This window comes from Thamnophis sirtalis, unplaced genomic scaffold (assembly GCF_051295495.1).
Source record: "Thamnophis sirtalis isolate CommonGarterSnake01/CBP01778 unplaced genomic scaffold, rThaSir2_p1.2 scaffold_6, whole genome shotgun sequence".
NCBI classification, from domain to species: Eukaryota; Metazoa; Chordata; class Lepidosauria; order Squamata; family Natricidae; genus Thamnophis; species Thamnophis sirtalis.
The window spans coordinates 77,578,392-77,649,319 of NW_028261386.1; the positions used below are offsets into that span (position 1 = coordinate 77,578,392).

Below are 70,928 nucleotides of genomic sequence, written 5' to 3' on the forward strand. Positions count from 1 at the left end.
GCCCTCACTGTACTCTCTGCTGTGGTGGAGGTCATGATTACCAGCTCCACCCACTTGGAGTAAGCATCGACTACTATCATGAAGTTTCGGCCGTGGAAGGGGCCGGCAAAGTCAATGTGTAAACGGGACCATGGGCCTCTAGGGATTTCCCACTCACGAGGGGCGGCTGTGGGGGGATTCGGCCTAGAGTTTTGGCAGATCCTGCATCGGCCTACGTAGTCTGCAATTTCCGAATCTAGCAAGGGCCACCACACATAGCTACGGGCTAAGGCTTTCATTCGCGCTATGCCTGGGTGGTTTTTGTGGAGTGCGGGCAGGATTCGTGCCCGCAGGGCTGTGGGGATTACTACCCTATCCCCCCAGACAAGACAACCCCCGTGAAGGGCGAGTTCGGCTTGTCGTGCTTTAAATGGTCGGAATTCTTCCACTACCCTTTCCGCGGGCCAACCCCTCAAAACCCATGAAGCTACTTGGGATAGGACGGGGTCAGCCTTTGTGCAGGCTGCGACGTCCGCGGCAGAGACGGGGAGGTCGGATTCAGCGATGGACAGAATAGAGAGTGCGGGCACGTGGGCTGTGTCCGTCTCTGGCAGAGGGCAACGGCTCAGGGCGTCTGCGTGTCCTAGCTGCTTGCCCGGACGGTATAACAGTGTATACGAATACGCCGTTAGGAACTCCGTCCAGCGTGTCATGCGGGGAGACAAAATGGGGGGGGTTGGCTTGTCGCCTGCCAGTAGCCCCAGGAGGGGCTTGTGATCCGTGACAAGGGTGAAATTCCTACCATAGAGGTAGTCATGGAACCGCTTAATGCCGGACACTGCAGCCAGGGCTTCCTTATCGATTTGGCTGTAGTTCCGCTCCGTGGAGGAGAGTGTCCGGGAATAGAACGCTATGGGGGCCTCTGAGCCGTTCGGGAGGGCATGGCTCAGGACCGCCCCTATGCCATAGGGAGAGGTGTCGCAAGTCAGAACTAGGGGCATCCTATCGCTATATTGAATTAGGACTGCCGACGAGGTCAAAATACCTTTTATAGCCGCGAACGCGTGCGCTTCACGGCTACCCCATTGCCAGGCCGCTGACCGGTCAAGCAATCGGTGTAGCGGCTCAGCTAGTGACGCCTTGTGGGGGATAAAAGGGGCGTAGAAGTTTAAAAGCCCCAGGAACGCCTGCAATTCCGCCCTAGAGGTGGGTGCGGGTGCGTTTTTGATGGCGGCGACTTTGGAAGGAGTGGGGTGGATGCCTTGGGCATCAATGAGGAACCCCAAGAATTCTACCTTGGGAACAGCAATTTCGCATTTGCTGCGCTTTAGTTTCAGTCCTGCCTCCCTAAAACGTGTGAGAACCTCCCGCAGTATTTTCAGGAGTTCCGAGTGGCTGGGGGCTGCGACCAGGACGTCGTCGAAGTAGGGAACGACGCCTGGGAGCCCGTGGAGCAACCGCTCCATGAGGCTCTGGAAAATCCCCGGGGCAACCGAAACGCCGAATTGGAGGCGGCGGCAACGGAAGGCCCCGCGGTGGGTGACGATGGTCTGGGCTGTAGCCGCATCGTCGTCTACGGGAAGCTGCTGGTAGGCCTGTGCCATATCTAGCTTGGCGAAAATGCGGCCCTGCCCTAAGGAGTGGAGTAGGTGTTGCACTACGGGAACCGGATATGGATTTGCCTGCAGGGCCAAATTGATGGTCGACTTATAGTCGGCACATATTCTCACCGATCCGTCGGGTTTGACCGGGAGGACTATGGGGGTTTCCCAACGGGCGTGATCTACGGGCTCGATTACCCCCTGCTCTATAAGCTTATCAAGTTCAGCGTCTACCTTAGCTCTCAATGCGAAGGGGACCCTGCGTGCTTTCAGCCTAATGGGAGCGACCTGGGGATCGAGGCAGAGGGAAATGGGGGTGCCCTTATAACAGCCTAATTTCCCATCGAACACATCTGCGAACTCATCTAGAACGCTATCTACGGTGAGGGGGACTACCCTGTGCACCCCCTCTATGGTGAGGCCCAAGGCGGAAAACCAATCCAACCCAAGGAGAGCGGGCAGATCGTTCCTGACGATTAGAACTGGGAGTTTCCCCTTAAAATCCCCGTATTCCACCTGGATGTGGAATATTCCTGCCGTGGGAATCCCATTTCCCTGGTAGTCTAGGAGGGAGACCCCGACGGGGCGCAATTTGCTCTGGGGAACCCCGGGACAAAGGCGGGAAAACAAGGCCCAAGATAGGAGAGAACGGGAAGACCCGGAGTCCACCTCCATTCGACAAAGCTGACCTTCGAGTCGGACGGCGGTGCTGATTTTGCGATCGCCGGCGGGAACGTGGGACGCCTAGTAGACCACGCAGTCGGCGCTGGAGGGCTGGTAGGTTGAGTGGCAGTCCTCAGCTCGCCTCGCAGGACGTGACTGTTGGCGGCGTTGCGGTGCCTGGCGCTGATCGCTGGGCTGCATAAACGATGGGGCTGGCACGAGAGCCCGGCAGACCCTGGCGAGGTGTCCTTCTCCTCGGCAGCGGCGGCAGACAGCGGAACGGAACGGGCAGGATGCACGGCTGTGGCGGCCGCCGCATCCGCGGCAAGGTGCGTTTGAGGCTGGCTGAGCGGGCGTCGGTGGTTGCTGGTGTGGCCTCCGCTTCGGCTGCGTCCTCATTTGTCCGACGGTTTCTTCCTCCTCGTCTTCAGCAGGAGAGAGGTCGTCGACGAGGTTCGTCTGTGTGGAAGGCCCCGCGGCGGTTTGCGCGGGGGGGTTCAGCTGGAGGCGTTCGATGTCGGCCGTGGATTGTTCGGAGAGCTCCGCGGCTCGCGCGGTCTCCACGGCTTGCAACAAGGTAATTTTGTGATTCCGGAGCATGCGGCTGCGCAAATGCACGTCGCGGACCCCGCATACAAACTGCTCCACGAGGTTCTCCTCCAGGTCTGCAAAATCGCACTGGGCGGCCACTGTGCGCAAAGCCTCTAGGAACTGGCTGATGGATTCGTTGGGCTTCTGCACTCGGCGGCGGAAAGTGAAGCGGCGTGCGATCAGAGAGGGTGAGGGAGCGTAGTGGTTCCTCAGCCTGGACATCAGCTCGTCCCACCCAAGTTTGTAGGCTGGCCTCGGGGCGGCCAGGGCTCTCGCAGAGGCGAACATGGAAGGCTCACAGCAGGACAAGAAGAAGCTGCATTTCTCCTCGTCAGTCTGTGCCTGGTTTCTCGACGCGATTAAGTAGCACTCGAAACGCTCCATGAAGCCGTCCCATGATTCTCCGGCGGCTCCGAATGGCGCGAAAGGAGGAAGCGATGATGCCATCGTGGTGTGGAGCCAGAGAGAGAGAGGAAGAGGGCGGAGAAATTTTTGCGTTCGCTGCCGGAGTTCTCAGCCTGAGGGTAGCGTTCGCGCTGGTTCAGACGCGGTGGCAGCTGGCTTGTTCTTCTCCGTGGTCGCGGGAATCGGGATCCCACCCTCGTCGCCAGTTTTACATCTTGGAGCGAAGGGAAGGACGCGACAAGCGGGTATGCAAAACAGCAACCTTTATTGTGAACAGAGTAACTACGATTCAACGTGGCGTGGTTCGCGCCAGACATTTATACCCCCGGGTTTGAACGAGGAGCCAATGGGCGTCGAGTAGCTCGACCTATCAGGGCGAGGATTGAACCGGCTCCGCCCGGGAACCAATCAGAAAAGGAGTTCTTATTCCCGCGCTTGTATTTCCCGCGCTAGTATTCAACAGATAGTATCTGGCTAACCTTAGAAACAAAACAGGGTCAGGCATGATTAATCCTTAACCTATCAAGAAATAACAAGACAGTGTGTTATCGTGTGTGTGTGTGTGTGTGTGTGTGTGTGTGTGTGTGTGTGTGTGTGTGTATTCTGAACAGATACCAAGAGGTTTTCTTGGTGAACATCCAAAGTTACATCCCATTTGTGCAAATAAATTAGCCTGGAAGAAAAAAGAAAAAAAAAGATTCCTTTCTTAATATAGAAACTGGGGACACACTAAGAGGCTGCTTCATTATGTCCTTTTTCTTCATATCTCTGGAATTAGGTTGCCTAGTTCACTAAGAACTATGTCAAGCCTATGAGGCACTCCTGCCCCCCCCCCAGCCCCCACACCCTGCTCAGTAGCTTCTAAAGTTCTCTTGGTCTTCAGACAGAGAGAATCCCAACCTTTGAGCAGCTGAAGGAGAGCTTCAAGCCTCTCTGTATGAGCCATCTGTCACTGTGAGATGCAAAATCAGTTGAGCGACTCCCATGTCTAAACAAAATGCATACCCACCTCAGCAGCTGCAAGGAGCCCATTGTTCCTTTCAGGCCAGTGAGCATTTTTATCTCCCCACCACCATCCCAACCCAACAGCCCCCCCCCCCCCCCCGTGCCTTCTGCCTCCAACCAGCTGCTCCACTATCTTGGTGGATTTCTGTTACTCTTTATGGGACTTAAATAGGGGCCATTTCCTAATCTGGCATTTCTTTTTTAAAACATTGATCTGGTCGCTTTGCATAATAGGACAGTAGATCTATATGTGGAACACTTGGGGAAATTTTTAATATTTACTTTAAGGATGCATAGCTAAAATATTCAAGTCTGTGATGCCCAAATCTTCTGAGGACAAAAGATATTCTGGAAAATCACATACAGTATGTAACAATTGGTCCTACATATTTTTTACATACATACAGCCACATAAACACAGAGAGAGGGAAGGAGGGAGGGAAGGAGGGGGAGAGAGAGAGGGACAGAGGGGGAGAGAGTCAATCTTTAGACATATACTCTACATACTGGAACAAACGTAACAAATAATCTGATCATTATACGATAACACTATTTTATTACCATGCCACCCCCAAAAGTAAAGACTCAATCAGAACAATAAAAAGATAATAAATTTGAGAAGAAGAATGTGATGTATTTGTCAATACCTCTCAGTGCACAAGATGGGTACATTTGAAAAGGTTAATTGAGTACTTAAACTTGTACTTTTAAAGCCACTGAGGTTTACATGTGGTTAGATTTGATATCTTCAGACAAATTGTACATAAAAGATACACTCTTCTGATAAGAATTTTCTGTCTGGACGTATAAGTTGCCCTTTAGAGTTGCGTACGCCTCCTTAAGCCAACCTACGGAGCACTAGAGTTCTTCACACATCCCACCCGATTGTCCTTGTAATTTGGAACTTCTGCCTGTGACACACCTCATCTGTTCCATCACGGTTCTATCAGAGGCCACACGGGACTTTCTTTTTTTTGTAAGAAGTGGGGGGAAATTTTCTTTTACAGCAGTTGCTGCAGCTGCCCTAAAAGGAAGAGGAAACCCATGAGGTAGCAAGTATCTGCCAGTGAATGCTTTGCTTAGCTCTGCCCTCTGATTGTGATGCTTTTTCCTGTTGTTCTGACGTTGTGACTTTCCACCTGCCTCCTCAACTACAACCACCAGCAGTCATTCCGAATGCGGCACATGTGGGCTGAGTGTTGAATCCTCAGTGTTCTCCAGCGAGTTACAGTAGATACTGCCAAGGGGTTATGCTGCTTTTCTCCTCCTCTCCGGTTCGCTTAAAGTGAAAAAGCTCAGCCAGAGACCCTTTCCTGGTAAGTTTGTAAGATAAGCATATGGATTTGATCAGGACAATTCTCTACTTTGGGGTTTTTGAATCAGAAAAAAAGTTTCAGATCGTCTTCAGCCCCACTCCCTGACCAGCTTAGCTATGTTGTATTGCTGACAAAATGCTTGTTCATAATGAACTTCAGGACAAGGCTTGACTGACTGATAAATTCTTAGCACATACCGTATGATCTGTTTTATTTTAGTGAATTATTCATGTCTTTCCTTGCTATTTCAAACTGTAGAACATTCATTCAACTTATCATGTGATTAACAAGTGGTTTTTCAGAGCTGCTATAACACTGTGCTGTGAAGGACTATCTGTAGGGTTTGTTCATTCTGGTTTATTTCAACAAGTTACAAATTTTTTCAGAGCAAGAGTGGATCTGCTATCTATAGAGTGGTCAAGCCTCCTTTTGGTTTTGGGCATTTTTTTCCTTCAGAAATCAGAAACAATGAATAGGAAAAAAATGATTTACTTAGGTCAGCACCTCTGCCTTAAATTGCTTTATCTGTGTCGAATTTAATTTTGCAACAGAAAAAAGTACGGTTGTGTGCTTCAGCAGAGATTGCTAATATCGTTCTTGTCTTCTGAAATAGGCAAACAAGAGGAATCCAGGGAAGCAAGATCATTAAAGCTATAACAATTTGATTACTGATGAAGGTGCTAAGCAGTTGCAATGCAGTGAGTGTCTTTTCTCTTCATATTCTTCTCTCTAGAAGTGATGTGAATGAGGGCTGATGAAACTAGATGATTTCTGATTATATTTTTCCTTTGTTTTACTTTACAGCCCAAAACCTTAAATGCAAAAGAAATGGAGGCTTTAAATGCACACTCATCAGAGGTAAATACACATAAAGCCCTTTGCCTTTTCTATGTATTAGAGTTTGTGATTGTAAGAGTACTTCTTATGGGACTCTGTGAGACTTATTTCTGAGTAAACTCACTCAGAATTGTACAACACATGCTATGCTTTTGTGAAGTCATGCTCAGCCATTCCTGCTAAGCTTTAGCTTGGGGGGGAGCTATTTTTAATAGCACTGTAATTCTAGTCAATATTTTATACTAGTACACTTGATCTTTTGCTTGCACCGTTATAGTTACCAAATTCAAATCACCTTCAAGACTGAATAAAATGAAAACTCCTGAACTGCTACCCACACTCATTACAAATTTTGGGAAATCTGTTTAGACATGAATGAATGTGTTACATTCCCTGCTACAGTTGAAGCCAGAGATTTGTGCTCATAATAGAGTGTTGAGTAGAAATATGAAAGGCTGTGGTTTGGATTATAATGTCCAAATGCTAAACACCTGTTACTTCAAAAAACCTATTAATTTCAGTGAGCCTGTTTCCAGTACGGTTAGCAATCACTTTATAGCCTTACTTGGATGTATGGCTGACATCCAAAGAGCAGCTCACATAAAACAGCTCACATTTGCCTTGGGAAATTCCTGACTGCAATCCTCTCTATCACACATTAGTTCCCGTCTGAACTGTATCTGTTTAATTTTCTTCTCACCTACCTTTCCCTGCATTACTCACTCAAATTTAGAATGAATTCATTGACATCAATAGAAGTTTAGTTAGTCCTGAATAATAAAAGACCCATTGATGTCAATAGTAACCATGGTGAAACCAACCATGTTTTGCTTGCTATCATGTTTTTAGATCTATATTATTTGCAGAGCTCACTAAGGATTCGTTTAACCAAAGTAAACGGGATAGCTGTGGACAGTTTTCATATTTATTGTTGCTTCTGTTTAATGTTTGGTTGAGTGCAATTCAGTGTTGCAACTGAATGCATCCTTTCCTGAAACAAGAGAGTGTGGGATTTGTCTCTTTATTTTAAGGAACTGAGCAACGTGATGTATTACAGCTTTAGTTGACTCTATGCTGCATGATGGATTGATCATTTTTACTGACTTGTTAAATTTTAGGAGGATCTCAAAAAACGTCACTTCTTCATGACATGTGATAATGAAGATGAGCCATGTCAGCTGATTGGTATGTGTGCAACCCTTCTTAAACATGACCAGTGAGATTCTACTAAACCCAATGTACCTTGAACTTTGTTCTCTACAAGTGAAGGGCATTTATTCTGCTCTTTTGGATGGTGCAGGAAGGGACAGAATGAGACCCAAGCTCTTGTTTGCTCAAGGAAATGGATAGTTGACTATGCTTTTCTGGTAGTGAAAGTGGCCACATTTTAATGTAGTAGTCACAGGCTGGTGGGTTCTCAGGTTTAAATCATAACTGATAACTTTAAATTGCCCCCTAGTGGCAATATATATACACCTGAAATTTCTAGAGCTATAAACAATCTGGTTGATCGATTGGCTGTTCTAGGACAAACCATAAGATGGCAGGTTAACTACATACCGGTATTTAATTGTCACCACTGATGGTTGAAACACAGGCTGATTTCCTTAACAAGGGGATTGTGCATAAAATTTAAATATGCAAGTGATACAGACTGTATTATTTCAGCAAGAACAAAGTTGGAGGTACAGAGATTACAGCTGGTTTGATAGTAGAACATAATTAAGTGCCATTTTAAATAAGCTAGGTAGGTTTGTGATCAGTTCAAAAGTGATATATTGACCACGTTGAATGTTCTCAATCACTTTTGACAAGAAACCAATGTTTACCTCTGATACCAAGAACACCTGGGATGGTCCTTTTGCTATCAATTAAGTTTTACAAACTGCATTTGTTTAGATTCAATTGATCTGATTGTTCTTCTAACATTGCTGAATGCTGATAAAGAGTACAGGTAGCCCTTATCTTACAACAGCTCATTTAGTGACTGTTCAAAGTTGCAACAGCACTGAAAAAAGTGACTAAGACTGTTCCTCATACTTACATCCATTGCAGCATCCCCATGGTCAGGTGATCAAAATTCAAATACTTGGCCATCATAAACCATGTTTATGATGGTTGCAGTGTTCCAGCGTTATGTGATTACCTTTTGTAAACTTCTGACAAGCTAAGACAATGGGGAAGTCAGATTCACTTAACAACAATGTGAATAACTGCATATTTATTCTATAATCCTATATTCATGTATCTAGTGATGTTTTCATGATGTCACTCATTCATTGCACATTATTCTTACTCCTTTTATTCTTCCAGCAGATCGTCACAGGAAAAGAAAGAATGTGATATCTTTCCCATTTATGTTCAGACGATTTACCCATGAATCAGGAAGTCAGGGGCATCTAGAATCTGTGTTGAAACCCCCTTTGTTTGATCTTCCTTTATCACTTGTTTATGGTGCTGAAGATACACTGCCCAAATCTATACAGGTAAATACACAGGAGGGTATTGTATCCATCATGTATGAATAGTGCCTTGTGCTTTGGCTGTGTAACATAATCCTTAACCTAAGCAATAGGAAGATTTTCTTCCTCCTACTAGTCATATATGGAGGAAGTTGAATTACAATTAAATGTTATTTAAAATAATTCAAATCTATGCCAAGCAGACTCTTCTCTAAGGTGAAACAGAATCATGAGTTGTATTATTGAAGTTTCATAATATTGTGTCTAGAATTTTGCCTTTTGCAGGTAGAAAGGAATTTCTACTTTAGTCTTGGATAGCTAAAAAGGAAAGAGTCTAAAGGCTAGGGAAAATAATATGGGGAGGGGAAAAATTATTAAGGAAGAACAGGGAACAGTTGCATGGAGCCCAACCCAGGAAATATATAATGTATGAATAATGTATATGAATGTTGTCTTGCCAAATACATGCTACTGAAAAAGTGAGCATAGGATAATGATGGCGTTCAGTTCCCTGTTTGGATCTAATATATGTAATATTCTTTTTATTCCTGTTCACATTTTAGGATATCCTTACAATACTCTACCAAAAAGGACCATTCACTGAAGGGATATTCCGAATAGGCGCCAATGAGAAGGCCCGCAAGGAGCTGAGAGAGGAATTAAATGCTAGAGACAACATTGCTTTAGAAAAAAAGTCCATTTATCTGCTAGCTGTGGCTTTTAAGGTATACATCTATTAATTTGGTTTCTTATTGTAGATCCCAGTTTCTTAAATATTAGGAAGAGATATTCCTAAAACTAGTGCAGTTAAGAAATAAATTCCGCTATTGTTGCATCTCATGTATTTAGCCTCCTGACAGAAAAGGATAGGAGACAGAGCTGTTGTTTTTATGATCTGTCTCTGACTTAGGGATACACAGTCCCCAAAAACTGTGGTATGAACCAGGGGTGACACTCAGCAGATTCTCGAGAACTGGTAGCAGAAATTTTGAGTAGTTCAGAAGACTAGCAAATGCCACCTGTGGCTAGCTCCAGATTGGGGTGGGAATGGAGATTTTGCAATATCCTTCCCCTGTCACACCCACCAAGCCACGCCCACAGAACTGATAGTAAAAAAAAATGAATTTCACCACTGGTATGAACCAAATTGAAAGAGTTCCAGGATGCATGTTGCACGTTGGCTTACAGTTGCCCCCCACAAACTGAAGTTTGTTTCTTGCAGGATTTCCTCCGAAATATTCCCCACAAATTGTTGCTGACTGAGCTTCACGATGAGTGGATGACAGCATTAGAAAAAATAAATCATCAAGAAAAAATTGAAGCCATGAAAGAGTAAGTAGACGTCTCTTCCAGAGTGGCTTTTTGCTGTTCTGTAATAAGTAACTCACATAGACACAGATTCTGAAATCCTGGATGCTTCCAGACAGATGGCTCTAAGCTCAAGAAATCAAAAAGTGTTACATGGTTCCCTTTTTAATCTCACTCATGCAACAAAAAACTAAGGAAGAGAATTATGAATGGGAAATGACCTATCAATTCCTTTCTGCATTCTGTCCTCCTCCCTAAAAACTCATCAATGAAGCAAAGCAAGGTTTTTTCTGGAAAATTTGATTGATGCCAGAGAACATGATATCTAAGACTATAGACTTTAGGTTAAAGTTGTACTACACTTCCTATCTATTCTGAAATGTGACAGAAAGGAAAAGGCTATATTGACGTGCAACTTTATACCTGCTTAAAATGACATATTTTTAATGAGTCTTGCTGTCAAATAAGCCTGGCTAATAGTGCAGCCTACCCAAGGATTTCCTGCAATTTTTACTCCCTGTCATTCTCATTGAATTCAATAGGATTTCTTTCCCCCAAAATGTGGTTAGGGTTTGTGTTTTGTTCCAATTTTAGATGTTCTCTTGTGACTAGACATGTGTGGGTTTCCATATTTTTTATTTTCCATATTTTTATTTATCTTTATTGAAAGCTGGGGAACTATTCATAATAAGCAATCACTGTAGGAGGAAGTATGAATCCTCACTGCAAACACTAGCAATGGGGAAAGTAAAAAATCTAAATGGCTTTTGCAATAATGCCATTTTTTCCTCTTCTTTCCATTTAAAAAGGCTGGAAGAATATAAGTGGGAGAGAGCAGTAATATCATCCCATAACCAAATCTGACTGACTTTATGACAACACAATGCCACCAATTCATTTCACATTGGAAAGTATGCCAGAATGCAATGCAAGGAATAAAATGTGCATACATTCCTACATACATTCCTACATACATACATACATACATACATACATACATACATACATACATACACACACACACACACAGAGAGAGAGAGAGAGAGAGAGAGAGAGAGAGAGAGAGAGAGAGAGAGAAAGAGATAGAGTCCCATGAAGGAAACCAATGAATACTGATAGCCTCTTTCAGAGACTGTTTGCAGTTACAATGGTGATCAAAATGTAACGTTGCCACCAATCCTCACATTTAGGGCTTTCATAGTTCTGTAAAGCAAAAGAAAGTTGAAGTAAGTTCATAAGCAGAGTCATGGCTCTACTTAGCAACTGCTTTGCTTTAACAACTAAATTGCCAGTCCCAGCTGTGTCACTAAACAAGGAATACTTGTAATATCTCCAGCTGAGGAATACCACATAATGAAAATAAACATATGTTCATATTATACATATCTTATACATGTTTAATGATAAATTTAACAGCATTTCACCCCATAATTTTCCAAGAGACAAAACAATTTCTGCTTGTTGTCTACTCAGGCATTTATGTCTATCTGTGTCTAGCTAGCTAGCTAGCTAACATTTTGGAACTGGCCATCTCCCACACAGAAAAATTCACAATAAATTCACTGACTGGGACTTTTGAATGGGAATTTTGGGTAACCACTTTAAATCAATACTTCCACATTTTAGAGAAAGTGTTAGTACTCATATAAGTGAATGCAAAGTTTAACTTAAAAATTAAAAAATACAGAAGCTGCAATCTGAGGATAACTTTTTTTTCATATGTTCATTTTTGCAGGGTTGCAAGCAAATTGCCACAGCCAAATCTTCATTTGCTCAAACACTTGCTTTCTCTTCTTCACCACATTAGCCAAAACTCCAAAATCAACAAAATGGATTCCAACAATCTCGCCATCTGTTTTGGACCAACCATGTTGAGTCCAAATTGGAACGAAAGCCTGCCACTTGAAATCCAGAAAAAACTAAATGATAAGGTACCTTGGGTTTCTTTCCACCTGTTCCACGTGTCTTTTATCTTTGATTGTTTTTTTTTCTCTAGCTACAAGGAAGCCAGTCAGTATAACATGAATCCCTTTGGCATTTATCTGACTCACAGTGAAATAGTTTCACACTTGAAATAGTGGCCCTATCATGTAGACCTGAGGTTCCCAATCTTGGCAACTTTAAGACATGTGGACTTCAACTCCCAGAATTTCTGAGCCAGAATTCTGAGAGTTTGAGTGCATACATCTGAAAGTTGCCAAGATTAGGAACCAATGTGGTTGCATTGCAACATCCTAATTAATTCAGCTCCCACACACTAGAATTATGGGAAGCCTTAAAGGGGCACTTCTCTGATTCATCCCTCAATAAACTGCCTCTCTGATGTGGTATTAAGAAGCTGTGTCTCATTCTTAGGCAGCAAAGTCCAGCAAAGTGCTACTTCAAATTGATGTTTTGCTAGCCTTTGACTTTTTGCATCTCCTTTTGCAGAAGACATTTCTGCAGAAGCGACATGGATGGGTTCAGAAAAGTACCCTGCCTTGGGGCTTTTTAACTACAAGCATTAAGACAGAGGATCATGCTTTATCTGGGTTAAAGGGAGTACCTCAAAGGCAACCACTCCAACAAATGGAATTGGGTATCACTCTAGAGTCAGATTGTGTTCAAGATCTTCATCCAACCTTATGTTGTATAAGACTGGAGGAGAAGAAGAAGAGAAAGTAAAGGATCTTATGGGGAAAAAGAAGATAGTCCAGGTTACATCACTGAGGGCTTTAAGCCTGCTTACCCCAAACATAAATTGCTGTCAAGAAAATATAACTCCAAAACTCAAAGCAAAAGTTCTCCATCCTGAACCAAGAACTCATAGGCAATGTATAATTATCTTCTGGTTAGCTGGTTAAGAAACTCCCCAACAGTTTAAGTACAGAGTTCAGATCCTCTTGACTGGAAAGTGTAGCTTTCTTCATTGGTTTTTAAAACATGCGATCATTAAAAGTCTTGCAATTGTGGTTCAGTGGAAGAAGCTAGTTCTAGCATCAGGACATAAGCTTTGGGAATTATGCAACCAGCTAAAGGCACATCAACACAATTGCAAAGTTATTCCCAGGGAAAATAAGCTTCCATAGGTTCAAATGAAGAGATTAACAGGCCAACATTAACAAACAAACAATGGGGGGGGGGGGTTGCTATCTCAGAAGTAATTTATTCTTACTGGAAAGCAAGGCAGGATTTAAAAGACAAGAATTCTGCATGTTGTTTTCCTGCTTGTACCCTTCAAGGCTGGAATTTCCATGTGGATCTCCTATCAAAATATTCTTAATATATAGTTCTTAATATATAGATTCTACTAATAATGTTGAAATGACTCCAAGTTAATCTCTGATTTGCGTTCTTTGTTTGGCTTGCATAGGTGAAGACACTGGTGGAATTCCTCATTAATAATTGTTCAGATATATTTGGAGAAGAAATCTACTCACTGTTTTCTAGGAATACTGATAATTCCCTGGATATGACAGGTACCCTGATTTTGCATGTCTGTGAAGTATATGTTTAAAACAGAGTCTGGCTAATCATTTTTCTCTGAATGAAAGTACTGTTTACCAATGTTTGATTCTAGTTGCTAAGGAAGTGGCAAAAAATAACCAACTGGTAATGACAGTAAACTATTTCTAAATGTTAACCACAGTGTCTCTTAAAGTTTGACAAGACAGTCACCTATCATTGAGGTTCCTTTCAAACCAGGGTAGAGAAACAGAAATAATATGTGTAAAGTTTTGGGAGGATTTATCAGAGAGACTGGGCTCAGTTTGTGAATATCAAATTATAATATAGCATTATATGATATTTTTGATAAACCGGTGACTATGTCTAAGTTTAATATAAATATAGTTCAAATATTTTTGTTTCTCTTTTTTTGATCATTTTTCTTTTCAGGGACTGTTCAGTTAAGTTTTATTATTTCTATGTAATTTGATCCCTTGCCTAGATTTTGTACCCTTAAAATATTTTTTTAAATATCCTATTCACTATGTTGGGCAGGAAGGCTTTATTCCTCAATTGCTACAATTACTTTAATTTTATACTTTACTACTTTACTATAATTACTTTGTAGCAGTTAGTGGAGACAGACGTATTTCTAATGCTGATCTGTCCAACATTAGTCTCAACATTTCCTTTCCTTCCTCCAGACACGTCATCACCAGACCAGCATCGTGATTCTGCTTATGACAGCACAGACCTTGAAGGGGAATGCAGTCTCAGTGACCTTCAATCCAGGGGTTTATCCCACATCAGCAGACCAAGCAGTACAGAATTGTATCCCAAACATCCGCGAACCCAGATCCCTTCTGCCTTCTCCCTGACTCATTTTAAAACAACAATGAAGAAACTTGAGAGGAGATCCTCAGAACCAGACTTACAGTCTTCCAAGAATTGCCGGAAAAGCTGTGTGAAACTTCCAAAACTTTCCAAAAGTGAGGAGAATTTTATTCGGCAGAAGGAATTGGGACTGAAGAATAGAGAGCTGAGAATGGGAATGCAGACAGTTGAAGAATCCCATCCTTCCGGGCGCTACAGGAACAAAAAGCCGTCAGATCTCAGAATCAAAGCCAACTTCCCCACAGAATTATCAAGTGATTCCTTACTCAGCACATCTTCTTCCAGTTCACTAGACAGTGCTTCCTCTATCTCAGACTCTTCTGTATTCACTAGTTCACCACTCCCATCACCTGCCATCTTCAAGAACAACATCTTAACTCGGCCGCAGTCCTTCTCTGCCAAACTTTCAAATGGAAGTGACCAAGCTGTCTCAGAGCTCAAGAAGCACGCCATGTCGTTTTCTGTGCCACCCCGCAAGATGCTGCTGGCCAAAACAGAAAGTCAAGGCAGGGGTTGCTTTCAAAAAGGCAGTTTCAAAAAGGGCTCCAGAAAAGAAAGAGCACTTTCCTGTCAGTTTGCTCAAGCAACTCATGAGACTGTTCCCAGTCCAGAACCCTCAGGCTGTCCACTGAGGTCCTGTTTTATGTCGGCAGTTGAAGTTTTTCGACTTGTAGATCAAAATAAACCTAGAAGGCCTCCTTCCTATGAAGAGGCAACCAAACACTTTTCTTCTGTTAGATTTCCATCACGCAACAGTTTAAGAGCTCATCCTCTGAGGCCCCCCAAGGTTCCGCATGATCCTGCATCTGGATGTCCAGGGCTCAAGAAAGAGATAACAAACAAAGCAAATGAGAACCTTTTTAATGACAGATCCTCTTTGATCAATGACTCCCAGGACAAAAAACCAGTTGTGGATTTTGTTATTGGAATACATTCACGGGCAAATTTGCCTTTGACCCCTCAAGTGTACCGCCTCAGGACCATGTCTGGGTCATATCAAAAGAACAAGCAAGAATATATGACGCTACAGAACAATCAGATAACTTTTGAGCACTTACAATGTGCAAAAGAATCCTATGTTTAAACTTAATTTTCTCATTTCAGTACAAATGTATACATTCTATGCCAGGCATGGAAGCAAGACTTTTGCCAAACTTTATTGCCTAAACAGATATAAATCCAATTTTCCATAAAATTGTATTTTGTCTAGTATCCAGGGTGTTGCGTTTTGCTCTTCGGACCATTTTGTACAAAATAATTATGTCCTAATCTGGGCTTGTCTATTCCCTTGAATGTTAAAAGCACATTTCAAAACCCATACAATAGGTCGAGCAGCTTTATCCACTTTGTTCTTATAGTAAACCCCCGCATTAGTGGTTTCTCCTTTTTCTGAAAGTAGTCTAGACAAGGATCCAATATAAAAGAAATGGAGAAGCAGAAGATAAGGGGAAATGCTGTAGAGCTCTTGAGCCAATCTCTGTCATATGACCAAGCAAACGTGCACTTTGCAACAGACTTGGATCTGCTGCTCTGTCTGGTTTTGGATTTCTCAAGTGATACAGTTTCTTCCCCCACCACTTCCTATTTGGAAATGATTTCCAACTGAACTAAACCTCATTGTTATGAAATGGTTCTTGCAGTAGAAACAGCGAGGTTTCTGTTTCATGATACTATCCCTGAAAGTTCTAGTAATGTAAGTTTCCTTCTGGAACATATCACACTTGGACCAGGGTGAGCATGAGAGAAAGAGTCTGAATGTATCTGAAAGCCTTTCTAAATTATTTTAGTCTTCCCCAACTTTATGCGCTTTAGATGTGCTGAAATGGCAAATCTCAGTTGTGTAGTCTGAGACATCAGAAAGATGCCGTTGTAATTCATCTGGAAAATGCTAAATTGAAGAAATCCCGACAGAATATTCATGCAGATCAACATTGTGTAGCTTCATGTTTCCCCATAATTCCAGGAGCTGAACATAACATATGTTTATAAATAAAACGAAACCTAAACTTAAACCTAAACCTTATTATGATTCATCAAAATACTATAAAAATTGCTCATTGCATAATGCCATAATGTTGTTTATTTGTCTGGCTTCAATGTAGTATGTGAACCCAAACACTAACCAGGGATTATGGTTTAGTAGAATATCCAAATCCAGCACTATGGTTTATTCAAGAAAAAGGTATTAAAATAAATACTTAGTATGCTATATAATTTCAGCCACTGACACTCTTAATATCAATGTTGCTTTATTTACAAATATTAACTTGAAGTATATGAGTGTGCAGCAGCTGCCAAAAAAGCCAACACAATTCTAGGCTGCATAAACAGAGGGATAGAATCAAGATCACGTGAAGTGTTAATACTACTTTATAATGTCTTGGTAAGGGCACAATTGGAATACTGCATTCAGTTTTGGTCGCCGCAATGTAAAAAAGATGTTGAAACTCTAGAAATAGTGCAGAGAAGAGCAACAAAGATGATTAGGGAACTGGAGACTAAAACATATGAAGAACGGTTGCAGGAACTGGGTATGTCTAGTTTGATGAAAAGAAGGACTAGGGGAGACATGATAGCAGTGTTCCAATATCTCAGGGGCTGCCACAAAGAAGAGGAGTCAGGCTAGTCTCCAAAGCACCTGAGGGTAGAAAAAGAAGCAATGGGTGGAAACAAATCAAGGGGAGAAGCAACTTAGAATTAAGGAGAAATTTCCTGACAGTTAGAACAATTAATCAGTGGAACAACTTGCCTCCAGAAGTTGTGAATGTTCCGACATTGGAGGTTTTTAAGAAGAGATTGGATAGCCATTTGTCAGAAATGATATAGAGTTTCTTGCCTGGGCAAGAGGTTGGACTAGAAGACCACCAACGTCGCTTCCAATTCTGTTATTCTCTGTATTGATTTGATTTGATTGATTTGATTTGATTTGATTGTATTTCTATGCCACCCTATTCCCAGAGGGACTCAGGGCGGCTCACAAACCAAGTAAGGGGGGGGGGATACAACAGGAAAAAAAGACAACGGACAAACAACACCACAATTTAAAAACAATCAACAGCCACACAATTCGAGCGGGGACAGGATCTCATCAGCCCCAGGCCTGTCGGAAAAGCCAGGTTTTAAGCACTTTGTGGAAAGCCTGGAGGGTGGTGAGGGTCTGAATCTCCATGGGGAGCTCGTTCCAGAGGGCTGGAGCAGCCACAGAGAAGGCCCTCCTCCGGGTGGTAGCCAATCGGCATTGGCCAGTGGATGGAATTTGGAGGAGGCCTAATCTGTGGGATCTAATCGGTCTGTTGGAGGTAATTGGCAGCAGGTGGTCTCTCAAGTACCCAGGTCCAATACCATGAAGGGCTTTATAAGTGACAACTAGCACCTTGAAGCATATCCGAAGACCAATAGGCAGCCAGTGCAGCTCACGGAGGATAGGTGTAATGTGGGTGTACCGAGGTGCACCCATGATCGCTCACGCGGCTGCATTCTGGACAAGCTGAAGTCTCCGAATGCTCTTCAGGGGCTGCCCCATGTAGAGCACGTTGCAGTAGTATATAGAAGAAGGCCAAGGCAATTAATATCCCAGGAATAGTCAGGTAGCTTCTTTTAAACAGTCCCCTAAAATTTCGCTCGGAACCACATTGTTACATGACCAGCCTGTATATTCAGGGATGTTTCTCTGAAAAGCAAAATAGAGATAAATTGAGGTATCTCTGTGATCTAACATCCTGCATATAGTATTTCCAGCACTCTGGTTATTTTGAAAAATCTAAAGTTGGTCTTTTCCCAATAAATGTCTGCATTGACTCCTAGAAACAATTCTACTTGCTAGAATAGCAAATGATGAGCCAGATGAAGCAGAAGACCTGTTCCACCGCAAAGGTGTATGTAACAGAACATCATATGCATGTTCCCAGTGGTTTTCCCCAATAATGGCAGAAATATTGGGAACAAAACAGGGCCTATTACGGACCTGCCTGAAGAAGGTTGGGTGACAGTAATGGGTCTGTGACCTCCTAAGCTCCTTACTTTCCTGATCTGTCCCACAAACAGCCATATAAATTATTTAGCCCTGACATTAATGCGATGGATTCTGTTCCATCCCCCCTACCCCAGCCAGCAACTCCAGTCCTGCTTATGATGAACCATGAGGATTTTAGCTGAGGTGGCTGCTTGATCACAGACTCTGTGACCACTAGATAATTTTACATGCATGCTTAAGAACACAAAAGTTAATATTTTCAAAAGGAGAAAGAGGTATTGTTCTTCTTGTTCTTCATGTTTTCAGTTGAATGATATGAGCCAACTGGCAAGTCTAGATACAGCTTGCATAAAACTCTTGCACATCTTCCCACATTCCCAGGATCAACATTTCCACAGGGCCAGTGGTGGAAACCTCACAAGGCCCTTTATGTTCAATCGTCCTTGGTGAACAAACAAAAGTGAATAGTTCTGGAGGAAACATAGCTCTCCAAAGATCAGCTATGTGCATGGACTTTATTGGACTTTACTGGAGTTCTTGAAGACATCAGAAAGTCAGAAAGGTGTAATTGGCCCCAAACTGATGAGAAGCATTAGCACCTAGAATCTGCATCCATGGAATCTGGCTTGACTCTACTCTTAGGTTGAATTTGAACTGAATGCTAAACTAATCAAATCCGAGAACAGGTTATTTGGGGACGAGTGCTTTGTATGAACTTAGCTGATAATCAGGTGGATCTGATATGGTTAGTTAATACAGTACATTTGATTCTTTTCCCACATACAGGACTAAAATATTACATGTATTTATTAACAAGGTTACGGAAAATATACACCGTTTCATTTAAATACACACAGAGTTTCATTTAAAAACATGTAGAAGAATTGGTATTGGAAGTCACATCTGTTTATGTTCCGTACAAAGGAAATCATTAACATGGAAACTAAAAATCAAAGTCAGATTGTTTTCTATTGCTGGTGGGGGTTTTCTGAATTCACAATCAGTACTTATCTCTCAACAAGGATTTGAGTTAATCCTATTAAGATTAAAATCTAGATGTTCTTAATCTATGTTCCTAAAGTGTCAGAGAACAAGACGGTTTCTATTTACCAGGCCATTTCTATTCCCATCTTTGATGTAAGTTGCTAGGTTCATCAGAGGATATTTAATTTGCTTATTTTGTTGTGACTGTATGACAACCATTATATTCTAGGAAAATGACTCAGTGCTTCCATCTATTCACAGATCTCGAGACTTTCCCCATGTTTTTTTGAGGCTTAAGGTAAACAGTTAAAGTTGCAATGATATGACTCACAATTCCTATCAGGTTGGGTACAATCAATTCTGATTTTTTTTGTTTCTGTGAATAAATTAAAGTTGTCCTCTACAACAATATGCTATTAGTTGCACCATTTTCTGATCAGAATAACACCAACTGAAAAAAGGAGGAAGTACATCAGGGGCACCAATCAAACTCACATCATCACAGCGGTGTCACGTGACATATTGGGGCTAAGCACTATCTCTTAGCCTTTGGTGTCCCCTTAGCGCTCTCTAGTCACCGGTTGTATTGCTGAAGATACGGATGGCAGAAAATCCTGCCTGAAGTCTTCAAGATGCAGCACCATAGCCACTCCCCACCACAGCATGCAGGGCTCTTTCAGCGTTTGCAAGGACACAAATTTCAATGGATTGAAGGATCCATCACACTGTGCTACCAAAGGATCAAAAATAGGCAGGGATGGAATACCATTTTAGAGAAGTGGAAGCTGAAATGGATGGAAGTTCCCTTAAATTTCTCCCTCTTTTGCCCTATTACTTCCCCTCCCCCATCAAAAATACAGAGAGAATTTGAAGTCCTACCCATTCTAGGATGCCTTTCAGTGGTACGTTCTTACCGGTTCAGACCTGTTTCGCCAAACCATTAGTGGTTTGGCAGCCTGGGTCACTGGAACCGGCAGTGACCCAGGCCTGCCATGCCCCCAAACCAATTCCCCCATGTTGTTTTTCAGTTCTGTGCATGCACAGAACAATTTTATTTTATTTGCACTGCGCACGTGCACAGCAAGAAAACCAGCGGTAGGGGCTGTCAGAACCCATCCCTGATGCCTTTGCAGGTACACATAAAGAGAAGGCTGGATAGAAGCTGTGGTAAATACTTTTATTATTCTTGTGGTTGAGAGTTGAATGCTTTGAGGGATCTATTGTCAAGAGACAGCACAGCATTGGTGACCAAGACTATAGCCAAAGATAAATAAAGATATCACTTTTCCTTTCTCCCACTCCTTCTGTTTCCTTTCCTTTCTTCTAACCCTGTTCTCTCTTTTTTTCATAATCCTTAAACCCCATTTTCTCTATTTCTACTTCTTCTCCCTCATCAGCATTTTCTTTCCTGACCAGTAGTTTTGAATAATTTACTTGTGGCGGTCTTCTTCTCCAACTCATCCTTCTTTTATTTAATTGCCCATTTTATCTTTCTGGTCCTTCCCCCCCCCAAAAAAAGAGGATTTGAACGGATTAATTGCAAAGGGGCATTTCTCTTCTTTACTCTCCATTTCTATCATTATTGTTCAATCTCTTCCACTCTCACTTGTGTTCTCCCAAGGGCTATCTCCATTTTGGCTCATAGATTTCCCCATCTCTAGTTTAAAGGAAATTGCATCTTAATAAAAATGACATCACTTTTCTTCCCAGTTAAAATGGGAGCTTTCATTTCACGTTTATCATTGATAAGCTTTGCACATTAATCTGATTTTCTTGTTAATCACTCAGTCCTTATTTTTCTGCGTCTGTTTTGCAAATGTAGTGACAGTTTTAATGCAATAGCTGCAATAGCTGTGGTTTGCTTCTCAGTATCTTGCAATCTAGAGCTAGTAGTTCAAGGCACGTGACTATGACACCAACAATCATCTATAGGCAACCAATAGCATAATCTCATTTTTTTCCTTGTCCATTCTACTTAGTTGGTGTGATCAAAGCAGGCTTGTTCATTAAAAAAACAGCTCTAAACAGCATTAAAAACTAAAAAGATTAAAAACAGCAGATCTTTAAAATGAGTGTCTTACGAAACATTCCAGCACTTTATGGTAAAAAAAAATCAGAAATCTAAGTAGAATATCTGAAGATTTTGAAAGACAAAAGGAAGGTGGAGATGACAAGAATCATACTACTGCTATAACTGTGATGGTGAACCTATGGCATGTGGGCCACAGGTGACTCGCAGAGCCCTCTCTGTGAGCACGTGAGCTTCACCACGCAAGTGCATGTACCTCCAGCTGGTTTCGGGTCTCTGTCGCACATACGCAGGGAGTGGGGCCCATGCGGGAGACTCATGTGTGAGCATGGGGCAGGGGGAGCACAAGGGCACACATGCATGCATGGGGGGATGGGGGAGAACAGGGGAGTGCACAGGTATATCCACATATGTGCAGGGTCGCACGCTTATGTATGGAGGGGCAGGGTGCATTCTGGGGGGGTCATGCACGCATGCAGGGTTAGTGGGGGAGCAGAGTGGAGTCATGCATGCATGGGAGTGGGGCACATGCAGGGGTTGCGCACATGTGCGCAGGGGGAGGAGCATATGGGGAGTCATGCAAGCCTTGCTTTATGGATCTGCATGCACATTTGCGCATTTTCAGCACACAGCAACATAATGGTTAGCCATCACTGTGCTATAATAACCACATCATTTTATGAGGTGCTGGGAATATTATCTGAGATTGTTCTCCTACCTAGAAAAAATCTAGCAAGTTTGGACACTTTCTCAATTGGCTCCCCTTCCATTATCAGGATTCAGTCAATGTCCAATTCTCTGCTATCCCTAAATGAAAGGTGATTTTCTATTCCTAGAAGCTTAGTTTAGATGCAAATCATAATTCCTTGGTGCTACATAAGACATGATGTGAATTCCACAAGCACCTCAACCTGACTAAATCAAGTGAAATCCTTTTGGAATAGAATATCTTCTGGCTTTTTTTATGCAGGAGAGCATATATGTTGGGAACATTCAAATAATTCCAGTGAATCAACCCTACTCCAGTGAATCAACCCTACTCCCAGTTTACCTTAACAACTGTTGTTAAGGTTGGAATTTGCATTGCATAACAACAGTAGGCAGGGTGGATTGTTCCACAATTCCACTAAGTCTTTGTAATCTCTCTTGGAACCCATGGTAGCTTAGATCCAGCACGACCTCAATGGTTCTCAACCAGGAGGATGCAAGAGCTTCTACAGAAACCTACACTTACAGCAGCCATCCCCGAGTGGTACCCAACAGAAAGCGGTATCAAGAACACTACATAAACAATGTACAGTGAGTAATGACACTTAACTTTACAGTCTTGGACTCAACATCTAACCCAATTATGAATCTGACTCAGGCTGATCAAGCCTTCACCACTATATTCTTTTCTACCTTGCCAATTAGAGTTTTCAAACTCAAGCCCTGCATTCAAATGAGCATTAAATCTATCCTGTTAAACATCTGTATATAAAATGTCCTAATAAAGAATGTTCTTTGAGGAACTTGTTTGCCTCAGAGTTCTTATTGAATTGTGATGTATTACTTGGAACCCTGACATAGAAAGTGTCTGTACCTTTTCCGCTGCTAGCAAGACCAATTTGTGTTTTTACCCCCACAGTCATAAACCTCACTGCCCAAAGAGTGCAAAGTTGCTCAGTTTAATAATTCTATTGAGTTGTGCCAGTATAATCTTTTTATTTGGAAAGACCACCATCACTAAAACCCAAAGTATAATTCATTTCCATAGGAGATACCAAACTAAGTTTAGAGCAGCTGCTTCACAAAATCATTCTTCCATCTCTGTTTTTTCTGAAAATATCAGGTACTAGTAACCAGATGTGGAGAAAGCTGCCATCTGAGATCAGGAAGAGATACAGTCAAAGTAGGCAATCTAAAACTGAATAGATACAAAGTCCATCTACATCCCACATTGTTAAATGCCCCCTATTTCATAAGAGCATTTAGCTTTATCACACAGCCTGATAATATTTATGGAATCAAATTTCTATATTTTTGTGCCTCTTTCATAAATCCCTTATTGGCAGTATTTTTGAGACATTGATATATTTCCTTCTTAATTTTATGGATTACAGAGAAGAGCCAAATAACTATGGGAACCTCATGTATGATCGTAGAGTGGTTCGAGGAAACACATATGCTATGCAGATGTTACCCTGGGTAGGTTCCTTTTCTTATAAATATTTTTATCTCTCTTAATTATAGGAATGCTGGAATGTTATTGGTGAAATATTTAGTACTTCATTATTTATAGCAATAGCAATAGCAGTTAGACTTATATACTGCTTCATAGGGCTTTCAGCCCTATAAGCTGTTTACAGAGTCAGCATATTGCCCCCAACAACAATCCGGGTCCTCATTTTACCCACCTCGGAAGGATGGAAGGCTGAGTCAACCCTGAGCCGGTGAGATTTGAACAGCCGAACTTCAGAACTGCAGTCAGCTGAAGTAGCCTGCAGTGCTGCATTTAACCACTGCGCTACCTCGGCTCTTATGTGGGTGTAATGGTACCTAATTCACATGTGCTGCTCATTGAGTGATGTTCATGCATAGATTTATCACTGAATAAATGCATTTCCATCTTCAAATATCCAGCTTTCTTAAATACCTAGAAACAAATATCCATAAACAAATAAATATCTCATTAGAATCATTATAATATCAAAATTATCTATAAACAAATATCCATCTTTCTTATACACCTAGAAACAAATACAATTATAACCAGTGGCCAACATGGCTTCATCAAACACAGATCATGCCAAAGAAATCTTATTTCACTCTTTGACAAAGTGACTAAATTAGTAGCTCAGCAAAATGCCGTGAACATAGTATACTTAGATTTCAGTAAGACATTTGACAAAGTAGATCACAACCTACTTCTTGGTAAGCTAGAAAAATATGGAATAGACAGCATCACCACCAGATGGAATTGAACTGGCTGACAAACCATATTCAATGTGAAACCTCATCTACATGGAGGGAAGTAAGTGGTCCAGGTTCAGATTTAGGCCCAGTACTCTTCAATATCTTCATAAATGAAGGCACACTTTGGGAAATAGCCTTCATGATCATATGATTAGCATGTTCATGACTTTAGGCACACATTTTAGAAAAGAAATCAAAACTGGATAGCTAATGGAAAGTTTATGCAATGATATATTATAGTTACAACATTTGTGTTGCAAAATATCTCATCAAATGATAGCGCTCAGCTGACTTGTCTGAATTCCTCTAAGAAAAGTCAGATATATTAGTGCAAGGGTGGGTCCCACCAGAGAATCTCAGTATACTAGACTGAGAAGTTGGAAAATATTCCAGAAATTGGTAATAGCAGGTCACTATTATAATTCTTCCCAAAATATCCTGCATGGTTGTGCTCAAAGGACTAAAGTTGAGAGTACACAGAGCCACTATGTAAAGTTTGAATATATCTCCCAACTTGAGGTGAAGAATGTCCATTGACTCAAAAGCAGGTAGGAGGAAAAAACTAGCATTTGAATCAGTGGTGGGATTTGAATAATTTAACAACCGGTTCTCTGCCCTAATGACCAGCTGGGTAGGCGTGGCCCAATGGTCATGTGACCATGTGGGCGTAGCCAACTCAAAGTCACTCACATTGATGGGTGCTTTGCTTTAGCTGTTACAATGTAATAAGGGTTAACCAGAGAGGCAGTTTCTGTAAGCAGGGCAATAAAGATTAGGCTAGAAACAACACCAGAATGTTTCCTTCCTGCCTTCCTTACAGGATTAGCCCTGTAAAAATGGAAAAAACCAAAAGGAGATTTCTTCCAACAACCGATTCTCTGAACTGCTTAGAAAGTTAACAACAGGTTCTCCCGAATAGGTGCGAACTGGCTGAATCCCACCACTGATTTGAATGCTGAGGCAGACATGTTGATAGGCCTTGATATCTCTCTCTTCTCTCTCTCTTTCCTTCTCTCCTCCCTCCCTCCCTCCGCTATATGTATTCTATTTCATCTTCAATAAGGAAACTTAACTAGCAATGTCATGTTTATGTATTAGATGTACTTCTCGAGTCCGCAATTCATGAATTATAGGTCAAATGCAGATCCCTGGAGAAAGGAGATCATTCCCCTGTCGTGGTCAGACCACTGCCTACTGAGGCTAGACTTCCGGAGGCCAAACCCCCACCGTAGGGAGGAGGAACCGACCAGGTGGTTCCGCCCCAGGCGACTTATGGACCCAGTAAGGTTCCAGACGGAGCTTGGGGTTATTCCAGATGCTCTCGCCCACAGTTCGGCGGAGACTCTTGCTGCTGCCTGGCACTCGGCAGCATCAGAGTCTCTGAACCGGATTGCGCCACTACGGCCCCTCCGGGTCAGCGGCCCACGGAGGCCTCCTTGGTTCACCGAGGAGCTCCGTGAGACAAAGCGCCGGAGGAGACGCCTAGAGCACCTGTGGAGGTCTGATAGGTCCGAGTCGAGCCGGGCACTGTTGACAGCTTGCACCAAGGAGTATATTCGGGCTCTAAGAACAGCCAAAAGATCACACATTGCCTCCTTGGTAGCGTCCGCCGAGTCCCGCCCAGCCGCCCTGTTTAGGATAACCCGCTCCCTCCTAAATAGGAGGGAGACGGAGAACCCCTTACAGGGTAAGGCTGAGGAATATGTACAGTTCTTGGCGGACAAAGTTGCTCGGTTTCGATCGGACCTGGACTCCACTCTTGCAGATCCAGCCGAGACACAAGGGAATGATCTGGCAGACCATCTCTGGGTTGAGTTTCAGGATGTTGCCTCCGGGGATGTGGACAAGGCTATGCGAGCTGTGAGCGCCTCCACCTGTATACTGGACCCGTGTCCCTCCTGGCTGGTTGCCAACAGCAGTGAGGTGACACGAGGCTGGATCCAGGCAGTTGTTACCACCTCTCTTCGGGAGGGGTATCTCCCCACCGCGCTGAAGGCGGCGGTGGTGAGACCCCTCCTGAAGAAACCGTCCTTGGATCCAGCAATTCTTAACAACTAACGTCCAGTCTCCAACCTCCCCTTTGTGGGGAAGGTTGTTGAGAAGGTGGTGGCCTTCCAGCTTCAGCGTACCTTGGAGGAAGCTAACTATCTTGACCCCTTCCAGTCTGGCTTCAGGCCCGGTTACAGCACAGAAACCGCTTTGGTCGCATTGACCGATGATCTCTGGAGAGCCAGAGATGGAGGCCATGCATCCATCCTGGTTCTCCTTGACCTCTCAGCGGCTTTCGATACCATCGACCATGGTATCCTTCTGCAACGACTGCGGGAGGTGGGAGTGGGAGGCACTGTTCTGCAGTGGTTCTCCTCCTACCTCTCGGACAGGTCGCAGTCGGTGTTGGTGGGGGGGCAGAGATCGTCCCCGAGGCCCCTTACTTGTGGGGTGCCGCAGGGTTCGGTCTTATCCCCCCAACTATTTAACATATACATGAAACCGCTGGGCGAGATCATTCGGAGGCACGGGATAAAATACCACCAATATGCGGACGATACACAGTTGTATCTGTCCGCCCCGTGCCAACTCAATGAAGCGGTGGAAGTGATGAACCGGGGCCTTGAGGCTGTTAAAGACTGGATGAGAGCTAACAAACTGGTGCTCAACCCGGAAAAGACCGAGTGGCTGTTGTGTTTTCCTCCCAAAAATTTGGTTAATGTTCCATCAATCAGGCTGGGGGGACAAAATTTATACCCCTCAGACAGGGTCCACAACTTGGGAGTCCTCCTGGACCCACAGCTGAGTTTCGACCATCATTTGTCAGCTGTGACCAGGGGGGCATTTGCTCAGGTTCGCCTGATGCGCCAGTTGCGGCCCTACCTGAACCGGGAGGCCCTCACAACAGTCACTCGAGCCCTTGTGATCTCTAGGCTGGAATACTGCAACGTGCTCTACATGGGGCTGCCCTTGAAGAGCATCTGGCGACTTCAGCTAGTCCAGAATGCGGCCGCGCGAGTGATCGTGGGAGCACCACGGTTCGCCCACATAACACCGATCCTCCGCGAGCTGCGCTGGCTACCTGTTGGTTTCCGGGTGCACTTCAAGGTCCTACTTACCACTCACAAAGCGCTCCATAACATTTATGTAAACTTCTTTTCTGTTGCTTTCATACACAAAAGAGGGGGATAACAATAACCAAAGAGAATAAAAAGGAAACAATACAATGATACAATCCAAAGAGTTTCTTGAGGACTAAAAGGGACTATATTTTAGGTTCAAAAGTTTTATTTCTTTTAAAACAAACATTTCATCATTCCTCAATCAGTAAGACATCGGAGTACAATTTTTTGTGTGTCAAAATAGTTCTAGTTTACCACCAAATTCTTGTCTAGCCTAATATATACCCCTCCCTCTCTCCACCCTCCCCCCCAACCCCCCTCCTCCTTCCCTCCCCCCGACTTCCCAGAACCCGTACACGGTATGGATTTTTAACAAACACAGTCTAAAATCTATTGAGAAAAAAGAAATAAAGAAATTAATGACATCTCTATATTGATCTTAGCTTCTTCTTGCTGAGCTAACTTTAAACAATTTAAATCATTTCTGATCTTAAGCATAGGCTAACTGGAATTTATTTTGTATATAGTCAATCCATTTTTTCCAGTCTCGTTTATATCTCTCATTTGAGTGCTCTTTAAGATATGCCGATATTTTAGCCATCTCGGCTAAGTTTGTAACTTTCAATGTCCATTCTTGAGTTGTAGGCAAGTCTTCCTTCTTCCAGTATTGTGCCACCAACAGTCTTGCTGCTGTTATTAGGTGCAGAATCAAGTTAGTCTCTACTGTAAAGTCAGTACATATACCTAGTAAGAATAATTGAGGAGTAAACTTTATCCTTCTTTTAAAGATATTTTGCATAATCCACCATATTTTTATCCAAAATGCCTTAACCTTTTGGCAGGTCCACCATATATGATAATATGTAGCATCGAGAGAAACACACCTCCAACATTTAGGCTGTACATTCGGATACATAGAAGCCAGCTTTTTAGGATCTAAATGCCATCTATAGAACATCTTATAAAAATTTTCTCTCAGGTTTTGAGCTTGTGTGAATTTCACATTTCTTACCCAGATTCTTTCCCATGTATCCAACATTATTGGTTCTTCAATATTTTGAGCCCACTTTATCATACAATCTTTAACTAATTCTGTTTCCGAATCCATCTGTATTAATACATTATATATCCTCTTTATATGCATTAAGCTTTGATCTCTTATTTGTTTAAACAAATTATCTTCAGCTTGGATAAAACCAATTTTTTTATCTATTTTCCACCTGGCCTGTAATTGCCCATACTGGAACCATGTTTGAACTACCTTCTCCTCTTTTAATACCTCTAAAGATTTTAGTTGTAGTACCCCCCTTTCCAAAATGAGAAGCTGTCTATAGGTGGTTCTATCCTGTTTTTGTGCTATGTTCATATTTTCAATTGCATGTCTAGGAATTGCCCACATGGGTATCTTGTCATTTAATTTATATTGGTATTTTTTCCAGATCCGCAGTAAAGCATTTCTTAAAATATGACTTTTAAACTTCTTATCCAATTTTTTGTTGAATAACAGGTAAGCATGCCAACCATATACCAGATCGTGTCCCTCGATATTCAGTATTCTATCATTAGTTAAATGAGTCCAATCACTAATTACAGATAGCGCCACTGCATCATAATATAATTTTAGGTTAGGTAATTTCAAGCCTCCTCTCTCACGTACATCTTGCATTATTTTCATCTTTACCCTTGGCTTCTTTCCTGCCCATACAAATTTGTTGATACCCTTCTGCCATTCTAAAAGATTTGCATCTTTTTTAAGTATAGGTAACATTTGGAAGAGAAATAAAAATTTTGGTTCCAAATTTTATCTTCCAGCAGTTAATAAAACTCTGCTGGCTGGCTGTGCAGCTATAAGAAAAGATGCTGAATTTCTCCCTTTGTTTTGAAATTTGAGGCTTGGCAAAGCTTTACCATGGATTTCAGAAAATAAGCATTGTAACAAGACAGTTCAGCAGTTTCATCACCATTTAAATTCCAGATAAGCAAGATTAATGAGAGAAAGGAAGTCTTGTAAAAATGAAACTAATTAAAAAGTTTCTGCTGGCCGATTGTGAAGCAGGGTGATAAGACACTCCTTTGAAGTTTTAGAATTCTGTAGCGTTTAACAAGGAGATTAAGAAAATAATCATTGTTACAGGAGAATCCAGCCGGCTCGGCGCCATTTTAAAAGCCTCTAAGTAAATAGATTTTCAGAGGAAGATCTTGTAAAAAAAGAGAGAAGCTAGGATCTTGGTAAACAATTAATGTCCTCGTAAATGGATTCAGCTCGTATTAAAATCAAATAAATCAAAGCTGTGAACTGAGTGGGAGAGATCTTACTTTGTACTGCACAAGGCAGTTTGAAGTTCCCAGCACGGACGCCGTTCTGCTTTGGGCTGGCCCCCCTCTCTCTGCAGACACAGAAGCTGCAAAAATCGAAGGGCATTTGCCAGCAAAACTATATCTTCTTCCCTTCTTGCCTGAAGGATACGAAACCTGTTAAGACGTCAGATAGATGATCATCTAAACATATATGTGACCAGGAATTCGGGGGCAGCTATTTTAAGCTGCCACCATCAGCAAGCTCCTCCCAGGAAGTCAAGGGACTATATTTTAAGTAATATAATATAATAGTATAGTATAGTATAGTATAGCATAGCATAGCATAGCATAGCATAGCATAGCATAGCATAGCATAGCACAGCACAGCACAGCACAGCACAGCACAGCACAGCACAGCACAGCACAGCACAACACAACACAACACAACACAACACAATACAATACAATTTTCAGTCTCCAAATGAAACTCAGTGTGATATAGTTGGATTAGGAGCAAGGAGATCAAGATTCAGGTCTTCTCTCAACCATGGGAGACTTTGACACTATCTCAATCAACCCAACCTGCTTCTGAGGGTTGTTGTTAGGGGGGGAGATGGGAGCACAGTGTATGACCCCATTATTTTTTGAATGAAAAGCCAGCTATATGTAAGACATTATGAAAGAACACCATGTAAAATAGCAAATAATTCTTCTCCTTCCTCCCCAGAGTCCAGAATCTGCACCTGCTGAAATCAGGAAGCAACATGAAGCTTACAAGAAAATATTTGAACGGAAGAAAGCAAAGGAAGAGAATGAGGTCCATGCATCAGAAATTAGGATGTTGGAGTAAATAAATGAAGATACCAGCTAATGCCAGGAATTTCTCCTTTAACACCGGTGGTGGAAATGGAGAAATTCCCTAAGATTGAATTGAAAGAATGGATTAATAAACTAAAAGAAAATCAGATATATAAATGGGAAGACTGGAAGAACAAGATAAAGAATATAACACAACTAAAGAATGTTTTAGCAGATATGAAATTAAATTGGTTGAATTTAATATAATTAGAGAAATTGATAAAAGTGGAAGAAAGATTTAAAGAGAAAGACAATTAACAAAATTTGTAATGATTATAAAAGAATGTGAGATGAATGAAGAATATATAGGGAAAGGGAAATATATAGAATATTAACTGAATTAGAAGAGCAAGCAAAATGTTTAAAATAAATTTGGGAATCAAATAGATGGTAAATATACAAATATTTGTTGGAGGTGCAAGAAAGAGGTTGGAACATATAACCATATATGGTAGGATTATGCATAAAAATATGAGACATGGTGTTTAGAGAAATTAGAGAACTCTTGAATGTAAATTTATACATGTCACTGAGAATTGCATTACTATTGCTGGAGGAAAAATGGGATATAAATGCAAGAAAAAGAAATTTATTGTAAATTTGATAATGACAGCTAGATTAGTGATGGCTAAATATTGGGGACAAAATTGGGATATTCAAAGAAATGAGTGGTATAATGAAATTTGGAGTTTGACAACAAATGATAAATTAACAACAGAAATTAAATTTTAAAAAAGGATGATCAAAACAAATAATTATAATGAAATATGGGTGAATTTTATAAAATCAGTGTTGGTAGAAAGCAAAGGGAATAAACCTACTCAAGAATAGTATGTTGATTTGGAGGGGATAAGGGCACAATTGGAATATAATGTGTATCTTTTAGTTGTTCTAGATGAAGAAATATAAGGGGGGAAGGGTCTCCAGGGGGTGGGGGTGCTCTGTAATATATGTTTTTTTTCCTTTTTATTTTTTCTTTCTTTTTTTTCTATTTAGATGTATATGTACTATGATTGTATTATTTGTATTTTTTAAAAATACAATATCTGTTTTCAGCCATAAAAAGAAAAGAAAGACCACCATGTAAAATAGCAGAGAATTTTTCTCCTTCCTCCCCAGATTTCAGAACTTACAATGGCTGAAATCAAGAAGCGAAAAGAAGCTTACAAGAAAATGCTTGAACGGAGGCAAGCAAAGAAAGAGGATGAGGTCCATGCACCACAAATTGGGGATCTTGAAGATCGCAGTGATGTGCAGACAGGTAAAGCACCAGACAGCATCAACCAATTATCAAATGACTTCTGGACCTGAGACGAAGGATACTCTGTTGGGCAGAAATATCCACCCCAATAATGGGCATTGGACCATGAAAGAACTTCCCTTTTTCTTTTCAATTTTCCTGATTTTTCTTACATTTCATACTTTTTCCCCCCATGACATTATAAAAAGAGTATGTCACTAGGATATATGCCCATGATGGTGAACCTATGGCACATGTGCCAGAGGTGGCACACGGAGTCCTTTTTGTGAGCATGTGCGCCATCACCAGCTGCACTTCCAGGTTCAGGCATGCACATGTACACCACCCAGCTGGTCTTTGTGCATGCGTGCAACTGAACCCGGAAGTGCAGCTAGCGACGGCATGCAGCCAGTGAAGACCAGCTGGCTGGTGCACATGCATGTGACAGAACCTGGAAGAGAGCAGCTGGCCACATGCATATACACCGTTGCTAGCTGCACTTCTGGGTTCTGTCGCACGCATGCACGAAGCCCAGCTGCGATGGAACCCGGAAGAGAGCGGCTGGCCACACACACATGCGTACTGGCCAGCTGCTCTCTTCCGGGTTTCGGTGCTCCGGCGCACATGTGCATACTCCTATGTCGGCACTCTGTGCCAAAAAGGTTAGCCACCACTGGTTTATGCTAATACACATCCCATTCTAACACCTATTAGGACCCATCTGGACTAAAGGTTTTGTCTTTCCTATTAGCATTCTCTGCACTATACACACTGCATGTCATTTTCAAGATGACATCCTAAACATATTCACTATAGGATACATTCAATACATAGTGTTATAGTGTCATGCTAATAATTTCGGTACTTGCTTTTAATGAGCAACAAATCACCTTAGAGCAACAAGTTACTCCAGTCAACAGTACTGCCAATACTATTGTCATATATTCTGGGCAAGAAGAGTGTCCTAATAATGGATATTCACAAGCTGGAGGAATTTTTTTTTTAAAAAAATCTAGATAGTGACCATGACTGTATGACCAAGGCCACTATTTTGTGTTTTTTTTAATGCAAATCTACAAGTACACCTGAGTAAAGTAAAATAAAGAAATCTATTTTGTTTTCAGTGGCTGTTCTAGGAATATGAAGTCTTTCAAAACAGACTTCCATGAGTTTTATTTTTCAGAATTGTACCTGGAAGAGATTTTAGATCGTTTTATTGAAGTTGATGTGGAGTGTCAAACAGATGTTTTTATAAAAAGGCTACCCAGCCCAGTGTTCATCCCACAGAAGACTGGGGTTGATGTAGCAACACAAATTGAAGATGGAGAGGTACCTACAATATTTCAAAACTATTCTAGATAATCCAAGAGGTAATGGGTTGTTGTTTTTTTGCCAAACATATCTTTAAAATTTCCTAATTTTAGAAGTTTTAGAACAAGGGTGTCACACTCGTGGCATCACGGCGGCATCACATGACATATCATGACATATTTTTCCCTTCACTAAACCAGTGGCCAGCAGATGACGCATCCAGACTGCAGGCCGCGAGTTTGACAGCCTTGCCTTGCTTTAGAAGTTAAAACATTTTGTAATAGTCTGTTCTTTCAAGCATCCTAAAATTCAATACTGTATGAGAACTGTGAAACACCACATCAGATATTCTGAACCCCAGTTCTATTTTTTTGTAACTGGGGTGCTTGCAAGAAAATGGGAGGCAGCTAATTTTGGGGGAGGCAGCGATGTGGCCATAAAGACCTGTCTCTAAGTTCCTTGGCAATCAGGCATCTAGCAGATGCTCCAGAAAAATCCCCATTGCACCTGCTTTCCTAACAACATTTGCTGTATTTACACTCTCAGCATGTTTAAAGCGTCTGAGCATGCTCAGATACAAGGACTGAAGGAGCTGCCCTAATGATGTCCACACTCATTGCTAGAACTGGTTGCCCAAACACAACAATAATGTTGAAATGGGAAAATAGAGACAAATAACAATGGTGTATACTCCAGTCTCCAATTCCTGGTTGAGAAACGATGGAGGTCGTGGTCTCTGGGCTATGGGAAAATTCAAGCAAACAGAAAGTACTTCTCATAGGATATCCATCCATGTCAAAGTTGTTTACCTCTAGACCTGGAGTGAGATACTTCTATTTGTCCAGATGATTTTAATTTCTACTATTAGCATGACCACTAATTTGGGAAGCTGAGGCTTGTAGCTCAGAACATCTGGAGGGATCCAAGTTTCCCCCTCTTATCCTAGGTCAATTGAAGCTGGAGGAAGAAAAAGACAACATCTAACAAAGAGATTGGAAACAGAATTGGGCTTAGCAGAGCTTTGCAGGCACTGCAGTGAGAAAGGGGATTTTTTCATCGTCTTTGTTTTCAGGGAAAATGACTCTTGAGCAATTACAGCAATTTCTTCCCTTGGCTCCTATTGATCCTAATGCTCTTCATGAATGGAAAAAGTTAAGGCATATCAATATGTATCATAAAGGCTTTCATCTGCTCAATTTTTATAACCTTGATGGATTTCATTTTCCTTTGAGAATCGCAATGCGTTCCTTAGGAATGGGTCATGTTTATTGCCTTTCTCCGAACTCCCATTTCCCAGCTAGTCTTTCAAAACTCTGTAAGCTTGGTAAGAGTGATTGCGAGGGGGACATTGATGTTCTCTGAACTTAGTGCTCTGATTATGTTACCTAGCTTGGGTAATGAAACATCTGCAAGGAAACAATCAAGGTCAGAGAGCACGAAGGACTTTTCATGTCAACCCTGAATTACAAATATTCTCCTTTATAAGAATGATTGTCTCCCTTGAACAAATGAAAAGCTTGTGTATGACCTGACCAGAATATATTTTCTTGTTTCCTGTCATGGAGTAGAATGATATTGTACGGCATTTATTTGGCTCTCTTTTTTTTTTTAACTCTCAGCTCTTTGACTTTGACGTTGAAGTTAAACCAATGCTTGAGGTGTTGTTAGGGAAAACCTTGGAGCAAGCTTTGCTTGAAGTCATGGAAGAAGAGGATATTAGCAAACTTCGGGAACACCAATATATCTATCAGCAATTGCGCAATGCAGAGTTGGCTGAAGTGCAACGCCTCGAAGAAGAAGAGCGGCGACATAGAGAGGAGAAGGTAGAATTTTTGTAGAAACCATTACTTAGTGGTTTGCTTGGATACCTATGTATTTTGCTGTAGTATTTTTTAAACAAGGAATTTAGGCTAGGCGCCGTCTTGTCCTTTGCCTTGAGCATCAAAATGTTTTCATCCCACTCTAAAAATTAGCGATTCTTATGTACTTAGTTTCAGATCAGTCAGGTTTTCAGTGACTTGAAATTACAAATAATTTAAATTAGATATGATCTCAAAATGACAGCTTCTTTTATAGCAAGTAAAGAAATACAAACTGATACTATTAACTACAAATATGAGGGATAGAGAACATAAATACTTCAAGTAACAGAATAACAGACTTTGGAGAGACTTTGGAGGTCTCCTAGTCCAACCCCCCTCCCTGTTCAGGCAGCAAACCCTGTATCAGTGATGGCAAATCTATGGCACAAGTGGTACTCAGAGCCCTCTCTATGGGCATGTTAGGTGTTGCCCCAGCCCAGTTCCACTGCACATACGCGCCAGTGGTGGGTTGCTCTTACCGTCACTATCGGTACGCTGCTCAGGGGCCATGTGTCCTGTTCGTACATGCATGCTGCACAGACATGCAATCCACCGCCCCTGTGACACCCAGGTGCTTGTTGGAGCTCGCACAATTGACCAGTTGCTTTAAAAACATATATAGAATGCAGGCGGGCGGGTGGGCAAAATGAGCCACCATAAAGGTACTCTATCAGCTGCTACTACTGGTACGGCCGTTTCAGCACTAAAAAGGTTAGCCATCACTGCTCTATACCATTTCAGACAAGTAGCTGTCCAGTCTCTTCTTAAAAACTTCCAGTGTTGGAGCACCCACAATTTCTGAAGTCAAATCATTCCACTAATTAATTGTTCTAACTGCCAAGAAATTTCTTTATATTTCTTAGTTGGTTCTCTCTTTGATTAGTTTCCACCCATTGCTTCTTGTCCTGACTTTAGGGTTAAAAATAGATTTTTACAGCTTTATCCAGACAGCATATTCTTAATATAAGTCAAGTGCTTATCAAACAATGTTGGTGATATTACTTGGAATTTAATTCCAATTAGACAAATTGAGTTGAGGTGACAGGAGTGCAGTTTTGCTTGGTTACCTGGAAGGAGTTTGGTCCTGTAGCTCCTGAGAAAGTAGACAGGTCCCTTGGGACAGGTAACCCAGCTATATATTTGTTAGATCTTTGCCCTTCTTGACTTCTGAAAGCAGTCTGAGAAATGACTTGTAATTGGATCCATACAAACGTTAAAAAGACAATCAAAATACAACAATCACCTTCACTTACAGAAAAGGGGGAAGTGGAAAAGTCTGCACGTTTTATATATTATGTAAAAATATCCGCATTGCTAAAAGTCTCATGGAAAAATTGATGATTATTTAAAGGAACATCGGATGGCAAAGAAATGCCAAATACAAGCAGAAGCAGAAATGGTGTCTAAGAAAGTGGCAGCCAGGGCATTTTCTTTCCAATATCTGGAAGATTTGATTCCTTCAGTCTTTTTTAGCCTTCGAAGTAAAGGATTTTTCTATGATGAAGTCCAAAGAGGTAAGTGTCGTCCATACTGGAAATATTTTTTTAATCCATATCTGTAATCCAGGTGTAAAATCCACTTACCCTTGCAACCAGTTCAGTAGCAATGTGAGCGTTTGCACAAGAGACTTTCCGCGCATTCGCTGAACACGCCTGCAAAGGTAAGGGAATAGCGAGGGGGGAATCCGCTGTGCCATGCCATTTAATATTAATCACACATCACAGTTGATCATCAGAAAAACCTGTTCGCCTGAACCAGTAGCATTTTTTTTACTACTGGTTCAGGAGAACAGGTAACATTTTTACTACCGGTTCAGGCCAGTCTACCTGAACCCTACTGGTCTGAACCCGTAGCATTTCATCTGTGCAGTAATCCCTTAAATCATCCTGTGTGATAACAGTTAGCCCCCCTCAAAATGTGTCAAACCCAAATGTGTAGAATATTTTAAACGGCTTGGCTAGGACAGTATTTCTTTTGTTCATGTGCTGCTTGGTAAGTATTTTTTTTTACTTACTTTAAATTTTTTTAAAAATTCTCAAGGTGATGAAAAAGATTGTATGTGGTGTTTGCTTGATAAGTTCAGATATTACTGCCTTTTAATATCTTTTGCAATTATTATTTTTAAATCAACCCTGATAAACTCTATATAACAAGAATGTGATTAAAAGAAAATTCCTACAGTAAGAATTAAATGAGTAGCTTAAACTGGCAAGTAATATAATTACACAAGGACCTTGACGGTTAAGTTCTATTGAGAAAGCAGAAGTGTCTTAAGCTGATACTTAGGCTACAGTAAAAACAGCAGCAGCCAAAGTATAAAGGAGCTTTAAAATCCATTAATCATCTCACCTAATCTCTAGAGAAGCATAATCCATACAATACCATGAGCCTCAGTCATTTATTTTTAAGATGAGAGAAAATTCAGATAGGGAAAATATTTATGTTGCTTGATCCCAAACTATTATTTTTATTATTATTATTTTTGGGGACAGTGGTATTTAGCTAGGGATAGATTACCATGGAGAAAATCTATCTGTGTGGTCATTAGGATCACAAACAACTTGATGGCACAGAATCAATCAACAGTAATATTTATACAATGTTGACTAGCGGGTAGAATTATTTTAAAAGCAATTAAACCATTAAAATGAAAAGATTTGTATCAATATTAATTGATTTCTGAAATATTCAAGTTAATAAGCATAAGGTTACTTAGATTTAATGATGAGTTGGCATCAATAAACCACAAACATTTATTATATGCTAAAGGTTTCTGTCTTAAATGTAATAGTGAATCCTAAAGTCTCCACTATGTTGTTACCTATTGCTGCTTTTGCATACTTAAAAAAGGGAAGGAAAGGAAAGGAAAGAAAGCTATTGGTTTCCCAAAACATTCAGAAAGGAATCACAAACTCTGAGAGAAGACGGAGAAAGAAAATATTCTAGGCCAAGCAGGGGGGGAGGAGTTAGACAACTGGATTATCTCCTAAAAGCAAGGGCTTCAAAGTTTTCAGATTGTTGTACCTGAATAATAATAATAATAATAATAATAACAACAACAACAACAACAACAACAACAACAACAACAACAACTCCACCATTGCCGGTCCCAAGCCCGGATGAGAAAGGAGGAGGGTTGGGGTCAGGTTGGCAACTGGCCCCATAAAAAAAACCCACCAACCCATACAATGTGGTGAAAGAAACAAATACATTTTTTATAACACATCGGTCGTCGCACGGGTTAACAAGGGCCACGGCGGATGTTGGGGTCCCTGGACATCCGTCGACAAGTGGGCTACAAGTGGACCAGCCAACAAAATGACAAAAATATAGTGCAGATGAAAACCGTGCCATAATGGCCTGTTACTACAACTCAGAACCAGAAAAAAGAGGTTATTTAAAGCGAATGTATGAATTATGGAAAGAACAATATCCAATTCAAATGTTAGTGAACAATGACTAGCAGACCAAAGGCAATTTATTATACGGAATAAAGTGTTTAGTGAAGTTGAACTTGAGGAAATTCAGGCAAATTGCAAAACCAAAAAAACAATATCACAAGTGGAAATAACTGATATTCAAGACACAATTAAAGACATTATAGTAGAACTCCCAGAAGAAGCTCTCGGGGTGGAAATAACACCACTAGAACCAGTTATCACTGAACCAACTGATGAACTAACTCAAAAACAAAAAGAATTGAAGGATAAGATCATGGAGCATTTTCTGCTTAATGAGGAAAGGCAACGTTTACCATCACTAAAAACTGTGCCTAAGAAAATTTTGGCCCCTATCATGAAAATGGTTAATGCAGTGTTTTCAACAATTGAATCGGGATCCATCTTGGAAACGAACCAGTTAATGTACAGCGCAGCTGTAATAGTCACTAATGAACTAGGCATTAAAATCAAAGTACCTAGTCACACAACAGAAAAAGCATCAAAGCCAAAGTGGAAAATCCGATTAGAACAAAAAGTCAAAAAATTAAGGGCAGATGCTAGTAACTTAAAGAACATGCATGAGCAACGGCTTAAAAACAAGAAAACCATAGATCAGCTAATCAGAAGATATAGATTGGATACAAGAAACATCAATGAAGCTGTAGAGATTGTAAAACAGCGGATAACAGCAACAGCTAGAAAAATTGAAAGATATGAGGCACGAATCATCCAATATAAATAAAATCAGCAATTTCGATCAGACCAACGGCGTTTTTATCAAAGTCTTAATGTGAGTGGTGACACCAAAAGTGAAAAACCAGAAAAGCAGGCCACAGTTGAATTCTGGAAAGAATTGTGGGAAAATGCAAAGGACTATAATAAGGAAGCAAAGTGGATACATGACTTTGGGAAAAGAATTGGCAACAAACAAATGCAAGTATTAGAACTAACAACTGAGATGGTCAAAAATCGAGTAAAAAGGTAAAGAATTTGACATTACCTGGAAAGGACCAATTACATGGTTTCTGGCTCAAATATCTGACCAGTTTACTTGCTATATTGGCCAGGCAATTGAATGAAATTTTACAAAAGGGCCAAATTGATGAATGGTTGACAACTGGAAAAACATACTTGATTCAGAAAGATGCAACTAAAGGAACAACACCTGAAAACTACAGACCAATAACATGCTTGCCAACAACCTTCAAATTACTCACAGGCATTATTGCAGAAACAACATCTTGCCAGTAGAGCAAAAAGGAACAAAAGAAGGAGCAGGGGCACAAAAGATCAGCTCCTAATTGATAAAATGATATTAGAAAATTGTAAGAACAGAAAAACGAACTTGAATATGGTCTGGATTGATTATAAAAAGGCATTTGACTCACTGCCACATAGTTGGATCATAAAATGCTTAGAAACAACTGGCATTAGCAAAAATATTACATCCTTTACTGAAAAGGCGATGAAACAATGGAGAACTGAGTTAGCAGTAGGGAATGAGATCTATGGAATGGTTAATATCAAGCGAGGAATTTTCCAGGGTGATTCACTTTCACCTCTTCTCTTCATCATCGCAATGATCCCACTATCAGTAATCCTAAAAAAAATGAAATTAGGCTACCAAACAGCCAAAGAAGCTGAAAAAATTTCGCATTTACTATATATGGATGATTTGAAATTCTATGGAAAGTCAGAAATAGAAATCCAATCATTGACAAACACAGTCCGAATATTCAGCACCGATATTTCAATGCAGTTTGGCATGGAAAAATGTGCCACTGTATCCATAAAAAGAGGCAAAATCACTGCATGTGAGGGAATTGAAATGCACAATCGCCAACTAATTAAATGCAACGATAATGAAGCCTACAAATACTTAGGCATTCTGCAGTTGGATAACATCAAGCATGGAGAAGTAAAAACTATTGTCAGGCGAGACTATACCAACAGAGTTAGGAACATTTTGAAATCTAAATTGAATGGTGGAAATACAATCAAGGCCATAAATACATGGACAATACCAGTTATAAGATACACAGCTGGTATAGTTAACTGGACACAAGCTGATTTGGACATTTTGGACCAAAAAACCAGGAAACTAATGACAATGCACTACAGTTTACATCCACGTGGTGATACTGATAGACTGTATCTGCCCCGAAAATCAGGTGGCAGAGGATTATTACAAGTGAAGCAAACAGTTGAAGAAGAAAAACATGCACTGGCTGATTTTTTAACAGAAAGTCAAGAACATCTATTAATCGAAGTTAAAGAACAAAAATCTACTGAAGGCCCAACAGACGAAACAAGAATACAGAAAATATGTGATAAAATCAAGAATGGAGAGTTGGCAGAACAAAGCAGTGCATGGCCAATTTCTGGAAAAAATAAAAGATAAAGTGGACAGTGAACAAACTTGGTTATGGTTAACAACAGGTACATTAAAGAAAGAAACAGAGTCACTAATCCTGGCTGCGCAAGAACAAGCTATCCGCACAAATGCCATTAAGGCCAAAATCGAAAAATCCTCTGATGATGCCAAATGCAGACTTTGCAAAGAAGCTGATGAAACTGTTGATCACATACTCAGCTGCTGTAAAAAAATCATGCAGACTGATTATAAATTGCGGCACAATTCAGTAGCACAAATGATCCATTGGAATTTGTGCAAAAATTATAATATTAAAACAACAACAAACTGGTGGGAACATAAGTCACTGAAAATCAGATGATCAAGATCTTATGGGATTTTCGCATACAAATGGACAAAATACTGGCACATAATACCCCAGATATCACACTGGTTGAGAAAAATAAGGTTACAATCATAGACATCGCAATACCAGGTGATAGCAGGGTCGACATGAAGGAATATGAAAAAATCGCGGAATACCAGGACTTAAAAATTGAAATTCAACTATTATGGCACAAACCAGCAGTGGTAATTCCAGTGGTAATCAGCACACTGGGTGCTATTCCAAAAGCACTGGAATTACATTTAAAACAGTTAAAAATTGACAAAATCACCATCAGTCAAATGCAAAAAGCCGCACTGCTTGGATCTGCACATATATTTTGAAAATATGATTACTAGTCAGGCCCTCTGGGTGGGGCCCGACTAGTAATCAATGCCAAATCCGGCGAAACAACTGGCCGCTGTGATACAATTCTGTTATTGTGATAATAATAATAAGGAATCCCTGATTGAGAGTCAAAATTCTAGTGATAGAAAAAGCTATTTTCAAGTGACTTTTTTAACATTAGTTTCTTACGGAATTCTTCAAGAGTTCCATACAGAATCCCATGTTAGTTTCATAAAGAATATTCTTGAGTTCCACATGGTATACTTCAAAAAACCATGTCCTCCTCCTGGATATTGTGAATCAGTGCTATTTTCAAGCTTAACCCTTCTTTCAGAGTGAGAGTCCTTAGTATTTTACAGTTGGAAATATTTTCTGAATAAAGGATAATGCTGATAAATAAAAAAGCACACAGTGATTTTTGTACTTATTTTTAAAATATCTATTAAGTAGCCTTTCTATTATACTTTTAAACCACTACTATTTAGTTCTCTGGATAGATTAAAAATTACTTAAAACACTAAATTATTCTAATTATTTGTAAGAAAAGAAAAGAGAGTACATATCTAAAATGCAAAAGAAAATAAAGAAATAGCACAGCGTAGTTAGCTAACCTGAGAAAAGTTCTTATGTATCTGGGAAGAAAGTTAATGAAACAGAATGGATATATCACCATGTAATTACGGTACATCTAAGATCATGTTATATTTCATTTTTCTCACTTTACTTCACACATACAATTATCTAGATAATATACAAAAAATACAAACCTGATAAGTATAATCTTATTCATTACAATTTCTAAAGAGCCAGTCATTGTACTTTAGTGGACAGGAGTTTTCTACCTATTTAAGAATCACAGCACTGTATAGTACTTGTTTTCCTTTGGTACTTTGCATAGATATTGAGAAAGGATTCCTTCCATATGTGATGGGCCGTGTAGAATTTCGGCTGCAGAAGAAGCTTCTAGGAAGAATAATGACAGATTGTAAGTATGCCGAAATGCTCTGGCTATCCAGGATTCTCTCCTGCTGCTCAGAGAAGAGCTGCATCAATGTGATGCCCAAGCAATTAACATTTTGAACATCTGAATTATTCAAAAATGAGAGGAAAGGACACTAGTATAATGGCCAGAACTCAATGCTTGCTTTAATGCAGGAGTGCACAACTGGGTGAACCACCAAGAGCCTTGGTCATAGCTTCCACAATCCCATCCAATGTTTTTGTCATGCATTTAATAAGACAGAAAAGGAAAAGTATTTAAAACACATATGATCATCAATGTAACTGCCTTGAGTTAATTTCATTTTGGCAAAACTGCATGATTTAATTTTCGTAGTTTCTCTCTCTCTCTCTCCCTCTCCCTCTCTCTCTCTCTCTCTCTCTTTCTCTCTCTCCTCCCTCCCTCCCTCCCTGGCATATCACTTAATAATCTTCCATCTGAAATAGCTGAGAGTTTACATGTGAATTTTTGGTAATGTTGCATAGTACACAACCATGTCATAGTGAAACTGGTTGTAAAGTGTGCCAAGAGGGCAGTGTGTTTGGAGTGAAGTTTTGGGTTTCTTTCCTGCTTATGTTATGTTACCTCTAGATTGAAAATGGTGATGTGAAACTCCAAGGAGTTTCTTGCCCAATATTCTACATATCTCTATTGTAAAACTGCTCAGAAAACACACAACAACCAAAACAAACAGCAGCAGCTTATTTCTTTAGTTTCTATCTATCTACCGGTACTTCTTTCTGAACATACATTTCAGCATTAACCTGCTATCCTTGTTGCTTTCAAATTATGCCTTTTTTATTCAGTTCTATTGCCTTCCTTAATTATGTGTATCCTGAGTCTATGTTGTTGAAACAAAATACAATATCAAAACTGTTACAGTTAAGAGATTATCTACTCAGGGAAACATTAACTTAAGGTAATTACTTTTGCAGGCTTAATCAATGAGGTCCTCAAAAAAAGATTGGACAGTTATGAGGAAAATCAATTACTACAAAAGTCTCCCCTGCATAAAATACCTCAAATCCAGACATCAATGGTGTTTTCTGGGAATGCTGCTATGCTTAAAAAGCCCTCTGAATTCAGAAGACCTTTGATGAGACAATAAAGAGGATGTCACAAATGTTCAGGTAATTATCTATTTGGTAAAACTATAATCCAGTGGGGGGATTAAAACATTTTTACTACTGATTCTGTGGGCATGGCTTGGTGGACGTGGTGTAGCTTGGTGGGCATGGTTTGGTGAGCATGGCCAGGGAAGGATACTGTAAAATCTTCATTACCTCCCCACTCCACGGGAAGGTTACTGCAAAATCCCCATTTCCTCCCAATCAACTGAGACTCGGGACGCAGAGAAGAGGTGAGGGTAGGGCCAGTCAGAGGTGGTAGTTACTGGTTCCACAAACAACTCAAAATTTTTGCTACTGGTTTTCCAGAACTGGTCAGAACCTGCTACAATTCCTGCTTTACTTAATAACACCTTAAGTAATGTTGTGAAGTTTCCAAGAGTTGGCCTAATTAATTTATGAGCCTCCAGACAAAGTTCAAAGAAAACACATTCATTTATTAGGACTAACATCTTGGCGTGGACTTCTGTGGAGCCGAAACTAAATTCCACTTAATGGCATCTGAACTTTACCCCTATGTCCCCTCCCCTCTGGTTGAGGTCATTAATCACATTCTCCAACAGGACGTTATGGCAGGGTTTGGGACATGCGCATTCATATCCCAGTACAGAAATATGAGACTTTTCCTCTGGCCAAAAGTATGCATGGCATTTTCCCCCCTCTTCAAGTTGATAGTAGTCATGGAAACACTTTAGACGTTGACATCTGGCTCCCCTCACTTCCTGAAAGTGACCTATGTAAAACAAAGCAATTTGAGTACAGGTGTATAACTTAGGGAAGTGTCCCTCCCCCAGGCGTGCTTGAATTTTCTGCATGGAATTTTGCTATAAGGCGATCAGCCTGGATATTTCTACTTTTCACCCAAGATGCCTCTGATAAGGGGTAGCCCTTCCTATTGGAGTTGTCTCCTGTATCACCTTGAATCAAGGATATGCTGAACTTCATAATGGGTTTGGCCCCCTATGACCATAGGGCATGGGGTCTCCCGGGGTAGTGGTCTCAGAGTGGATCCAATCACGGGTTTTAAGAGGCTGCTATGAAAACCTGGATGTATCTTCCCCAACAATCGAGGCAGTTTCAATTGCACTGTGACTGGGTTGATGATCTTTACTATGGGGAAAGGTCCCATAAACTTTGGCCCCAGTTTCCTGCTAGACAGTTTTAATCTCAAATATTTTGTGGAGAAGTAAACCTACTCACCCACCCGGAATGGCCATTGTGGAGCTTGGTGTTTGTCTGCCTGTTTCTTATAGGTTTGTGTTGCTTTAGCCAGTGCCTTTTTGACATTTTCCCAGGTCGCTTTCAGCATCGACATCCAGTCAGCCAAGCTGACTGAGGAGGGGGGATCCTTTGCATACTCAGGCATTGGGACGAAATCCATACCGCTCACTATTTTGAATGGTGTGAGTCCTGTGCGACTGTGAACAGCATTATTGTACACCACCTCAGCAAAAGATAAAAGGTCTGCCCTATTGGACTGCTGATAGTTCACATAGCACCTCAGGTACTGCTCCACCATGGCATTCACTCTCTCTACTGCCCCATTGGTGCTCAGATGAAAAGCTGAACTAAGATGCTGAGATGATCCAATGGACTGCAGGAACTCCCTCCAGAACTTAACCGTGAACTGGACCCCTCTGTCTGAGATAATTCTTCGAGGTACTCCATGCAGTCGGTAGATATGCTTCACAAACAATTTAGCCAGCTTGTGAGCTGAGGGTAGTCCGCTACAGGTTATGAAGTGTGCCTGTTTGGAGAATAGGTCTATTACAGTCCAAATCACCGTGTTGCCCCCACTTTTTGGCAACTCTACTATAAAGTCCATTGCGATCTCCTCCCACAGCCTCGTTGGCTCTGCTACTGTTTGCAGTAGTCCAGGGGGTTTTCCTGGTCATCTCTTCATTGTGGCGCAGATGGTACAACTTTTCACATAACTATCTACATCTTTCTTCATGCCAGGCCACCAGAATTGCCTCTGGGCTAAGTGTAAAGTCTTTAGGAACCCAAAATGGCCTGCTGGTTTGGCATCATGACTCCTCTGGAGAATTAGGGTATGTAGGAATTCTGGGACATAGAGTTTTGTCTCCTTCCCTGCAAGGTCATCTCTCTTTGTCAAGATGTGTTGGTTGTTTTGGAACCAGGGGGTCTGCTAGCAGTTCAGGTTTGAGCCTCGTGGTTAGGTCACTTACAAGTCGGTCTTGCCAGTCATGGCATTGCCATCTGGTGGTCACTTGGGCAGAAGTTTGGGTAGAGGGAATGATGGTATTCACTACGTGCTCCCGTTTGCATTTGTGCTGAGGCATGCGGGAGAGGGCGTCAGCTAGAAAGTTCCTCCCCCCTGGAATGTGCTTTAAATCAAAATCAAAACAGTTGAAGTATTGAGCCCATCGGACTTGTTTGGGTGATAGCTTCTGTGGGGTCCTAAGCACCTCTAGATTTTTGTGGTCGATCCAGACTTTGAATGGTTTCTGCCCCCCTTGCAACAGGTGTCTCCAAGTTAGCAGTGCCCCTCTCACTGTGAAAGCCTCCTTTTCCCATGTGGCCTATCGTTTCTCTGTGTCTGTGGACTTGTGGGAGGTGTAGGTGCAGAGTTGTAAGTTTCTTTGGTTGTTTCTTTGGAGTAGCACTGCTCCCACTGCCATGTCACTGGCATCTGCCTGGATCACGAAAGGCTGCTCGGGGTCAGATGCTTCAGCACCGGCTCCTTTTAGTATTTTGAACGCCTCTTGGAAGATTAGGTCCCACTGTAGTGGTTGTCCCAGATGGGGTTTCGTTCCTGGGCTCCCTGTCTTCAGGAGATCTGTTAGAAGTTTGGCAATTTTTGCAAAGGAGGGGATGAATTGCCTGTAGAAGTTCGCAAAACCTAGGAAACTTTGTAGTTGTCTGCGGGTGCGAGGGGGTTGCCAGCCTAAGATGGCTTGCACTTTGGCTGGGTCCATCTCTATTCACTCATTTGACACTCGGTAACTCAGGTAGTCTAACCGTGCATGGTGGAACTCACATTTTGACACCTTGACGTACAGGTTGGTTGGCAGAAGTTTTTTCAGTACTTGGTGGACCAGGGGTACTTGGTCATCCATGGTTTCAGTGTAGATAAGGATGCCATCTAGGTAGACGAGGACCCCCTTCTAGAAGTGCTCGTGCAACACCTCATTTATTAACTGCATGAATACCGCTGCGGGCCCCTGCAATCCGAAAGGAATCACTTTGAATTGAAAGCTCCCTAGGGGGCAGTTGAACGCTGTTTTCCACTCATCTCCCTCTCTGATATGTACTCGGTAGTATGCTTCTCTGAGGTCTAGTTTGGTGAAGACTTTTCTCTTGGCAGATGAGATAGCATGTCCTTCATGAAAGTGAGGGGGTATAGGTTGTGTACACACACCCATTTATCCCTCGAAAGTCCACACACAACCTCATAGTTCCATCTTTTTTTTTTCTTTGAAGAGGACTGGTGCTGCAACCCGTGGCTTGGCTGGCTCAATGAACCCCCTTGCTAGGTTTTTGTTTATGTATTTGCGCATCTCTTGCATTTCTTGGGGTGTCATGGCGTATAGTTTTGGCTTGGGTAGTTTTGCCCCGGGAATGAGTGTGATAGCACAGTCTGTCTCCCGGTGTGGAGGCAGAACATGGCACTCGGCCTCGCTGAATAGTTCTGCAAGGTCCTGATATTCAATCGGAATCAGTTTGGCCTCTGGGGTTTTGTCAGATGTGGTTGCCAGTTGTTCTTGTGGGCTCTTTTGGGGGGTTTCCAGCATGGGTGGTGTTTCTGCTTGCTGGTGTGGGAGGGGTTGGGGGCCCCTTGATATCCTAAGTCTGCGTGTACCCCCTTGCCACCAGATGGTCGGTCCCCACTTGTCCCCACTTCCCCAGGAAACTCCCAGTATGACTGCATCTGTCATTTTGGGGGATATTATGAATCAAATTACTTCCCAATGATACGCTAGCTCTAGTCTCACTGGTTCAGTCAGGTGGGTGGCATAGGCTCCTCTCATTAGGGACCCATCGACCTACTCGAACCGGATCGGGTGGGCCAGTCTTTTTGCTCAGATTCCCAGTTTCAGGATTGTGGTTAGTTAATCAAGCACCTTGTGCAGCCTGAGTCTATTAGGGCTTGAAAATCCCCCTGGTTTCCTGTTTTTGGGGCTGTGGGACACATTGGAAAAAGGAAAGGGTTTGTTTGTTTGTTTGTTTGTTTGTTTATTATATTTATATTTATATGCTGCCCTTTTCCCCCAAAGGGGACTCAGGGCGGCTCACAACTCAAACCAGGGAAGGGGGATACAGACAAAAAATTTAAAAAAAAAACCATTCTCACCATTCGTCATTTTCTCCCTTGTCCTCGCTGTCATATGGTTCAGGCAGCTGGTTGTCATTTCCTGGGGTTCCTCCACTTTCGCCTGAGGGGGAAGGGGCGTCTGCAGCCTGGAGGTCTTTTCCGGACCTGTTGGTAGTCCGTTTGGGGCCTTGTTCTGGTTGCGCCCTGGGCGGTGGGTCTGGCCTTGATTTGGGGGCTGGCGTTGGGCATGCAGCTGCTATGTGGCCCATCCCCCTGCATCTGTAGCATTTCAGTGGACTTCGAGGGAGGGCTGGTCTCATGGCCTGCTGTGGTGCTGTGGTTCCCCGCCAGCTGGGTGGTTTCAGGTCAGGTTGACCCCTCTCTTTCGTTGCTTTCTTGTGTCGTTGGCACGCAGCCCGCTGTCGACTTTTGTTGCTACACAGAACCACTCAGAGAGTTGATTTGGGAAGTCATGGTATGCGGTTACCTGGGCAATTTGCTTGTCCAGGCTTGTTCTGAAGAAATGCACCAGCAGTCGCTCTGGTAAAGGGAGTAGCCTTCCTATGACCCTCCTAAATTCACAGATGTGCTCTTTGATAGGGCGGCCCCTCTGCTTTAGTTTGCTGAGTTCCTCTTCCACATATGGGTCCTCCTCCTCCCCCTCTTCAAACCTGGCCTCTAGCAGTCACAGGAAGTCATCTATGTCTTGCAGTTGGGGGGCTCTCCTCTTGTGGAGGGCTGCTAGCCATTCCCTTGCTTCTCCCTCTAGACCCTCTGCGATAGCATTCACCATGGTTCTGGGGGAGGGTAGAGGTGCCCATAGTGTTCTAGATGGATATCAGCTGAATCAAGAATAGGGCTAGCTGATCTGAATCTCCGTCAAACTTTCCCCTGAATTGGGGCAGGTCATTCAGCCCTACTCCTCCAACCTCCTGTTGGCCTCTGTATGCTTGCGCCTGATATGTCTGGCCATCGTCTTCACTCCTAGTTCGGAGAGAGGGAGGGAGTTGCCTGCTCTTGGCAGCCTGCCTACTGCGTGGGAGAGGCATTAGTTGCCATGTTGGGCTCCTTCTCCTTCTATCAGGAGGGGGAGGGGGCTGCGCTCCAGTCTGCATCTCCTTCCCTCAACAGGATCAGATATCCCTCTCCTCTCTTTTGGGCAGCATGATGGCCCCTCATCAGCAAGGGTGGCCTGATCAAGATCCTCCCTCTGTTCCTCTTTTGCACTCCCTAGGGATTCCATCTGGGGCTTTGGGAGCCTGGCTTGTTTCTAGTCCCACCTCCAGTCCACCCTTGCCAGCTTGCTTGAGACTCTTCCCTGTATCTGGGGACTAGGGCAAGGGAATTCCAGCTCAGCTGCTTTAGGGGTTGATTTCCGAAAGTACTCATCTTGTCTTGCTTCTGCTGCTGGAGAAAACATCACTGCTTGGCATTGCCGCATACCTCCAGCTGCCTGATTTACCCTCCAAGCACCCCAAATGTTGGGGGAGTGCTCGGAGAGCCCAAGATTCAGGAAACCCAGAAATCTTAATAGATTTTTTTAAAGTCAGTTTCGGCTCTCTGTGAAGTTTCCAAGAGTTGCCCTAATTAATTTACGAGCCTCCAGACAAAGTTCAAAGAAAATACATTCATTTATTAGGACTAACATCTTGGCATGGACTTCTGTGGAGCCGAAAGTAAATCCCACTTAATGGCATCTGAACTTTACCCCTGTGTCCCCTCCCCTCCAACAGGATGTTATGGCAGGGTTTGGGACATGCGCATTCACATCCCAGTACAGAAATATGAGACTTTTACTCTGGCCAAAAGTATGCATGGCATTTCCGCCCCCTCCTCCTCAAGTTGATAGTAGTCATGGAAATGCTGTAGACATTGACAAATGTCTTACTCTTTGAGGAACATAAGCCATACAGAAATGTGAAAAATGAAGTGTCTTCAGAATGTTAAGACAAATGTACCACCTTGCATATTTAGCAAAATAAGACAAGCTGAAAGACTATATGGATTTTCTGGTTAATAAGTTTATTTGTTTTGCGTGGCCACCCATCTCATATGTATAACTCTGGGCAGCTAACAGTTAAAAAGAGAATAAAAACAGAATAGAGACTGATCTCCAAATCAGTGTTTCCCAACCTTGGCATTTTGGACTCAATTGTGGTCGTAAGTCAAAGACTACCTGTAGATAGTTCTGTAGATACAACTAAAATAATGCAGAACAGAAACAGTTTTGTGCTGCCAATGAATTGGGCTGTGGGAATTACACATTGTTCACATGGTCCTTATTAATAGCTAGATGCCACTTTTGCAAATGCTTTTTCATATGCAGAGTGAAGTGGGTCCCAACTTTTTTTTTCTTCCTGGAAGAGGGAGCTGAGAATTTTCAAATTAGGACAGCCAGATCTGGAGTATAAAAATCCAGATAATCTTCAGATGGCAGCAAAGACTTACCGTAAAGACTATTCATGCCATTTTGGGGGGGAAACAGGCATATTTTTGCAGAAAATGTGCCATTTTTGTTCATTTTCCCCTCACTCCCACCCCCCAGGAGCACTCTACAACCTCCTAAATGCTATTCATGCCCTTTTTTTGAAAAAAAAACGCTCCCGTTTTTGTGAAAAACGGGCCATTTTGGAGAGGTCTGCAGAGTGCAAAAACGTTTTTTAAAAAATTTGCCTCTTCAAAATTGTGGCTCATCTTACACTACGATGCGTCTTATACTCTGAAAAATACGTTAAGAATTTTCTACATAACTTTGTGGGATATTTTTCACCCAATCAAGCAATCAATCAATGAGAATAAAGCTGGAAAGAACCTTGGAGAACTTCTAGTGAAGTCCAACAGCCTGCTCAATCACGAGACTTTACACCATTTCAGATAGGTGGCTGGCCAGTCTTTTCTTAAAAACTTCCAGTGATAAAGCACCTGCAACTTCTGATTTGAAATCCTGATTTGCTGCCCTAATTTTATCCAACTTCCCTTTTATTGCTACCACTAACTATTTTCCTTATCCTGAACCAGAGAACATCCTAACCCTCCATACTTGCTAACAATAGTGGGTCTCCCAGAAAGGAGCCCTGGAAGAAAACTATTGTTTAGAAGTTTGAATCCAAGCAATGTGCTTGTTTGTAACTCATAAAAGGTAAAATTGTCAATTCGCAAAGCATCCCTGGCCTGCTCTCAAGTTGTCATAGGAAATGGTTGATGGGAAACCAATGAAACAGCACAGCAGCACAAGACAGATGCACATTCCACCTGAGGGAAGAGGTCTCTACAACCCGTGAAATTGCCATGTTGGCTAATGTGATTGACGGCACATCGTGGGGGGACAGGGGGGAAACAGATTCATGATTGGGGCTGTAAATTTTGTGGGATCAGAGTTGGCTTCACTTGGGCACCTGCCGACAAATAGTGATTAACTTCAATGAGAAAAAAATCTCTTCCATGGTCACATTTCAACTTGTTCTGGTACTGTTTCAAACAAAAGGGTATGTGCATGTGTGCAATTTCTTGCCCTGATTGAGACATGAAAATGAAAACCTGACAAAGGAAAGATCAATAAAACACTACTGGTAGTCCTCAACTTACAACCGGTCATTAAAGACCGTCAAAGTTATGATGACTTCAAAATAGCTACTTACAAGTAGCGTATTTTTCAGAGTATAAAATGCACCTTTTTTCCTCAAAAAAGAGGTTGAAAAACTGGGTGCATCTTATACATTGAATACAGCGTTTTTTTGCCTCCTGAAGCCTCACCCCCTTCACCAAAATGTCCGTGCATACCCTTATGGAAGATTTCAGAGAGCTCCTGGGGCTGGGGAGGGCAGAAATAAGCAAAAAATGGGCCATGTTTTGCCCCCCACAGCCCACAGCAGCACTCTATAAGCCTTCATAAGGCTATACATGCAATTTTTTAAACAAAAAATGGGCCCATTTTCACAGAAAATGGGCCGTTTTTTGCTCGTTTCCACCCCATTCCCCCAGGAGCACTCTGCAAGCCCCTCCAAGGCTATTCATGCCTTTTATTTGAAAAAAAAACGGGCCCATTTTTACGAAAACGGGCCATTTTTGGGAGGTTTGCAGAGTGCAAAACTTTTTTCCCCCTTTTGGAAAGCTCTTTAATTGATTGATGAGAATTACAGCAGGAACAAAGTTAGGTGCTGCAGATTGTCAGCGATTTCCTTCTCCTGCACATGAATAAATACAACTGGAAACATCTACCTACCTACCTTCTCTCTCTCTCTCTCTCTCTCTCTCTCTCTCTCTCTCTCTCTCTCTCTCTCTCTCCCTACCTATCTACTGTATTTCTTTCTCTCTCTCTCTTTCTATTTGTCTCTCTCTATCCCTCTACCTACCTACTCTCTCTCCCTACCTACCTATTGTATTTCACTCCCTCTCTCTTCCTCTATCTACCTACCTACTTTTTTTTTTTATTTGCCAATTCAAAACCTTGGTGCGTCTTATACTCCAGTGCATCTTATACTCTGAAAAATACGGTAAGTCATCCTTGAAATTCTGACCTCTGTCACTCTGGTCACGTGATCACATTTTGGTGCTTGGCAACTGACTTGCACTTACAACCAGTTGCAGCATTCTGCGGTCATATGACTCACATGACCACAATTTGTGATGGGTTTTTTGCCAGTTTCTGGAGGGGGAAGGCCATCTGGGAGAATTGATTTGCTTAATAAGCATATAGTTCACTTAAGGACCACAATGACTTATTTTATGACCTTCATTAAAATGTTTATAAAATTATGTCCTATCACACAGTGCTTCAACATTTTTACTTCAGTAACTTATAACCAAAATTCTGAACTGTATTGTGGTCATAAGACAATAACTACCTGTATATTTTCATATGTTTCGCATTAATTAAGCTTAGCTGTATAAAATCGTATTTGCAATGGAGGATAATATAGGATAGATTTTTACACAACTAAAATTGTGGGGGGGGGGGGAGCATTAACAGAAGTAATAAAGATGAAATATTTAGCAAACATCCAGGGTATTTCTGGAGTGGAATAAGAATGAATGCATTTTATTATTTTTTAACCATGACTGGATATTGCCTTTAATGAAATTCTAATTCTAAATTAATAATTTCTCAAGAGTTTCTGCAAGTGTTACCACTAGATGTCAGTAAAATTATTAGAAGCAAACTATACTTCTGTGTTCTTAAGCATGCAATATATTTTCTGGGTGGCTGAAGTTGTGGCATTCATTAACTGTATTAGGCATGCCTAGTCAGAAAGACCAAGAAGACTCACAGAAGTCCCATGAATTTATGGGAATATAGTCTTAACAGTTAACAGTTTTGTGTGTCATGTAGTAATAATTGCTTAGTGCTGAACTGCACACATTTACATGACCCTCTTAAGTGTAGCCTTTAATAAATCCATTTTCATCTTCTTGAGAAGAAAATGTCTAGTCTCTGTCGCCTAGAGGTGGAGCTCTCACCTCATAACCAGGATCCTAGGTAGAGGCAGATGTAGAGGCAGGAGGGTGGACTAGATGACCTGCAAGATCCCTTCCAACTCTGTTAATCTGTTTAAAACATGAGAATTTACTTAAACACCTAGAGCCCAGGTGTCAAACCTATGAAACATGTTGCCATCATGTGATGTTTTGTGAGGTTTTTTTTCCTTTGCAAACCCGGGATGAGCATGGCCTGCATGTGACACATCTGGCAAACTGACCGCCAATTTGACACCCCTGACGTAGAGTGCTGCTAATAGTGAATACAGATAGTATACAGAAAGTGACAGAAAAATGAAGCTTACCCATGGTTAAATTATCCACGGGGTATTATGCACTATTATACCATATATTAGCCAACCATATTTTAGCCAAGTATGTTGTGTGAATCTTTCCAGAAGAAGTCAAATCAGACTTTCATTTCCCCCACCCAAGTTTGCTTGGCAAAATCTCGCTTAAGTTTCATTAAGTCACAATTTCCCAGATAGAAGATTGGCAGATGAGGCAGTAAATCATATCAAAACATTTTTTTCTCACTCGCCTAGAAAATTTACATTTCTTCCATGCTGGGCTACAAAAATCTAAAGGACTATTGGACCCTGATCTACTAGCCCAGGGCTATCAAACTGGCAGCTTATGGGCCAAATGCGTCGCATGCAGGCCATGCCCGCCCAGCTCCGCAAATGTGGAAAATGTTACAAAACGTCACATGACATCAGCGTGACATTGGGAGTTTGACACCCATGCACTAGCCCTAACTCATTCGTGCATAGACTGGAGTCACATATTTCATTAATATGTGAAGCCAGCCATTGTGCTTTTATATAATTGATTACAAAATGAGAACCCAGCCAGTTGCGTTTAGTCAATAAATCATAGCTAAGAAAACTGCAGTTTAACGTAAACGGTAAATCCATCCTTTGTGGCATAGTCAATGAACTACGATTAAAATGAATTAAGGCACAGGGGAATAGTGTGCATTAATCTAGCCATGCACACACTATCATATGCGCATGATACATTAGGACAGTGGTTCTCAACTTTTTCTTCAACTCGCCTTTAGATACCTTGTGTGGCCATGAACCATAGCCACAGAACACCAAGACTTAACTCCAGATTTAAATCATAAAAGTTCTTCCAGCCTTCGTGGACTCCCTGTGATGGCATCACGCCCCCCCCCCCAAAGGGGTCACAGACTACAGGTTGAGAACCACTGCATTAGGATATCCAGTACTTTTTAAAACTAAAAACAAGGCAATGTGGAAAACACCTTATATCTCCCTCTGGTCCTTAAATATATCTATGCTAGAGATGTTAGAGCCATGCTTAACCATATAAGGAGCCTTAACTTGTGCCAGTTAGGGGTTTTCATGAAGCACTCTAGCCCAATTGTACTAACTCTTTAGTACAACTTGCCTTCTGTCTAATGCAGAGGTCCAAAACCCTTGGTCCATAGATTGGCACCGGGCTGCAGCATGCCAGAAACTGGGCTACGCAAACAAGAAAAATTCCATCTACAGGATGCAGACAGCATGCAAAACCACATCCCCTCTGGTCCATGGAAAACCCTTTCTCCACAGAACCAGACCCTGGTGCCAAAAAGTTTGGAAGCTGCTGCTCTAATGCCTAGGCCAAGGATGGCTAGCCTTTTTTGGACCAAGTGCCCAAAGCGCGTGACTCCCCGAAATGCAATGCGCATGCGCCCCTGCACATGCATGCCCTCCGCATGCACCTCACCTCCCCACGCATGTGTGTGCGCCCCCCGCATACACCCCCTCATGCATGCGCAGCAGAGAACTGAAGACCAGCTGCCCGGTGGGAGGCACGCGCTTGTGAGGTGGAGCTGAGCTGGGGAGATGGCTTATGTGCTGATAGAGAGGGCGCTGCATGCCATCTCTCGCACAGGTGTCATAAGTTCACCATCACGGGCCTTGAGGATATTCCTGTTAGCGGGCCAGCACTTCAAGAAGAGCATAGCTACTTGAAAGAACATGGCTGAATTCCACTGCAGGAAATTAGTTTAATTGTTAACTACAAACAGTCCCACCTTGTTCAGCCTCGTATGCCAACTGAGACTACTCTCTCAGCAATGTGCTAACTGTTAATGAAGTTATAAACCAAAGTCTGAAAGTGAATTATTAAAAAGATTAATTATTATACATATTTGTCATATGTATCCTATCTGAAAATTTACTGTTTCTATGTACATTGGGTTTCCAGGTGGAGATTTCTGCTACACTGCTAGTAGTATACTAGCATACTATATAAAAGCCATATTTAAACAAGCCACTGTTTAATATGATGCAGGAATTCAGCCAGTTGGGTTGTTACTCAGAAAGGGATGCAAGATTTGTAATATTTGCTTTATTTGCAAATATGTAGGATAAGTATATTGGAAGCAAACAGATCTCCTGCGTTGAAATCCTGAAATGTATCTTTTACAGCTTCTTCTCTACTAGAAAGTTGGATACCACCAGCCTCTTGCAACTAAATATAGCCAGAACCTCTCCACATTCTTTCCATTTCAGCCTTCAAATTTTTGTTTTTGCTGACTCTGCGGACCCACCCTTCTTGTCTAAATGGGAACCTTTTTCCTCCACCTTAGGATGAAGGTTGAGGACAAACTAACTTGTATAGTCAAATCAGAACCACCCATCCAAATGAGAGAACAGCAAGGGGAAAATTTCATTCAGCCCTTGCAGGAGTATTAAAAGAAACATTTAAGAAGAAGAAAAGTAAACAGCTCAGCAGTGATTGAGTAGGTTAATGGGCAGAAAATTACAAACAGTGCATGGAAGCACTGAATGAAAACAGTCTAAACCCTGAAGAGAAAATCCACCAGACTGCAATATTGCTATTTATTGCTATGTATTTTAAGCTAATTTAGATGGGTGTCCATTTGCCAGATAAGGTATTACAGGTTTGTTTTGTCTTTCCAATCACAAAATTGTTTCTCAGTTATTAGTAGTCCATCTAACCATCATTATCAGTCACCTTAATAAAGCATAAACTTTAATTTTGAACTCTTAGCCATCAATCTACTTGACTGTTATACCTATAATAAAGGTAAAGGTTTCCCTCGCATATATGTGCTAGCCATTTCCAACTCTAGGAGGTGGTGCTCATCTCCATTTCAACGCTGAAGAGCCAGCACTGTCCAAAAACATCTCAGTGGTCATTTGCAGTGGGCATGACTAAACGGCGAAGGCATATGGAAATCTGTTACATTCCCACCAAAGGTGGTTCCTATTTTTGTACTTGCATTTTTACATGCTTTCGAATTGCTAGGTTGGCAGAAGCTGGGACAAGTAACAGGAGCTCACTCCGTTATGTGGCACTAGGGATTCGAACTGCCAAACTGCCGACCTTTCTGATCGGCAAGCTCAGCATCTTAGCCACTGAGCCGTCATGTCCCTATACCTATAATAGTCCCTGTTTAATAAAATAGTGTGGGATGTTTACCCAACATATAGTTCTGTAAAAACAATGTATACACTATGAGGACTGTCCGGTCAAAGTTAAGAAATATATAAGATAACATTCAATGGAGAATTTAGCACTTGTTTAACTTTTTCTTACAGAGCTCAGTAAACCTTCAAAATCTTGCCAACTTTTGGCTGGATTGTGATATATATTGAGCACTATTAATTAAGTACTCTAGTGTCATTTTCTATTAATAATTTGTTCTTATCCAACATATAAACTCAGACTTTAGAAACAACTAAATAATGAACTTCTTAAAAAGTGATTAAAACCACAGACACCTTATTTGCATTGTATGTAACCCAAATAGTATAATTTGTTTGGTTTTTTTAAAGGACCAATGTTAAATTATTTTTTGCATGTTTTATGTCTCCACAGAATCTAAAAAGATTGTATATAATCATTTGGGAGAATCTACTGAGTACTTGTGAAGAAAGCTGTTATTCTGGCAAACATTAAACCAAATGCTATTTTTCAAATGCTATTTTTTTAAACTGGGTATTTTGTTTTAAACCTTTGTCATTGTAGCTATTATTTTGCCTTTATCTCTATAATAATCTTCTGTAATTGAGACATATGGGAATACAGTATACTATTTCCTGTAACAATGTCACTTTCCAATATGTGGAGAAAATTTGGGTTTAGCCATATTAAATTATACACATTAAAATTAAAATGATTTAAATTAGCTTAATTTGTTAAGTCTCATGTTGTCCACCAAGTCTATACTAATCTTTCATTACAGTATGCTCTTTTTATCTGTTACTGATTTTAATAATTACATGCTAATTTCTTTTGTTAAGCCATTTTTAAGGGAAGAGATTAAGAGATTTTATAACAAATATACTGGAAAAAATATTTACTTGATTATACAGCCTTTATTCTATAATGAAACTAAATTGCATTTAAATGTTACCCTGAAAACTACTATCTTCCTTTCTAATGGACTGATAGACATCTATAACATGCTTGTAGCTATATTATGGCAAATGCATCTATTGTAGAATAAACTTATTTTCACACCACTATTTTTGTATTATTTTCTATTCCGTTGAGGACTATATGCACAGCCATATTTATAGAAAGTACAACAATGGTTCCGTGTTTGCAGTTTTGTTTTTCAAAACGTCAATTAGAAAGAAAAAACAAGATTTAGAGAGATTATTCTGCTGACTTCCTGTTAGCATTTCAAGGTCACTTGTCCAATTGTGTGAAAGTTGTAACAAAAATGGTAAATGACAAATGTGGGTTCCTTCATAAACATGGGAATTAAAGCATTCAGACATGCTGAAAACACTTAAGACTAAATAAATTAGCTCTGTTTGGTACCAGCTAGAATGAAACTGGTTAAAAGAAACATTTGATGGAACAGTTTCAGGACAAATGAAATTCCTTGCAACTAGCAATACACTGAGTTCAGTTACATAATAGTATACAGTATTTCATTTCCTACATGTGGAACACCAAGAAGAGGTACATGCCATCAGTATCCATAGCTCCTTTTTGACATCAGGAAATGCCCCTTGGCTTATCTTTTTGATATAAAGTCAAGACCATGAAAAATAAAAAAAACAAAGATGGCTGTTTGACCAGTTTTAAAAAGTATATTCTACTCTTGATTCCCACAAGGTCATGTTTTTAATACTAGAACATTTCTGCTGCTTTTGTATTTGCAAATCTTATTAAGCTTGTAATCATATCTGCACTTTTCAGATTACTTCAGTAAAAACAAATATGATATGACGGCTGTATGATGTAAACTTCATTGGATGATAAAAATTCTCATGACAGGTTCTCAATCTGGTGCATGTTTTTGGATCCGCTGGCTAGTGAACATCCAATATTTTTTTAAAAGGCGTATAGGTACAATCACAATTGAACCCAACATTTCTGTTGTTAAGTGAAAGATTTGTTAAGTGGGTTTTGCCCCATTTTACAACCTTTCCTGCCATAGTTGTTGAGAGAATCATTGGAGTCATTAAGTTAATAACACTGCTGTTAAATAAAATCTGGTTTCCTCATTGAGTTTGCTTATCAAAAGGTCACAAAGGGGAATCACATGATCCCAAGATGCTATGACCGTCATAAATATGAGTCAGATGCCAAGTGTCTGAATTTTGATCACGTGACCATGGGGATACGGCAACAGTTGGAAGCATGAAAAATGGTTGTAAGTCACTTTTTTCAGTGCCGTTGTAACTTTAAATGGACACGAAATGGACTGTTGTAAGTCAAGGACTGCCTGTACAATATTTGAATAATCTTAGAGCAGGGGTGTCAAGCCCGCATCATCACGGCGGTGACATATGACATATCGGGACTTTTTTCCCCTTCACTAAACCGGGGGTGTGTGTGGAACAGTGGTGGGTTGCAGGTGGTACACCCTGGTACGGGTGTACTGGAACTTGTCCCAAGCACCGGATACCATTCTCATCCACCCGCCCCAGCTCCTTACCGATCTTTTAAGTCTTCAGCGCTTCCGCGCATGTGCACAGCGCGTACAGCACCTGCACTGGAATGGGATCCAGAACGGAACCCACCACTGGGGTAGAGCCAGCACTTGACACATCCGACTCGCAGGCTGCCAGTTTGACACCCCTGTTTTAGAGTATTGTTAACAGTTCGTTCATATGGAATGTAGTGTTGCTAAGAGAAGGACAATATAAAATATTTCTTTGTCCGTGCAAAGAGGTCTGACTTATTTTTCTTTCTTGTATTTTTACTCTAGAAGCGGTCACCAACCTGTCAATCCCCAGAAATAATTATTTAAAATGCTTTTAAATGTAAATATATATTCTAGTTAAAGCATTGGAATAACAGAAGTAGTATAGAAAAGCAGTTCCAAAAAAAGCAGTAAAAAAATACACTATAACACTATAACATCATAACATAGATACTAAGCTGGAAAAATATAATAATCTAAATAATTAAAGTACTTAGGATTCCATCAACCATTACACATTTAAAATGAACATGCCTGATAAATCTTGTTTTGAAAGAAGTTGTATATAGATACCGTGTTTCCCCGAAAATAAGAAAGAGTCTTATTTTCTTTTGCCCCATGAAATATGGCCTTGGGCTTATTATAGGGGGAGAGTTTATTATTTTCTGGGGCAGGAAGAAGCAAGGTGTGCCTTTTACCTTTCCAGCTCCATCACGTTCCTCGCCATTGTGTCCAGGGAAGCCGCTGGTTAAAAAAAAAAAAAAAAAACTTCTTGCAAGTTCAATCAAACTTCTTGAACTCACGAGAAGGGTTTTTTTTTACCAGGGGCTTCCCTGGACACAATGGCGAGGACTGCAACAGACCTGGAAAGGCCTTGCGGCCCAACACCACCCACCTCACACCAATGGTAAAGGGAGCCTGCCTGCTTCCCTTTCCTGATGTCCCTTTAATGAGGGGTAGCAGAGGGGGGAGAAGCGAGATGCGTGTCCTACTGCTACCAGAGGCTGACAACTCTGCTGCATTCCTCGCCCTTTCATCCAGTGAAGCTCCTTGTTAAAAAAAACTCACCAGTTGAACTCATGGGGTTTTTTACAAGGGGCTTCCCTGGACAAAAGAAGGAATGCAGTGAAGCTGTCAGCCTCCAGTAGAACGCAGCAGAGCTGTGCCAGGGCATTGTGAAGCTGGGAGGTGTGCGATCGGGGAGCGGAACAGCCGCCTGGGAAACCCCCTCTCCAGCTGGGCACGCCGCCACTCACCGACCTAGCAGTATCCCAAAGGCGCCAAGCAATGCGAGTGCCTTTGCTCCCTGGTTCCTGCGGCTTGGTGCCTTTGGGATACTGCTAGGTTGGTGAGTGGCACTCTGCCTGGCCAGAGTGGGGTTGTCCAGGGGATTTATTTTGGGGGGGACTTATATTTTTGCCCACCTGAAAAATGTGGCATGGCCTTAGTTTCAGGATATGTCGTATTTTCGGGGAAACACGGTAATACCACTTTAAGGAAGGTTCTGTTTTTGATAACTACCTGATGAATCTGGTAAGGTATCCATCATTCAGAATTCTCCAAGTTATACAAGACATCATTTCTGGATAGCTATGTGCAATACTGAGTTTTGAATGCAATAATAAGATGTGGGCAAAGATGGAATATAGAGATTTTTAGAAGAGATTGCCATTTTCCTGCTTATTTATATATTTAATTCTTTACCTTCCCTACATATAGCTTTTTCTAACCAGGCAAATAGAATTGGAGGGGGGGGGAGGAAAAATTATCAAGAGAACACCATTAAGAGAAAGTATGGTTGTAATTGTTATTACAGTAGTTTATTTTTGAGCTACTTTGTTTTGTATGAAACTGAATTCCTCCAATATCATTACAGTATTTTGATCCACATTTTTCTTTGCCAGTGTTTAATTGCTAACGGTAAAGTGATGCAGTGGCCCAGTGGCTAAGACTCTGAACTTGTTGATCAGAAAGGTAAGCAGTTCACCGATTTGAATCCCTAGTGCCGCGTAACAGAGTAACTCCTGTTATTTGTCCCAGGTTCTGCCAACTTAGCAGTTCAAAAGCATGTAAAAATGAAAGTAGAAAAATAGGAAAATAACAGCGCTCCCTGCTGCTCCGTGCACCCTCGGCATCTAGTCATGCCGGCCACATGACCACTGAGATGTCTTTGGACAGCGCTGGCTCTTCAGCTTTGAAACAGAGATGGGTACCATCTCCTAGATAGGGAACGACTAGCACATATGTACAAGGGGAACCTTTACCCTTAATTGCTAAATTGAAAAAGGACAGGTGTTGATAATGTTTTTTAGTTGCTTTTCTTAATTTGCTTTCCATCTTGTAGGAGCCACAGTAAAGGGTTAACCTCTGGGTGAATAACCTGAACACGGAGAAAATCACAACATTAATCTTCCAGGCAGAACAAACATTTCAAGAAAAGAAAAAATGCTGCATACAAAGGGTGTGTTTCTAATGCCATGAGAACAGTGCATCCTTGTAAAAATATAACTTACATAATAGAGGTAATAGAAGTATTTATTTAAACTCATCAGAAGTGGCAGTTGCATAGGACAAATTTATCTTTGTGTCTGTCTGACTCATGTGCAAGTTATTGATCTGCAAAGGATTTCATAATTATTTGAAGGATAACCTTCTTTGGGTCTGCTAATGGCCATCTCCTTGCATTGTCATGCTTGATAAAATGCCTGGGTCTTGTCAAATTATATCACTAAGCCTTAACAAAAATAACTCCAACCATGATGATACATACAATCCTTCCAACCAATTGCTAGAAGGCCAAAAATAGATGTCAGCCATATAAGATGTAAGAAGTATGAAGATTGCCTTACGGCTCTGTCTCAATGTGCTGCATTGGTTCACCTCTAGGGAGCACTGAGATGATGATGATGATGATGATGATGATGATGATGATGATGATGATGATGATGTTGTTGTTGTTGTTGTTGTTGTTGTTGTTGTTCACAAATTACAACCACTGAGCAAAGCACTACAGCTGTTATGCCCCTATGCAGATAAACAGGGCATTGCCTTACTTTGAAGGAACATTTTGAACCAAACTTCAGGGAAGCTAAGTGCCCCTTTGAAGATCTGCACACAATGAATAACTAACTAGACAACCGGTTGGGTCAACATTTCAGAGATATTTCCTCAAATAAACAAAAATGGAATGACCAAGGGTGGGAAGAAAAGCAGTGGAAGCAGGAGTGATTTCTGACTTCCCGCTGGTTCCTCATTGAGTTTCCTTGTGGTAATCTGGCAGGGAGTATTGAAAAGCCAGCCTGCCTGCCTTTCCAGTTCCTTTCCCTTCCCTTTCCAGCAATGGCTGCTACTGGTAGGGGAATAAAGCAATGGATTGCAAGGCTGGCTGGGAAACTGTCATGCAACATTGAAAATTAAGATCACATGACTGAAGCAGCAGTGCAGCACCAGCCAGCACTGAAGCAGTCACAACCTTCCCAAGTTTCATTCTGTTGTGAACCATGGATCCTGGATTTTGGATACATTCTGTAATTAGTCCTTTTGAGTACCTTGGTTCAAAAATTGTTGCCCGTGATGCTCTATTTCACCCAGTCATGATGAGAGTTTTAGTAGTATATAGATTCTAAAGATATATAAAAGGCATTTAAACTTACTGGTAATTGCTAAACTTTTCCATTTCTCTTTCATGAAAAGCAAAGATCATAATAAATCTGTAAAACAGGACTTTAGTGTTCATAAAAACACCTGGAAGAATTCTCAGTAATTCACAAAAACCTATGAGAACAAAGGAAGAGATATGTATCTGTCTCTAACCCAAAATAGGCAGGAGAGCCACTCATTCATTTATGAAAAATGATTTTTTATAATGCTAACCAGAACAACATTAAGGGAAAGTAGAAGGGGGATATTATTTGCCTTTCAGTCCATGTATGATTATGTCTCAGGAACAGCTATATTACCAACCGACTGATTTCATAAAGAATAAGAGTAGACCATGTGTTGATTTTTGTGTGCTCTATCACTGCAAACAAAATTTCAAAATTACATTTTTGTTGTAACAATCTTAATCATTTTTAGCACTGGTATTTCAATCTATATATAATTTTTTTGGCTCCAAATAACATCTAAAATGTTTCTTCTGATACAGACTTTCCCATATAGTTGCAACTAAGGAAAATTCTAATTCAGCTGATGCCTGCTATCACTGAACTACTGCTAATTTCAGTTAAAGGAACTCACTATTGGGCCATCTAAAACTGCAAGCCGAGTAATTTCGCAAGATTCTCCTTTTAAAAAATTTCTTCATATTACATTACATGAATCTACACTCTTAAAACAACTTTTGAAATTCTAGTTGCACCACTTACAATTGGATTCACATTTCCACACTTTTAGGCCTACTGTTGGCCTTTTAGCTGAAATAGGAAACATCAGAATTCAGTTCCTCTTTCAGCTCACCTTGAAAGTGACTAAAGTAGTTCGCTCCACTATAATTTTGAAAGAACTGTATTGGGATCCTTGTTTATTGGAGATTTGGTTACAAGAGTTGCTCTAAATGCTGCAAAATATGTAGGACAACAGTGGGTCACCAATTTATTGGTTATCCAATAAAAGTTTATATTATGGGACAACCAAACTTTAAGAATAGCTAGTTAAGTCCATGTTGTGGGCAAAGTAGATTTTTCATGATTGCTTTACCTTAAATCAACTTAATTCAGTGTGATTAACACATTTGTATTGAATTCAATCCAGAAATACCATGAACCTTTTATTTTTAAAAGAATTACTTGACAAAGTGTTCCAAATTCACGAATGGGATCAGGCAAATGTAATTAAAACCTCTATCTTGACAGTTTATTCTACTTTAGAAACATGCTTATACCATCATCACTCTCAAAGATACTATGTTTTTTTTAACTATACTTGTTAGTCATCATTTTGTATTTCTTGATGATTGAAATCTTCAGTGAGCAGAAAATAGAATTATACATCTCATTACCATTAACACAGTGACCTGATTCCTATATTGGACTTAACAAAAGCATGAGTTCTTTAGCTTCACATTTTAACCTAGCCAATGTGCTTCATAAATAATGGTTTGTGATTATTAACCCAGATAATGTTAAGCCAGAAAGCATCACGTACAAGCGTATAATGTTTGAGTTTACTCTAGGGTTAGTAGATCTGGCAGCAAAAATCTAGGCAATCACTTGATAGCAGCAGAAAGAAAAACCCATCCTTTGCTGTCATCTGGCCTGGTGTTTTGCAGGTCAGATTTGGCATAATCTTAGTTCATGAATTCTGAGCCACACTAACAGCACAATGCTTAAATTCAATCAGAATGACAAACCATAGCTAGTCCTGTGTTAACCCAGCCAACGAAATGTGTTTGGCAGTTTCATGTATGTTTCTTACCAATAAAATATAAATTTACAAGAAACACCACAAATTGCTACAGATAGCAATTCCATAATACTTACCATTAAAAATATTTTCAAAGGCAGATCACTAGTTCAACTTCAGATCAATTGTTACTCCTGAATTGTGTGACATACACCCCTCCTCCTTTTGTGTCAAAAAGATGTTTAATGTATTCAGGAAAGCAGTCCACTTTTTTTTTTCAATTCTAGTTTGATTCTGATTTTCCTGTTTTTGAGTTGTAAATTATCCAGAGCTCTAGAAAGACAGCAAAGGGGAAACCACTTTTTTCCTGAAACGCTTCCATTAAAATGCCTATTTCATTAAGAATGCAAGTTGCACTTTTGATGGAGAGGAAAAAGTCAGCCTACAAGCAAAGCTGGGAAACATAATGGATGCCAATCAGACAATAATTCATTTGAGAACATTCCCAATATTTAAACCAAGGCCGCTTCATAAAAATCTGTCACAACTGGGCAGGAGGAAAAATGAACTAGATGAAACTTATTATTGATCAATCACCTTTACAGAAGCATACTTATCCACACAAAATCTGGCTATGGTAATAAAGGAGGACAAACTGACTGTTTGTATAGCTGAAGGCATTCGGAGCAGCATTTCGGAAAGGCCAAATTAAGGCTCGGTGGTGCCCTAAGCATTGCCAAATCTTGGTGCCCCCCCCCTCCTTTGTACATACTGTACAAATCTTCACTGGATGGTTTTTTTTTTCCTTTCTCAACTTTGTGGTGCCCCCCTTGTGCCTGGTGCCTTAAAGTATGTGCTTAGTCTGCTTAATGGTTAATACACCACTGATTCCGGATCAAGGCACCAAGTGAAGTTACGGCAATTCGCGCTATCTCTGTGTGATAGGTAACCACGCTCGTTTTACACCGTGTCTCTTATCGCCTTCATCGCCCGGCCAGCCCAGCTATTTATAAGGCTCTATTTTAACCTGTCCCGTTCATTGGTTGTCGATCTTTATGACAGCACAATCGCGCCCAGGGCAAAGTTCCACCGCCCGCCCTTCGTTTGCCCCCGCCCCGAGAGAACGAAACTAGACGGGAGAGGAGCGGTAGGCTCTCAGTTTACAGAGGCGGAAGTTTCCGCCTGCGATTCTTTTATGTACAGAGGCTTAATTTGACCTCCTCTTAGGCTTGGCTCTTTTTTTCCTTTTCTTTTTTTGCGCAGCAAGCGGCGCCCTCGCCGCCTCTGACAACGTGGACAAAGGACAGGTGGTTTAGGAGTTCCGTCGTCGACTTCTCCGAGGAAGTGGTGGCGGGGTAGATGAAATCGGAGGGGAAGGTCCAAACTGACAGACAACACCCCCCCCCCTCCGCCGCCTCCGCTTTCCTTTTCTGAAATATATTTTGAGTCGGAGTTTTGTTTTGGGTTTTTTAATCACGGAACTTCCACGATTTGAAAAGATGCCGTGATCTTTTCGGTACTTCAAACGAAGTTTACTGATGGGGCAACACTGAGGAGGAGGGCGGGTCCCGCTGAGTAGGAATACTTAAGAGTGGGCTATTAAACATTTTCATGCCTCTGTATCCAGGCTGCAAAATAATCCACGGAACAAGAGGACCTGCTGTTGTAAAGAAATGTTCCGTGAGAACAATGTGTTGCTTTTATCTGCCCTGATTCTTATTCTCAGGGATCCTGAAATCTTTAGACTAGAGGCCATACCTTCCTGAGGCCATGTAAAATTGTACAAATATCACTGCAGGCATTCCGTTTCAAGAACTTTTTTCCTCTGGCAAATTGGTTAGGAAGGGGAGGGGGAAAAATGGGGAGGTGATCCAAGTTGGTACCATCAGTATCTCCTTGGGTTAAATTATCTCCTTCAGTCATGCAAATCAGGATTTATCAAATGCAGGAGAGGATGTAGGTGAGATAAGGACTTGCCCAAAAGTTCCTGGGAAGAAAAAGCAGATCCTTGTGAGTTTTCATTTTAGGCAGATCCGGGAATTCTACATCTCAGAACTTGATATGCCTCACCAAAAAAGGGATGTGAAGCCAGCCTTGCAAGTGTTGTGTAACAGTGATGCAACAATCAGTGTCACTGTTTCGAGTAGGAGTTACTTTCATGCTGCAGACTCAAACAAGTATGTAGTTGGGCAATTGTGGCAGAAATGAACAAAATTGTAATTGCACGTTTTCTGCAAGATGCCAAGTGCTTAATACAATAAGCATCATACTAAACCCAACCACATTTTTTTTTAATCAGGGAGTTTTCAATTTATGCTCATCTTGAATGGAATCTCAAATAAAAAGGTGTGTTTGAAGATGTGTTCAAGATTAATCCCCAAAACAAGACACTGTGACTTAAAAATAGTTTCTCATGGTAATTTTTTATATGCCATCATAGCTGCATTGACAGCAAACATCAAGCATCTTTTCTTTCCTCTTAAAACAAATAGCTCATATAATCAAATGGGGTAGCTTGGAAAGTAATTTTCCTTCTCACTTCTAGGAAATAGATAATGATTGAATAACCATTATTGAAGTTCCAACCATTGATTGACTTTGAGTCATGGGAGCCTTAGATCTGTTCTGCAATTTAATTTGAATTTCTTGAACAAAGTTATGCAAGTGTGTTATTTTTGCTTCCCTCTAGTCAAATGTAAAGGTATCCATTCCAGTAAAATCACATTACCCCATATTTGCTGTGACAGAACCAGCCTTTCTGCTAATTCTTCTGTAGTTCAACCTCCTCCTCACTAGAGTTAATTAAGGGTTAACTAGAGTGAGTTAGTTAAGTTAATAGGAATTGATGACACAGAAGATCTCAAAAATGAAATGATATGGATATTTTATCCACCATATTTTCCAAATAAGAAGTATGTTTTGATATCAGCACCAATAATTATAGCTATGGAGATGCTGTCAATTCTGCAACACTGTTTTCATTTTCTATTGATGAAAGAAATGTCCTGGGTTCAGCTCCAAGTGGAGAAAAAGACACAGGAGACATGGAGGCTGCTTGGAAAGATGTTTTATTAGTGGACAGGACCACATGGCTTGAGTCCTGAACAGAAAAGGTGATCAGATGCTTCAATGTTGGTGGAGAAGAAAAGAAGGAAGGACTGAGATGCTGAGTCCCTGGTTTTATGCCCTCTCTGGCCTTTGATCTTGAGCTTGTATTCTGATTGGTTGTCAGACTCCCATGGGGCCATGCAGGGGCAACTCTCTAGGCTGCGTTTTGAATCCAGGTTTGGTTGAGTTCTCAGATGCCATGGGGTCAGTTGAGTAAAGGGCCAATATTATCATGCTTTAATCCCATCCCCTGGAGCTGAAGCGGAGAAGTCTTTATAATGTAAAGGGACTAGCTTGGCCTTCTTAATGGCCCATTGACAAAGTGGGGAAGGGCAGGAAGCTACAGGCAGCTATTCTGTCTTTTAAAACATGTTTCTTTCTTTTCACATCCAGAGAAATATTCTGCCTTTTCAATATTTCCTAGGATATTTCATTTTTCTGGGAGAGGGCTGGGTGATAACTTCCTGCACTATCAAATCCAGTATAGTATGGAAAATAATACATTCTTTTCTGAATCTCCCTTTTTCCCCACTTCTCTGCTCCTGTCATAATAAGGGGTTGCCACAAAGAAGAGGGAGTCTATTCTCCAAAGCACCTGAAGGCAGGACAAGAAGCAATGGGTGGAAACTAATATAGGAGAGAAGCAACCTTGAATTAAGGAGAAATTTTAGAAAGTTAGAACAATTAATCAGTGAAACAACTTGCCTCCAGAAGTTGTGAATGTTCCGACACTGGAGGTTTTTAAGAAGAGATTGGACAGCCATTTGTCAGAAATGATATAGAATTTCCTGTCTGAGCAGGAGGTTGGACTAGAAGACCTCCAAGGTCCCTTCCAACTCTGTTATTCTGTTCTGTTCTGTATCCAGAATATGTACAGGCACATAAGCACATGTATGGAAATACTTTGAGGAAAAATTGAGCCTTTTCTGTATTTTGGGCAACAATATGTTAACGCAGGAATGGTGAACTGTTTTGGAAAACATCTCACACTTCAACATGCATTTGGGGGAATTCCCCCAGAAGGGAATAAATACCCAGAATGGGAAAGGACAAAGTTTAGTGATAGATCACATATTTCATGCAGAATGTGGCAGCACTAACACCCCAATAAAAGGTTAGCTTCTCATAAATCATGAATCCTATCTCACTATGGCATAGGATTAGGCTGTTGAAATGTTATGTACTTCACATCATTAAATGTGCCCTGTTGGATATATTATTTCTCTAATATTCATAGCTCAAAGGCATCGTCCAACTGAAGAAAGGAATTGGTTTCAACTGACTGTGACTCAGTTTCCACACATTCCATTAAGGCACGATTTGTTTAATCATGATTTAATGAATAAACTACATTCAATAACATGCTAAACCATCAAACATGGATTGTAAACAATGTATGATGAAGCTGTGCCACGAAGCCAAGACTTCCAAACTTTTTATACAATAAGATACATTTCAAACCTAAATCACAGAACATTGAGAATTATCTTGAAGATCATACAGTCCAACCCTGTACCTTGTGCAAGAAGTCATTTTTGCAGAATGCCCAGAATGATCATCCAGCCTTTGCTTAAACACATCCAGCAAAGGACAGACCACCACTTTCCAATGCAGTCTATTCTAACTACAATTTAAGAAATGTTTCCCCAAGTCCAACTAAAATATATTTCCTTGTAATTTAAACTCACTTTCTGGAACAACTCTGAATAATTCTAGTTCAGAATTTACTGTTCTTGAAAGTCCTTTGGATTTGTGAAAGCAGTTATCCTACCTTCTGGGTGTCTTCCCCCACCCCAAATTAAATATAATCAATAGTTCCAACTATTCCTCAGAAAACATTCCTTCCAAGGCCCTTGTCATCTTGGTTACTTTCATATGAATATGCTTTTATTTGTCAATCTGCTTCGTAATGGTGTAGTCTGACCAATGCAGACTAGAGGAGGACAATAACTTCTCTTCATCCTCAAACTATATTTTGGTTGATGCAGCTTGGGATTGCAGTTGCTTCATTATGGTGTCATGTCATACCATAGGTTCATGTGTAGCATATGATCTATAAAAACACCCTCTCACTCTATCCTATATTCATACCTTTATTTTTTTTACCCAATGTAGGACTTTGCACTTATCACTGTTGACATGCATGGGAAATTCAGAAATTCATGTTCTAGCTTGTGAATATGCTCCTAAATTTTGACAGTGTTCTCTAAATTGTTTGCTATTTTTTGTTTATGTCAGCTACAGATGTAATAATTGTATAAAATTGTACCTGTAAATCTAATAATTGAACACTTACCCCAATGAACAAAGTCATGCATAAAAGTGTGTAATACTACAGGCATAACACTTCTTTCGAGCTGGGTACAGAGCCATTGACTAAATTTATCCATTCATTGAATAAAATTCACTGTGTAAAATTGATCAGCCAGTTTCTAATCCATCTGATAACAGCATCATCTCCTTTGTGTCTCTTGCCTGTCATCCAGTGGTTATCTGGATTTTTGCAGCTGAGCATATAACGGTATTGTCTTCAAGGTAGGACAAAGTGGGTTTGCATGATTTGACATAGTGTGCTGTATAAACCAGGCCACCCTTGGTTGTTCAGCAATCCATTCTTAAAACAAACTTATTTTGAGAAACAACTTTGGTTTTACAGCTGAGAAAGCAGGGGAGGGAGGGAGGGAGGGAGGGAAGGAAGGAAGGAAGGAAGGAAGGAAGGAAGGAAGGAAGGAAGGAAAAAAAATGTATTTAAACAAGGTGGCTATCTACCTAATAATATACTTCCTTGACTCATTAGGGGCTGCAAAAATAGAGGCCACTACTAAATAGCAACTAAGGCAAACAAAAAACCTATTTATGTTTGTTATATTCTAATGGTCTTCTCACTTTTGCAGCCCTACAGATAGTCCTATGGACTAGATGCAAGTCTATCGGAAAGGGCTGGTTCTCCAGATCAACAGATATGGTGTAGTCTTTAAAGTGCCTAATTGCAATTCAAGGTATCATGCATTTAACATTAAGAAAAAGATTAACATTTTAA

General features: G+C 41.1%; 2 protein-coding genes across 3 annotated transcripts; both read left to right on the forward strand.

Moving 5' to 3' along the window:
• The first annotated feature begins 5,436 nt into the window (after positions 1-5,436).
• On the forward strand, positions 5,437-15,743 carry TAGAP (T cell activation RhoGTPase activating protein). 2 transcript variants are annotated; one of them, XM_014057287.2, is made up of 10 exons: positions 5,437-5,560; positions 6,174-6,258; positions 6,365-6,418; positions 7,516-7,582; positions 8,714-8,883; positions 9,423-9,584; positions 10,082-10,191; positions 11,903-12,098; positions 13,520-13,625; positions 14,298-15,743. In XM_014057287.2, exons 2-10 carry the CDS (start codon positions 6,232-6,234, stop codon positions 15,569-15,571), a joined length of 2,166 nt encoding a protein of 721 aa, XP_013912762.2. In that variant the 5' UTR covers positions 5,437-5,560; positions 6,174-6,231; the 3' UTR covers positions 15,572-15,743. The 2 variants fall into 2 exon arrangements, with proteins under 2 accessions (XP_013912762.2, XP_087575257.1); XM_087719131.1 differs by lacking the exon at positions 5,437-5,560 and having other exon boundaries at positions 6,134-6,258.
• Positions 15,744-22,650: 6,907 nt separating this feature from the next.
• Positions 22,651-57,999, forward strand: RSPH3 (radial spoke head 3). Its single transcript, XM_087719132.1, has 9 exons — positions 22,651-22,772; positions 23,576-23,660; positions 31,814-31,955; positions 33,118-33,263; positions 34,865-35,068; positions 36,459-36,621; positions 42,532-42,618; positions 43,569-43,763; positions 57,373-57,999. Exons 1-8 carry the CDS (start codon positions 22,657-22,659, stop codon positions 43,739-43,741), a joined length of 1,116 nt encoding a protein of 371 aa, XP_087575258.1. The 5' UTR covers positions 22,651-22,656; the 3' UTR covers positions 43,742-43,763; positions 57,373-57,999.
• Positions 58,000-70,928: the final 12,929 nt, after the last annotated feature.

Excerpts from the sequence above, each read along its gene's own strand:
- TAGAP (XM_014057287.2), top strand. The coding sequence starts at position 6,232 with ATGAAGGTGCTAAGCAGTTGCAATGCA. Across the intron at positions 8,884-9,422 it reads CACTGCCCAAATCTATACAG|GATATCCTTACAATACTCTA; the intron begins GTAAATACACAG and ends TTCACATTTTAG. Across the intron at positions 13,626-14,297 it reads TAATTCCCTGGATATGACAG|ACACGTCATCACCAGACCAG; the intron begins GTACCCTGATTT and ends TCCTTCCTCCAG.
- RSPH3 (XM_087719132.1), top strand. The coding sequence starts at position 22,657 with ATGGTTCTCAACCAGGAGGATGCAAGAGCTTCTACAGAAACCTACACT. Across the intron at positions 22,773-23,575 it reads CACTACATAAACAATGTACA|AGAAGAGCCAAATAACTATG; the intron begins GTGAGTAATGAC and ends TATGGATTACAG. Across the intron at positions 35,069-36,458 it reads GGCGACATAGAGAGGAGAAG|GAACATCGGATGGCAAAGAA; the intron begins GTAGAATTTTTG and ends GATTATTTAAAG.